Source organism: Tachysurus vachellii, chromosome 4 (genome assembly GCF_030014155.1).
Source record: "Tachysurus vachellii isolate PV-2020 chromosome 4, HZAU_Pvac_v1, whole genome shotgun sequence".
Classification (NCBI taxonomy): domain Eukaryota; kingdom Metazoa; phylum Chordata; class Actinopteri; order Siluriformes; family Bagridae; genus Tachysurus; species Tachysurus vachellii.
The window spans coordinates 2,928,892-2,990,181 of record NC_083463.1 but is presented as its reverse complement, the minus strand read 5'-3'; the positions used below and the strand labels follow the sequence as shown (position 1 = coordinate 2,990,181).

The 61,290-nt window shown below is 40.0% G+C and overlaps 1 protein-coding gene and 2 pseudogenes across 4 annotated transcripts; 1 reads left to right on the top strand and 2 right to left on the bottom strand.

Annotated features, from left to right (window-relative positions):
• Positions 1–4,846: 4,846 nt before the first annotated feature.
• On the bottom strand, positions 4,847–4,965 carry LOC132845098 (5S ribosomal RNA; annotated as a pseudogene).
• An 8,351-nt stretch (positions 4,966–13,316) lies between these two features.
• On the top strand, positions 13,317–36,166 carry LOC132844198 (NACHT, LRR and PYD domains-containing protein 12-like). Of its 4 annotated transcripts, XM_060867406.1 has the most exons (11): positions 13,318–13,386; positions 13,540–13,661; positions 15,101–15,217; positions 15,651–15,699; positions 15,902–16,106; positions 16,330–18,106; positions 20,538–20,711; positions 21,723–21,899; positions 23,213–23,386; positions 34,905–35,078; positions 35,235–36,166. In XM_060867406.1, exons 2-11 carry the CDS (start codon positions 13,609–13,611, stop codon positions 35,269–35,271), a joined length of 2,937 nt encoding a protein of 978 aa, XP_060723389.1. In that variant the 5' UTR covers positions 13,318–13,386; positions 13,540–13,608; the 3' UTR covers positions 35,272–36,166. The 4 variants fall into 4 exon arrangements, with proteins under 4 accessions (XP_060723390.1, XP_060723389.1, XP_060723393.1 ...); XM_060867407.1 differs by lacking the exon at positions 13,540–13,661 and having other exon boundaries at positions 13,317–13,386; XM_060867409.1 differs by lacking the exons at positions 13,318–13,386; positions 13,540–13,661 and adding an exon at positions 14,952–15,026.
• Positions 36,167–36,394: 228 nt separating this feature from the next.
• On the bottom strand, positions 36,395–36,513 carry LOC132845092 (5S ribosomal RNA; annotated as a pseudogene).
• Positions 36,514–61,290: the final 24,777 nt, after the last annotated feature.

Genomic DNA, 61,290 nt, shown 5'->3' with positions numbered 1-61,290 from the left:
GGTATAAAACACACTCAGACTCAGAGTTGGTAGTAAAAGCAAAAGGCTTCTTCCATACAGTGCAAAGTCTACACAGTGAAGAGGCAAAAACATGTGTGTGTGTACATGTATGTGTGTGCGTGTGTGTGTACGTGTGTGTGTGTGTACACGTGTGTGTGTGTTTGTTTGTGTGTGTGTACATGTGTGTGTGTGTGTGTGTGTGTGTGTGTGTGTGTGTTCGTGTATGTGTGCATGTGTGTGTGGGTTTGTTTGTGTGTGTGTCCATGTGTGTATGTGTGTGTGTGTCTTCATGCACCCTCCCTGGTTACTGAAGATGTCTCCCTTTAAGTTATCACCTCAGCAAGGCCACATTCCATTTTCAGTTCTTATTGAACACCTGCACACAAACTCCCCTAAAGTTCCCATAACAGTTGGAATAAAAGCCTCTTGTTCTTTCTCCCTAGTCTTTCACACAGAATACTGTAAAAGCACATAACATTATATATAAACACTGATGATATTTAAAATTTCCACTACAACAGTTAGATACATGGTGAGACTTAAACCATGCCTAAAGCCACACAGAGTTTATCTTCCACTTCACTCCATTGTGAATGAGATGAGCAGAGATGGACTCATCAAACACATCAAACAGAAACTGCCCCCATACTGTAGGTGAAGCGTGTCCTGGGTAAGCACTTGAGGGCAAGACAACATCAAATGTTTGCAAGGTGACTGCTGATGTGGCAAACTTATACCTGTAAACAGGGCTTGATACTGTGGCTAGTGGTTTTCAAAGGGATAAGACTAACTAATCCTACTTGGATCCTACCTTACATACTCTCTTGTGATGTGGCGAGAAATTGCAGGATCCTTTTCTCCATGATGAGCATTATTACTTGCCACATCTGTACACAGATGTTCATTTTATATTTTTATCCTGATATTAGAACAGTGTGTTCAGGTAGACACTTTATTTCTCACTGATGGAAACACCTCAATTCACTATCAGACAAATAAATCAAACACTTCATCATTTCTCTTCCAGGCTGCGTAACTGTAATCTGACAGAGGAAAGCTGGAGAGTTCTGTCCTCAGTTCTCAGCTCAAACTCCTCCAGTCTGAGAGAACTGGACCTGAGTCACAATAAACTTCAGGATTCAGGAGTGAAGCTGCTCTCTGATGGACTGAAGAATCCACACTGTACACTGGAGAAACTGAGGTACACACACACACACACACACACCCACACCACACACACACACCACACACACATACACATATACACACACACACACACACAGTGTATAAGCTGCTTTGTAAATGTATTTAGTGAAGGTGACTGATTGATATACACAGAGAGTGAGATCCACATCCTGGGAGCAGCGACACTAAAAGCTGTTTGACTGAAGCTTCTTCTTATTAAAATTCACCTTAAGGAAGTCAGCATTTGTTGATGATAAATAAATATTTGAGATTATATTAAAAAGATTGTGGATGTCACAGGTAACAGTACAGTTCCTGTACAATAGGAGTGATTTGGTTACCAACTGTAATGGATAAAGGGGTTTTTTTGCACAGCACAGAACATTTGTATTTAGTGACACTAAAACTCTATAAAAGATAAATGGGAGTTATTGTGACTTATTAATGTAACAGCAGCTGAAGACCAAAATCTGGAAACAGTTTACAGGAAAGGTGAATTAGGTGTGAATGTGGTGAAGGGAAAGAAAACTGTTGGAAGGAGAGAAAAAAGAGATCTACACTGTACCCAGGTGATCATGAACACTGTAATGACGAGTCGGCAAAATCCATGTGAAGAAGTTTTACTGAAGGAAAGATAAACAATCCAAAAACAGTAAGCAAAGGCAGGGTCAAAAAACAGGTAGAGTCTGAAATAACCGTAACAAACAGTCCATGAGGAGAACAAATCACATCCACAAATCTGAAGAAGCAATAAGAGCAAAAACAGGGTCAATAGTGATAAATATCAACATCAGAAACAAAGCTAATTCACACCATATAGTAAAACACTTATTTATTTTATCTGTGTATTGAGGGTATTATGTGATGTGTCTCTGTGTGTGAAGGTCATTAAAAGACACCAACAACAGTTTTATTGTCTCTGTGAAAATACTGAAAGATCTACATCACTTCTCACATCAGAACAAAGTACATTTATTTCCACAGTGTGTAGATCGGTGTACATTACACACACATTTAATAACATACTAATACTCTAGTCAAAGTGTTGAACAGCATTTAAATAAAGATGTCGTGACAAACAGAAGTAATTAATAAACCAGCTTTTATCCTCCAGAAACATCACACTGGTCTCTAAATAGCTCTAACAGTGTGCTCTAAATCTTCTGTCAGCTCAGGTTTTTCCCAAAAAAGAGAATTCCCTGTGTAAATACTCCCACACACACACACACACACACACACACACACACACACACACACACACAATACTACTCCTGTTTACAGTGAGGTCAATAAATTAATTTCTCTGGTGTTATCTGTCCCCAAGGAGCTGCTACCATTTTATAGACCTGTTTCTGTTGTTCAATGGGAGCAAAAATATTCCTGAAAATGTTTGTAACACAAAGTAAACGTTTGCACAGGTCTACACACTGAACACACTGTAATGAAGCAGTAAAAGACAGTGTGTAAATGTGTAAATGTTCTCCAGCAGAACTTTCCCCAGAGCTGTTGAACACACTGTATGAAAATCTCTCTGCTAGAAATAAAGAGACATGTTTGTTCAGAGTGACCTCTCTGTTATTATTTTCTTTCAGAAAGTTAAATACATCGTCTCATATGAGCTGAGACACATGGATCTGTCCAAGAGCAGTCTGAGTTTATACACTGATGTTCATTTTATATTTTTATCCTGATATTAGAACCGTGTGTTCAGGTAGACACTTTATTTCTCACTGATGGAAACACCTTAATTCACTATCAGACAAATAAATCATTTCTCTTCCAGTCTGTGGAAGTGTAATCTGACAGAGGAAAGCTGTAGAGTTCTGTCCTCAGTTCTCAGCTCAAACTCCTCCAGTCTGAGAGAACTGGACCTGAGTGTCAATAACCTGCAGGATTCAGGAGTGAAGCTGCTCTCTGATGGACTGAAGAATCCACACTGTACACTGGAGAAACTGAGGTACAGGTACACACACACACATTACACACACACACACACACACACATCACACACATCACACACACACACACACACACATCACACACACAAACAAACACACACACACGCACTCATACACACACACACACACACACATAGAGTTTTAATAAACACTACAACATCTAGTTCTCCTCTGTGGTAACTGTAATTGTAGTGATCTGATATATTGTCATTGTTGTGTGTGTGAGATGGAGAGTAAATGTACTGTATATAAAGATTTTGTGTAGTTTATGTTTTCAATACTAAAACTGAGTGTGTTAAGTGTGAGAAGGTTTTCTTTCTTGCAGGATGTTTGAGTGCAGTATTACAGATGAAGGTTGTGCTGCTCTGGCTTCAGCTCTGAGGTCAAACTCCTCATCACACCTGAGAGAACTGGATCTGTACAATAATAATCCAGGAGAATCAGGAGTGAAACTGCTCTCTAATCTACTGAAGGATCACACTGTAAACTGGAGACACTACGGTGAGTTACTGACTTACTGTCTCTTTACTGTATGATATCGAGTAATATTCACTGTGTGCTGTAAAATGTCACATCTAATGTGTGTATTTATGCTTCTGTTGTTCATAAGCAATGTGTTTAAATTTGTCTGTAATTCTGTCCTGTTGTGTTTTTCAGCATTTAGCATAATACACTCACCAGGTCTGGTGTATGACAGGAGTCTCTCCTCAGACCTTTTTTCCAGGATAAATCAGTTATGGTGGTGAAGCGTTAGAACACGTCCCACATTCCCAGCAGTTAGGGAGCGGAATCATTCAAATGCAGATGTAGAAGATCCATAACAATAACTGTGTGATCTTGATTTATTTATTTTCCTTTAAAAGTGTCTTCTTTTCAAACACTTTTCAACAAACACTTTTCAAATCTTTATTAAAATTCCTTTAAACATTAAAGCAATCTTCTTTTTTGTGTAGTTGATCTATTTTTCTATATTTCAATTTCTTTTTTCTTAATTTCCTCATGACATTTTTCATCTTGGTTGCATCTTATTTTTATATAATTTAACTTATTTTTTCCTCTTTCCACCATATATTTTGCTTTATTTCTTCATTTTGTCCCCTTCGAGTTCTTTCTCCTCCCTTTTTTATATTTTTGTTCTCTTTGGCCAATTCATTCTCTAATTTTTTTAAATGTACTTTTACTTGTTCTTTCTTTCTTTCTTTCATTCTACAATATTTAATTAAAAATGTAACATTATCTTCCTCATTCATTTCATTTCCTTTTTCTTTTTCTATAATTTCTCTAATCTTAAAATCATAGTCGTTTTTCTTTAAACTTTCTGTATTTAGAATCCATACACTTTGTCCCCTTTCTACATTATTCCAGTCTTAAAAAATAAAAACTCATGATACTCAAACTTGTTTCCTTATATCTGATTTTGTCTGTAAAGTTTTCTACATTTCTTGTACATAAAATAGTCAATCCTTGTCCTGCAAGTTTTTCACTATATCTCTTCTTTTCTTCCTACATTTCTCTCTCTCCACACGTCTATCAGGTTGTTTTCACTCATTACATCCTTTAGATCTTTTCTCTCTGTATCTGATTTAATAATCATCCATCTGCCATGTCGAGTTTAGCTTCACTCTCCTGACTGCTGCCACTGAATAATAAAATGATGTTGTTACAGAATTCAAACAGTAAAGTAAATGAATGTCTTTGTCAAAAGCTTACAGCACCTGGTATTCCCAGGCAGTCACACATCCAAGTACTAACCAGGCCCGACTCTGCTTAGCTTCCGAGATCAGACGAGATCAAGCGTTCACAGGTTGGTTTGGCTGCAACAAAACAGTTAATCAGCTTAATCAGTTAGACATGTAATTTTCTATTAAATAATAACAGTCTGTAATTGATTTCTTAGGACTTTTGTATAAAATACAGAAAGTAGTGTGTGTTGTCAAGATTGAGATCCAGTGTGTATCACAATGACATCCCAAAATAACCTGTTAAAATGTCCAGCAATGTTTACAGTGTTAAAAGTCTTATAAAATATTTACTATTCTTCTGCATGAAGAGTTTTCTGTAGTGTGGGTTGTATCATTTTTATAATATATCATTCTGATATGTGTTGGGTCCCCGCTATGACAGCAGTAACAATCAGAAATGTTTTCAGAACACGCGGGAGCCCAATGTCCCTTTAGCTTTCCCTATCTCTGTCCTGATATGTGATAGAAAGACGAAGGCCCTCTCCAGCCGCACAACAATTCTATCTAATCTACTGCCTATTAGACGTCATTCTGAGATGGATACAGGGACAAAACCAGTTACTGTTAAATTACTGTTAACTTCTGAACATCCGTTCATTAAAGAACAAATCATTTTTAGTTAATGATCTTATCACCACTAACAACCTGGACTTGTTTCTAAATGAAACCTGGTTAGATGGCAGCTGCAGCGCTACAGTCCTCAGTGAATCAGCCCCACCCAACTTTACTTTTATAAGTGTCTGTAGAGCTGTTAGAAGAGGTGGAGGAATAGCTGCTTTATTCAAAGATGCGTTTCAATGCAAGCAAGTGATACTTGGTGATGACCAGTCTTTTGAATATTTGTGTATTGCTCTAAAAGGTACACCACACATTCTGTTTACAATTATTTATAGGCCTCCCAAATACACCCCCAACATTTGTTGATGAATTCACAGAACTTTTATCAACAATCTCCTCTGAATTTGATTATATTGTTATTGCTGGAGATTTCAACATTCATATAGACAATGCAGAAAACAATACTGCAATTGAACTGTTAAATGTTTTAAACACTTTTGATCTGACCCAGCACGTGCAAGGTCCTACACACAATAGGGGACACACTCTTGATTCAATTCAATTCAATTCAAGTTTATTTGTATAGCGCTTTTTACAATGGACATTGTCACAAAGCAGCTTTACAGAACATAAACATAAAACAAAAGATAAACATAAGGAGAAGTATAAAGAATTAATATAATAAAAATTCAAGATATATACAGTTCACAGTGTGTATGTATGTATGTATGTGTGTATGTGTATTTGTCCCCAATGAGCAAGTCTGAGGGCTCAGGCAACAGTGGCAAGGAAAAACTCCCTTAGATTGGTAAAGGAAGAAACCTTGAGAGGAACCAGACTCAAGGGGAACCCATCCTCATGTGGGTGACACTAGATGGTGTGGTTACAAATATACAAGTATCACAGAGTCCAACTGGAGCCGGTAGATCTGTAGATGTCTCAGGGTTCTCACAGAGTCAGCCTTGTCTCAGTGGAGGTCCAAAAATTTCAACGCACGGAAGACGATCTTAGCATGGGTGTCTCAGCATGGGTAGAAAAAGAGAAGAGAAGAGCAGTGCATATGGATTAACATATCTGCTGTTCATAAGAATGTGCAAGTCTAGTGTGATAGTGCACAATATTTATGGGATGTATTATGTGTACGCCTGACTAAAGAGATGAGTTTTCAATCTACATTTAAACTGTGAAAGTGTGTCTGAGCCCCGAACACTATCAGGAAGACTATTCCAAAGTTTGGGAGCTAAATAAGAGAACGCTCTTCCGCCTTTAGTAGACTTAGATATTCTGGGGACTACCAGGAGTCCTGAGTTTTGTGATCTCAGAGAGCGTGAAGGATTGTAACGTGTTAGAAGACTAGTTAGATACATGGGAGCTAAACCATTAAGAGCCTTGTACGTAAGTAGCAGCAGTTTGTAATCAATTCTAAACTTAACAGGTAGCCAGTGTAGAGATGATAAAATTTGGGTTATATGGTCATACTTTCTTGTCCTAGTGAGAACTCTGGCCGCTGCATTTTGGACTAACTGTAGCCTATTTATTAAAGATGCAGGACAACCACCTAGTAATGCATTACAATAGTCCAGTCTAGAGGTCATGAAAGCATGAACTAGCTTCTCAGCATCAGATACAGACAGGATGTTTCTCAGCTTGGCAATATTTCTGAGGTGGAAGAAGGCTGTTTTTGTGGTTTGGGCGACGTGATTTTCAAAAGACAAGTTACTGTCTAATATAACACCCAGGTCTTTCACTGTTGAGCTACTAGTAACAGTACATCCCTCCAATTGGAAATTAAGTTGTGAGAGTTTCTGTGTACTAGTTTTTGGGCCTATAAGTAGTGTTTCTGTCTTATCAGAGTTTAACAACAGAAAGTTACAGCTCATCCAGTCTTTTATCTCTCTAAGGCATTGAGTTAATTTCGACAATTTAGTTATTTCATCTGGTTTTGATGAGATGTATAACTGTGTGTCGTCAGCATAGCAATGGAAGCTAATCCCATGTCTTCTAATAATGTTCCCTAATGGAAGCATGTATATCGAGAAGAGCAGAGGTCCTAGAACTGATCCTTGAGGGACCCCATAATTAACTGGTAATAAACTGGAGGATTCACCATTTAATTCTACAAAATGGTATCGATCAGACAGGTAGGATCTAAACCAACTTAAAGCCTGTCCATGAATACCTGTGTAATTTTGTAAGCGATCTAGGAGAATGTTGTGATCTATAGTGTCGATTGCAGCACTAAGGTCAAGTAGATCTAATAGTGACATACAGTCTTTGTCCGAAGCTAAGAACAAGTCATTTGTAACTTTAACAAGTGCAGTTTCTGTGATATGATGGGGCCTGAAACCTGACTGAAACTCTTCAAAGATATTGTTCTCCTGTAAGAAGGAGCTCAGTTGAACAGACACAACCTTTTCTAGTATTTTAGACATAAACGGAAGGTGTGAAATCAGTCTGTAATTTGAAAGTCCATTAGGATCTAAATTAGGTTTCTTAATGAGTGGCCTAATAACTGCCAACTTGAAGGATTTAGGGACGTGACCTAAAGATAACGAGGAGTTAATAATATTAAGAAGAGGCTCACCGCTTTATGTAACACTTCTTTCAGTAGTTTAGTTGGAATGGGGTCTAGTGAACAAGTTGTTGATTTAGCTGTAGTAATAAGTTTAACTAACTCTTCCTGACCTGTACTTGTAAAGCAATGTAGTTGTGTGTTTAGAACCTTAGGTGAGACCGGGATGCTAGTTGCTCTTATGTGTTGAGCGTCACCTATTTTATTCCTGATACTTTCGATTTTATCAGTGAAGAATCTCATAAAATCGTCACTACTGAACTGTGATGGAATTGTGTGTTCAGATTTTTGGTTTTTTGTTAGTCTAGCCACTGTGCTAAATAAAAACCTGGGATTGTTCTGGTTATTTTCTATGAGTTTGCTCAGGTGCTCAGCCCTGGCTGCTTTTAGAGCCTGTCTATAGCTGGACATACTTTCCTTATATGCAATTCTAAAAACCTCTAATTTAGTTTTTCTCCACTTTCGCTCGAGGTTACGGGTCTCTCTCTTGAGGGTGTGAGTATGACTATTATACCATGGTGCAAGCGTTTTATCTCTAACCTTCTGTAATCTGATTGGGGCAACAGTGTCTAGTGTGCAAGTGAATATAGTGCCTATGCTGTTAGTAATTTCATCTAGATCGTCTGTGTTTAAGGGTGCAGCAAGAAGTCCAGACAGATCAGGCAGGTTATTTGTGAATCTGTCTTTAGTGGTCGGAATAATAGTTCTACCGAGACGATAATGTGGTGAAACGCAGTTAGCCTGTTCTACAGGTAGTGTGTACATTATGAGATAATGGTCTGTGATATCATCACTTTGAGGAATGATATCTATATCAGTGACATCTATTCTGTGTGATATTATTAAATCTAGCGTATGATTACGACGGTGAGTTGCTCTAGTGACGTTTTGTTTAAGCCCAAGTGAGTTTAATAAGTCCATGAATGTGAGTCCTAGCGCATCATTTGTGTCGTCAACATGAATGTTAAAATCTCCTACAATTAATGCTTTATCAAAGCTAACCAGTAGGTCAGAAAGAAAATCTGTGAATTCTCTAAGAAAATCGGTGTAGGGCCCTGGTGGTCTATACATGGTCGCTAGCGCAAGAGACATCAGGGATTTTTTCGTGTGCGTGTGCGATAGTGTAACATTAAGGACAAGCACTTCAAAAGACTTAAATCTATACTGTGTTCTCTGGGTAACAGTAAGGCAATCATTAAAGATAGTGGCGACACCACCTCCACGACCAGTCTGTCGAGGCTCGTGCTTATAGATATAACCTGATGGTGTAGACTCATTTAGACCGATGTAGTCATTTGGTTTAATCCAGGTTTCGGTGAGGCAGAATGCAGTAAGGCTATTGTCTGAGATTATTTCATTTATGATAAGTGTTTTGGGTGCAAGTGATCTAATGTTCAGAAGCCCAAATTTTAGGAACTGTTTTTGTTTGTTTCTTTGGCATTTTTCTGGTCTAATTACAGTAAGATTATTTCGAGAACGTCTTACATAATTACTTTTTAATCTCACTGCTCGGGGAACAGACACAGTTTCTATGGGGAGAGGTATGTGTGCATTTGTATCGATGTGTTGAGGTGAAGGATGGCTATTGAAATTTAAATTTAAGGCGTAGTTTACCAGTCAGAAGGTTGATCTGCTCATTAGCAAGGGTCTAAACATTTCATCCACTGTTATCAAGGATGAAGCGCTATCTGACCATTTCTGTGTTTACTTTGATTTATTGATCTGTCCTGCCACTGATGCTAGATCTGTCTATGTCAAAAAAAGGTTCATAAATGAAAACACCAGTGAGGTATTTATGAATGCTATATCAATGTTGCCAAACATATCGGCAGACTCTGTTGATGTTCTCCTTGAAAATTTTAACTTAAAAGTTAAAGATGCTATTGATGGTATAGCTCCAGTAAAGGTCAGGATGATCACTGGCAGACGTAAAGCACCTTGGAGAAACACAACAGCTGTACAGAGCATGAAAAGAACATGCAGAAAAGCTGAACGTATGTGGCAGAAAACAAAACTTGAAGTACATTATAGCATCTATAAGGACAGTCTTCGTGCTTTCAATGTAGAACTACGCACAGCTAGACAGATCTTCTCAAACATTATAAACAACAACATAAACAACACTCGCACTCCTTTTGCTACTGTAGAGAGAATAACAAACTCCCCAAATCAAGTTCCTAGTGAAATGCTCTCTGACAACAAATGCAATGAGTTTGCAACCTTTTTCTCTGAGAAAATCAGTAATATCAGAATGGCAATCAATACGGCCTAATATTGTAATGTGGTCAGTCAGACCTCTTTACAACAGCCTCAAACATTTGTCATTATCTCAGAATTTGACATAATTCATATAAAAACCTTGGAAGAAACAGTACAACATCTTAAAGCATCAACGTGCAGCCTTGACACCCTCCCCACATCCTTTCTCAAAAAGGTACTTAACTGTTTAGAAACTGACCTCTTAAAAATAGTAAATACCTCTCTGCTCACAGGCACTTTTCCAGAGTCCCTAAAAACGGCAGTTGTTAAGCCTCTCCTAAAAAAGAGTAACCTAGACAAAACCATACTTAGCAACTACAGACCAATCTCAAATCTTCCTTTTATAGGCAAGATCATTGAAAAGGTTGTTTTCAATCAGCTGAACAAATTCTTAAACTCAAATGGCTATCTGGACAATTTTCAATCTGGTTTCCGCCAGCATCACAGCACAGAGACCGTGCTCATAAAGATAATAAATGATATTCACTTAAACTCTGATTCAGGTATAATATCAGTGCTGGTGCTACTAGGTCTTATTGCTGCCTTTGACACGGTAGATCACACCATACTCTTACATAGACTGGAAAACTGGGTAGGGCTTTCTGGGATGGTCCTCAAATGGTTTAAATCATACCTAAAAGGGAGAGGTTACTATGCGAACATAGGTAACCATAAATCTGAGTGGACATCCATGACATGTGGAGTCCCACAGGGCTTAATTCTTGCACCGCTTCTCTTTAATTTGTATATTCTCCCAATTGGTCAAATAATGAAAAACCAAATTGCTTACCACAGCTATGCAGATGACACCCAGATATACTTAGTCCTGTCCCCTAATGACTACAGCCCCATTGACTCTCTATGTAAGTGCATTGATGAAATTAACAGTTGGATGCGTCAAAACTTCCTCCAGTTAAACAAAGACAAAACCCGAAGTCATTGTATTCGGAAATAAAGATGAAACTCTCAAGGTTAACACACACCTTGACTCTAGGGGTCTAAAGACACAAAATAAAGTCAGAAATCTTGGTGTAATTTTAGAGTCTGACCTTAATTTCAGTAGTCATGTAAAAGCGATAGGCAAAATCAGCTTACTACCATCTCAGAAATATAGCCAGAATTAGATGTTTTGTCTCAAGACAGGACTTAGAGAAACTTGTTCATGCTTTCATCACCAGAAGGGTGGATTATTGCAATGGACTCCTTACTGGGATCCCCAAAAAGACCATTAGACAGCTGCAGCTCATACAGAACGCTGCTGCCAGAATTCTGACCAGAACCAAAAAATCTGAGCACATCACTCCAGTCCTCAGGTCCTTACACTGGCTTCCAGTTACATTTAGAATAGATTTTAAAGTATTGTTACTCATTTATAAATCACTTCATGGCTTAGGACTGAAATACATTACAGATATGCTAATTGAATATAAACCAAGCAGACTGAGGAGAGAACCGAAACCACCTGAACCGTGTGTGCTGAACCGACTTCTCCCTGCGCTGCTGTTTCTCCATCCAGCCTCTAGCTCTAAGAGGAACACTTGTTCCAAGAGCGTCCCTACACACTCAGCACCCACTGCGCATGCGCCCAGTGCTCCTGACAACACCATGCAACATGCCGCATAGCAACCGGCTCGTGCGCGCTCTCAGCCGTGGTCACGACACAGACAACACAATCCTAACCTGGGTTATTATAAACATACACAATCCTAACCTAACCTGGGTTATTATAAACATACACAATCCTAACCTGGGTTATTATAAACATACACAATCCTAACCTAACCTGGGTTATTATAAACATACACAATCCTAACCTGGGTTATTATAAACATACACAATCCTAACCTGGGTTATTATAAACACGCAATCCTAACCTAACCTGGGTTATTATAAACATACACAATCATAACCTAACCTGGGTTATTATTAACATACACAATCATAACCTGGGTTATTATAAACATACACAATCCTAACCTAACCTGGGTTATTATAAACATACACAATCCTAACCTGGGTTATTATAAACATACACAATCCTAACCTAACCTGGGTTATTATAAACATACACAATCCTAACCTGGGTTATTATACTGTAAACATACACAATCCTAACCTGGGTTATTATACTGTAAACATACACAATCCTAACCTGGGTTATTATAAACATACACAATCCTAACCTAACCTGGGTTATAATAAACATACACAATCATAACCTGGGTTATTATAAACATACACAATCCTAACCTGGGTTATTATAAACATACACAATCCTAACCTGGGTTATTATAAACATACACAATGGGACGGGACCCAACCACTTTTTATTTGCTTCTGACGCCCATGTGTGTGTGGTTTTTTTTTGCTGTTTTTGCACAATCTGTCCCAACACTTCAGCCGTTTTTGCACATATTGTACAATATCTCAGCCATTTCACACATACTAAACAATATTTCAGTCATTTGCTGTTTTTTGCACAATTCTATATATTATCCCAAGGACCTGTTGTTAAGAAACTGTGTTCATTCTAATGTTACTGCACGAAATATTGTTTGAACATTCTGTATTCACATACAGTATATACACTGGCTGGTCGGTGCTGTTTCTGTTACTGTTTACTGTTCATTGTCTTTTGTGTATTGCATTTTTTGTACTTTTTGTATTGTCTTGTAACTTTGTGTCTGCACTGTCTTTTGTCCTGCACTGTCTTTTGTCCTGCACTGTCTTTTGTCCTGCACTGTCTTGTCTGTCTTGTTTGTCTTGTCCTGCATTGTTTGCACCAGGTTGCACAGTTGCACTTTATGTGGCTAAGACTACTTACAAGTCTTTAGCCCTGTCTTTGTTTTATGTAGCACTATGATCCTGGAGAAACATTGTCTCATTTCACTGTGTACTGCAACAGCTATATATGGTTGAAATGACAATAAAAGCTTCTTGACTTGACTTGACTTGACTTGACTTGTGTGTGTGTGTGTGTGTGTGTGTGTGTGTGTGTGTGTGTGTGCACGCGTCTCTGCCCTTCCCCCCTCTGCAGTATAAACTGTAATGAAAGTCAGCAGCTCCATTTTGTGACGAGTGAAAACTAAAAGATTTCAGGAGTAAAAACACAGTGAGTATCTAAAGCTCTAATATATAAACACACTGAAGTGACACTAGATGCAGAAGAGTTTTGTGGGTTTGTACTGAAGTTTTAATGTACACAGGTTGTTTTATAACTTGATAGTGTGACTATTTCCTGTAAGTGAACTCTGTGCTGATTCAGGGTTTAATTTCACACACCGATGTTGGAGTGAAGTAAACGTGTGTCCTGCTGTAATCTGGAGAAGGAGACATGACCTCCAACATGAGTGTGTCTGGAAAACAGGACTTAAAGAAAGACGAGAGGTGACTTACTTTTACATTCACCAGCAATAAATACACACTGTCTCATGGGAACACATCTGTATCTCTAAACACTCACTAGTTAACACAGGAACTCAACTTTGCTTTAAGGTGTTTAATAGCAGTGAATATACCACTGATCTGATCTAAGAACAGTTTAGACAAATCATTCACTGAGAGAAGAGTAAAAAGGTCTGTGTAATGTGGAGCATAAGAGCAGCATAGCTTTGAGTCACTGAACTCTACAGGCTTTAAGACCCAGCTGAGTCAGTTAGCTGTGATTGGGACTCCTGATATCAGTGTAATTCCTGACTTATGAAGCCTGTCTCTTGTTTGAATAAGTGTACAGACTGGATCTGAATTAAAAAGATGGAATTATTGGTGTTTAACAGGGGCGGTTCTAGACCTTTTTTAGGGTGGCTCCAGCCCCCATGTCTGTGATCTCAGCCGCCCTAAAACTTTAAGTATAATTTTTACTTTCAAAAATAAAAATTACGTTAAAATGCAGGACATGTCGTCGATGGGAAAGAAATTTATTTATCAGTTTGATCCAAGAGAGAATGTTTTTACTTTGCTTTTATGTGCGTGCGTTGTAGTCTTTCAAAAGTGCGTCATCAGCTGTCTGCTTTATTTGAATGGAGAAGCACAGGCACGCACAGTCAGAGCTGGAGGCATTTATCTATAACGTTAATCGGCGGAAAACCACAAAATGTCTTGTGAATATTTTTGTATTAATGACTGCATTCATTGGACACACTGTTCGTAGAGAAAGCAAACATACATGAACTGATTTGATTCAAGACTGGCATCATTACATCATGCATAAAATTTTGGTGTCCACTTTTGCCATTTTAAATAATACCATAACTTTTGGCTTACTATGTAGTCATATAATATATAATATAAAACTCTTCTTGTTTTAAATTCTCACTGAGGGCTAAGCCCCCTAAAGATGAAATCCTAGAACCGCCCCGGTGTTTAATGATGAACACATTGTTTAACAGTGCTGAGACAGCAGAGTATTAATTAATTCATTAATTCATCTTCTACCGCTTATCCAAACTACCTCGGGTCACGGGGAGACTGTGCCTATCTCAGGCATCATCGGGCATCAAGGCAGGATACACCCTGGACGGAGTGGCAACCCATAGGAAGGGCGCACACACACACACACACACTCTCATTCACTCACGCAATCACACACTACGGACAATTTTCCAGAGATGCCAATCAACCTACCATGCATGTCTTTGGACCGGGGGAGGAAACCGGAGTACCCGGAGGAAACCCCGAGGCACGGGGAGAACATGCAAACTCCACACACACATGGTGGAGGCAGGAATCGAACCCCGACCCTGGAGGTGTGAGGTGAATGTGCTAACCACTAAGCCACCGTGCCCCCAGAGTATTAATTATTGCTGATATTTCTGTTGTAATTCTAGAATGATGGAGGGAAAGAGATCAGACTCACCAGATCCCAGCTGTGTGTCCATGAAGAGTGACGAGTCAATGGAACATCCAATACACTTCAGAGACAGAGACAGTTCTACTGATGTGAGGTCAGTATAGTGAAGTGTTTTACAGCAGTTTTCCACCTGATCAAACTCACTCGTCTCATTATGAAGCCCTTCATGAGCTTTATCAGGTGTTGAAGCAGTAAAACACTAAACTGTGCAGTGCTGCAGCTCTCGGACTGGCAGTGAGGAAAAGTGCTTTAAGAGTTCAGTTCAGTCTGCAGTCCCTGAGCTGGAGGGTCTGTGGTGCTACAGAAGAACATTTAAACCTGGGACATTAATGGCAATATAAAGATTTTATTCATTTATTCAAACATTTGCTTCTAAACATGTTGGTGTCAGTTAGGAAATCCTAAAATCAGTGTATTGTGTTAAGAGGATAGTGTTAAATATGTGTCTCTGTATTTATTAGTGCGTGATTTGTGCAGCTATGAATACATATAGTCCATATTACATGATGTGTTTTGTTTGTTCACAGACCAAAAAAATCAAACATCAGCAGAAATCAGCTGGACTCTATTTTCAAGGTGTGTGTTGTTTTTAAAGTGTGTAATGTGTGTGTTGTGATCCCTTGTAATGTCTTGATGTGCAGCAGCATTAAGGGTAATCAGTTGTATGAGTTTTAAATGTGATAATAAAAAGAGACTTTTCTTCTTTTGATAAAATAAAAGCCTCTCTCACTGTGTAACATGATAATATTTAGATCTGTTCCTGTGTGTTTCTAACCAGGAGCTGGAACACAAAGTCATCACTCTGATAAAGAATGAGCTGAAGAGGTTTAGGAAGCTCCTGAGTCCAGATTACCCAGCATGCACTGAAAGGGAGGTGGAGGATGAGGAGGATCTGCACAGTGTCACAGAGGGAGCGCTGAAGATCACACTGCATGTCCTGAAGAACATGAACCACACAGATCTCGCTAACACACTGGACAACAGTAAGAGCTCTGAGTCATGACTTTATTCCATCAGGTTCACTTTAGAGAGAGGGAATAGTTTTAGATATGAACACTTTTAGTTTTAAATTTAATATCATGTTGTATCTGTTCATGGTCCAGCTTCAATAATATTTAGTACATCAGTCAGGAATTAATAACAGTGTTTGAACGATTTTGCATTATAACTATTTATTACTAAACTAGATATTACTTTGTTTATTAGAACTCGCCTCTGTGTATCAGCCAAAGTTGAAGTCCAGGCTGAGAGAGAAGTTTAAAAGAATTAATGAAGGAATCTCACAGCATGGAAGCTCAGCACTTCTGAATGAGATCTACACTGAGCTCTACATCACAGAGGGTTGGAGTGGAGACATCAGTAATGAACATGAGGTGAGACAGATTGAGGCAGCGTCCAGGAGACCAGCAACACAGGAGAAACCCATCAAATGTAATGAGATCTTTAAAGACAAGTCCATCAGAACTGTGCTGACTAAAGGAGTTGCTGGAATTGGAAAAACAGTTTCTGTGCAGAAGTTCATTCTGGACTGGGCTGAAGGAAAAGTAAATCAGGACGTCTTCTTCATGTTTCCATTTCCATTTAGAGAGCTGAATCTGATGAAGCAGCAAAATCTCAGTCTGATGAATCTTCTTCATGACTTTTTCCCAGAAATAAGAAAACTAGAATCAATACACTGTGACTCCTACAAAGTGGTGTTGATCTTTGATGGTCTGGATGAGTGTCGGCTTCCTCTAAATTTCCAGAAGAATGAGAGATTGTGTGATGTGACAGAGTCAGCCTCAGTGGATGTGCTGCTGACGAACCTCATCAAGGGGAATCTGCTTCCCTCTGCTCTCCTCTGGATAACCACAAGACCAGGAGCAGCCAATCAGATCCCTCCTGAGTGTGTAGACCAGGTAACAGAGGTACGAGGCTTCAGTGATCCTCAGAAAGAGGAGTACTTCAGGAAGAGGATCAGTGATCAGAGCCTGGCCAATAAAATCATTACTCACCTGAAGTCTTCAAGAAGCCTCAACATCATGTGCCACATCCCAGTCTTCTGCTGGATCTCAGCCACTGTTCTAGAGAGAATGTTGGGTGTAGCAAAGAGTGGAGAGATCCCCAAGACTCTGACTCAAATGTACACACACTTCCTGGTCTTTCAGATCAAACACAAGGACCAAAAGTACCATCAGAAATGTGACTCTGATCCTCAGCAGACCAGAGAGAATATCATGGCACTGGGAAAACTGGCTTTCCACCAGCTGGAGAAAGGAAACCTGATCTTCTATGAGGAAGACCTGAGAGAGTGTGACATTGATGTAAGAGAAGTGTCAGTGTACTCAGGAGTGTGTACCCAGATCTTCAGAGAGGAGTTTGGGCTTCACCTGGGGAAGGTGTTCAGCTTTGTACATCTGAGTGTTCAGGAGTTTCTGGCTGCTTTATATGTATTGATCGGCTTCATTTTAAGAAATACAAATGTGCTTGTGGGGCAAAGCACTGGACTTTTTAATTTCTTCAGAAATCCAAGCATGTCTGATCTCCTCAGGAGTTCAGTGGACAAGGCCTTACAGAGTGAGAATGGACACCTGGACCTGTTCCTCCGCTTCCTTCTGGGTCTCTCACTGGAGTCCAATCAAACTCTCTTACAAGACTTAATGCCACAAACAGGAAGCAGATTTCACAGCAAACACGAAACAGTGGAGTACATCAAGGAGAAGATCAGGGAGAATCCATCTCCAGAGAAATCCATCAATCTGTTCCACTGTCTGAATGAACTGAATGATGATTCTCTAGTGCAGGAAGTACAAACTTACCTGAACAGAGGAGGTAACAGTCATCTCATTAGAACCAGACTCTCTCCTGCTCAGTGGTCAGCTCTGGTGTTTGTGTTACTGAACTCAGAACAGGAGCTGGATGTGTTTAAGTTGAGTAAATATGATCCATCAGATGAAGGTCTTCTGAGGCTGCTGCCAGTGGTCAAAGCCTCCAGAAAAGCTGAGTGAGTATTTTTATTTATAAATGTATTACTGCATGGTTTGTTATTTTAATGTAACACTGAACTGCACTGTTTGGATTAATGTTTGTTAATAGTTCCTCTAATCATCTTTAAACAAACCTCTGGTACTTTTACAGAAGATTGTTTCACTTTTTACACTAACATGTTATATCTGAACTGAGGGCTGGGCCACATGGACAAAATCTTATAACATCATATGAGACATTTTATAGCTTTTATATATGAATCATGAAACATTTAGTGTTCTCTAAAATTTCTGTAAAAATATCTATACAAAATAACTGCATGCATTTAAGAACTAAAGACATTTCTGAACTAAACACCAGTAAAAGACTTTTTCTTTTCTGTTTATTTTGTGACATTTAACAAAACTCTCACAGATGAGAAAAACATAAGACTGACAAAATGGGATCAATATGGATAGAAAATATAAAAAGTAAATATTAAAACACTTTAATGTCCTTCGAGTATCTCTTTATGTTCAAGTTCCTCATCTTTTGTTGTGTGTGACACAGTGTTGTGGGGAGATTCACTCTGTCATGGCTTTTTTCATCAATTGTTCTTTCTAATAAAAATAAAACATAAATGCTTTTTAAAAATTTAACCCAATACGAAGGAAAAACAAAAGTCTCCTTCAGTCTGCACTACTGCTAAACTTTACCAAGGACTGAGCTCGTGGTAAATAAAACATCAATCATCATTTTGGACCTCGACACATTGGACAGACGAAGTGGGAAAATGTTCAACTGTTTGTAGAGGATGGATTTTAAATGTGACTTTTTATATGAAGATGTTTATTTTGATGGGGTTCTTTTTTTCTTTGCTTATCAAGTGTACAAGCAGGTAAAAAGAAAGAGGATGAATAATCTGTCACAGGTGAGTGTAGCGTCGTGACCGCTGTTATTAAAAAGTCCTGTTTTGTTCTTCTTGGAGCTCGACAAAGACACCAAACTGTTAATGACCGATCACATTCTTGTACTTCGTTATTTTTGTTAATCTGTTGTGGTTGAATTATAGACACTTTTTGTCTGGTTCACTGCATCAGAAGATGGTGGATGTGTTAAAAACAGACGGTGAACACAAACTTCATCTTACTGTTGAAGAGACATCAGGTTTCATTCTTTCGAAACTCTCTGTGGATTTTGGAGATTTGAAGCTGTAAACTGTGTTTGTATTTATAAGCAGCTGTAGTGAATCTATATTTTTGTTGTACAACGTTGTAACAGGCTGGTTTTGTTCCCTGTTCATCATTATGTACTGTTAAAATATTACACATTGGTACACCTCATTCTACCATGTCACTTATAGCCACCTGAAGCGCACCTACACAAATCCTTTAGTGTAACACACAGTAGTGTTGTGTTAGATTTTTACCTACAAGGTGGGTTAGATTTCCCTGCTATGTGTGTAGTCAGTGTTTTAGATTGAACAAACGAATATGTCTGTATGTTGATCCATCTAAAGCTAATACTTGTGTATACAGTGTCACTCATTTAAAGGTAAGAAGTTTGGCTTCGTTTATTTCTGATGCTGTGTACAGTCGTGCTGATGTGACATCACTCTGTAAACAGGGAAGGAGCTCAGATTTAAGAAGAAAACCCCACATTCACTTCTCAGTTGTTGAGGCATGAAAGACATGATCCCATTTACTCTGTGGAGAAAGAAGGGTTCACTAAGTTGTGTTGAAATAGTAACAGTGACATCTGTAGTAAACAGTACAATGTTCTTTCTAATATCCTTTATTTACATTGTTTATGATAGATGATAGATTTTTACACATCTATATTTTATAGAAAATACAAATCATGATAAAGAATCGTTTATAATTTAAAAAAAAATAATCTTTCTCTTTCTTTGGATGTATGTGAACATTCCACCTGTACTCAGGTCCACACCAAACACCTGAACCAGTGTGTGTGTAAAATCAGAGGTCTGGAGGTGACAGATTTGTACCTGTACGAGCAGAGACCAAAACACACCAACTGTTTTACCATCTCTGTGAAATCCAACATATAACTGAGTGTAAAGTACGACTAGTATTGTCATGTTATTAACTGGTAGTGTACAGCTCTATAATTCTTTATTTTCTGCAATAAAATGCACTTTATCTGCAGTGTTGGTTGTAGAAACCTGAACACAGATCAGAGTGTAGTGTTTGTAGGCTGCTCGCTCTCACATGTGTGTGTTATGTACATGACCTAATGGTCTTATAATAAATTGTAGCTGAGAGATTGTGGAGTGCAGAAAGACGTCCCTGCTCCTGTAAATGTGCTGATGTGGTGTCCTGTCCTCTGATTTGTGTGTGTGACACAAACACAATGACATTTCTGTTACATCTTCAACTTTAGCTGGATTATGGCTGTGTTTGTGTGTTTGAGATCAGTGTTCTGATATTTCATCATTTCTCTTCCAGTCTGTGTCTCAGTAATCTGACAGAGGAAAGCTGTAGAGTTCTGTCCTCAGTTCTCAGCTCAAACTCCTCCAGTCTGAGAAAACTGGACCTGAGTTACAATAAACTGCAGGATTCAGGAGTGAAGCTGCTCTCTGATGGACTGAAGGATCCACACTGTACACTGGAGATACTGAGGTGTCACACACACACGAACACACACGAACACACACACGAACACACACGAACACACACCACACACACACACAATATATATATAGATATATATATATATATATATATATATATATGTGTGTTTATATATGTTATATATTATTATATATATATGATGTTTACTAACTTATAGCTGGATTATATATATATATATATATATATATATATATATATATATATATATATATATATATATATATATATATATATATATATATAAAATCATTGATTATATATATATATATATATATATATATATATATATATATATATATATATATATATATATATATATATATATATAATCAAGCTATAAGTTAGTAAACATCAGCAAGGCATTTCTAACAGGCTTTATTTAATTTTATTTTATTATTTTAATAGGCTTTATATGTGTGTGTGTCTTCATGCACCCTCCCTGGTTACTGAAGATGTCTCCCTTTAAGTTATCACCTCAGCAAGGCCACATTCCATTTTCAGTTCTTATTGAACACCTGCACACAAACTCCCCTAAAGTTCCCATAACAGTTGGAATAAAAGCCTCTTGTTCTTTCTCCCTAGTCTTTCACACAGAATACTGTAAAAGCACATAACATTATATATAAACACTGATGATATTTAAAATTTCCACTACAACAGTTAGATACATGGTGAGACTTAAACCATGCCTAAAGCCACACAGAGTTTATCTTCCACTTCACTCCATTGTGAATGAGATGAGCAGAGATGGACTCATCAAACACATCAAACAGAAACTGCCCCCATACTGTAGGTGAAGCGTGTAATGGGGAAAACACTTGAGGGCAAGACAACATCAAATGTTTGCAAGGTGACTGCTGATGTGGTGTCCTGTCCTCTGATTTGTGTGTGTGACACAAACACAATGACATTTCTGTTACATCTTCAACTTTAGCTGGATTATGGCTGTTTGTGTGTGTTTGAGATCAGTGTTCTGATATTTCATCATTTCTCTTCCAGTCTGTGTCTCTGTAATCTGACAGAGGAAAGTTGTAGAGTTCTGTCCTCAGTTCTCAGCTCAAACTCCTCCAGTCTGAGAGAACTGAACCTGAGTTACAATAAACTGCTGCAGGATTCAGGAGTGAAGCTGCTCTCTGATGGACTGAAGAATCCACACTGTACACTGGAGAAACTGAGGTACACACACACACACACATGCACACACACACACATAATAAGTATATATATATATATATATATATATATATATATATATATATATATATATTATTATAATATATATATATATATATATATTATCAAGCTATAAGTTAGTAAACATCAGCAAGGCATTTTTAACAGGCTTTATTTAAAAGGCTTATTGAGTTTAATAAAAGTAAGATTGTTGCATTCTAAAGTCTTATAACAGACTTAATAGGAGCTTAGAATGTGAGAGGTTACAACATGAAGCATTAATTATCCTCTAAATAAATTCACATAGCATCATTTTTAAATAATTTCATAACAATTAGGGAGATTTAGATAGGTCACTTTCGAGTTTGAGAGTGTGGTGTCAGTAGAGGTATAAAACACACTCAGACTCAGAGTTGGTAGTAAAAGCAAAAGGCTTCTTCCATACAGTGCAAAGTCTACACAGTGAAGAGGCAAAAACAAGTGTGTGTGTGTGTGTGTACGTGTATTTGTGCGTGTGCGTGTGTGTGTGTACACGTGTGTGTGGGTTTATTTGTACATGATATTTAAAATTTCCACTACAACAGTTAGATACATGGTGAGACTTAAACCATGCCTAAAGCCACACAGAGTTTATCTTCCACTTCACTCCATTGTGAATGAGATGAGCAGAGATGGACTCATCAAACACATCAAACAGAAACTGCCCCCATACTGTAGGTGAAGCGTGTCCTGGGTAAGCACTTGAGGGCAAGACAACATCAAATGTTTGCAAGTTCACTGCAGTTTTCAGCAGTCTCACCCTGTATCTAACTCCCAAACTCAAAAGTAATCTTTCTAAATCTCTCTGATTATTATGAAATTTAAAAACGATGCTATGTGAATTTATTTAGAGGATAATTATTGCTTTGTGTTGTAACCTCTCACATTCTAAGCTCCTATTCTGTAAACAGGGCTTGATACTGTGGCTAGTGGTTTTCAAAGGGATAAGACTATCTAATCCTACTTGACCAGCTCTGAGCCTCAAACCAACACAACCAACACAGGTCCAGTATGGGAGATGGTGCCTTAATGATGACGCTAAAAAACATCTTAATGTCAGGTTTACATACTCTCTTGTGATGTGGTGAGAAATTACAGGATCCTTTTCTCCATGATGCGCATTCTTACTTGCCACATCTGTGCACAGATGTTCATTTTATATTTTTATCCTGATATTAGAACCGTGTGTTCAGGTAGACACTTTATTTCTCACTGATGGAAACACCTCAATTCACTATCAGACAAATAAATCAAACACTTCATCATTTCTCTTCCAGTCTGTTACAGTGTAATCTGACAGAGGAAAGCTGTAGAGTTCTGTCCTCAGTTCTCAGTTCAAACTCCTCCAGTCTGAGAGAACTGGACCTGAGTAACAATAAACTGCAGGATTCAGGAGTGAAGCTGCTCTCTGATGGACTGAAGAATCCACACTGTACACTGGAGAAACTGAGGTACACACACACACACACACACACACCACACACACACACACACACACACACACCACACACACACACACACACACACACACACACACACACACACACACACACACACACACACACACACACACACACACACACTGTGTTTAAGCTGCTTTGTAAATGTATTTAGTGAAGGTGACTGATGGATAAACACAGAGAGTGAGATCCACATCCTGGGAGCAGTGACACTAAAAAGCAGTTTGACTGAAGCTTCTTCTTATTAAAATTCACCTTAATGAAGTCAGCATTTGTTGATGATAAATAAATATTTGAGATAATATTAAAAATATTGTGGATGTCACAGGTAACAGTACAGTTCCTGTACAATAGGAGTGATTTGGTTACTAACTGTAATGGATAAAGGTTTTTTTTTTGTGAAATACATAAAGAGAGTGTTACATTAATCTAATCTACTTGGAATTAATGTATGTAGAAAAAGTTTTTCTGCATCTTCTTTACATTAAAATGGACAAACTTTTTCAGTGTTCCTCAAATGATAAAATGTGACTTTAGAGATATTATTGATGTGAGGAACAAAGCTGAGGTCAGAGTCGACTATTACACCCAGATTTCTAACCTGTATCCGAGCTCATTTTTCAATAAGTATTCTTTTTTTCTTTATCTCCTACAATTAATATCTCCATTTTATCCTGGTTTAACTGTATAAAGTTCTGTGACATCCAGTCAGATATTTCATTCAAGCATGTAATCAGTTTGTTAATTAGCTCTTGATTACACAGTGACACTGATATATAAACTTGTGTGTCAGCTACATAACTATAAAAACCGATTTCATGTGTATGACTTTGAATGAGTCGAACAAGAGACATGTAGAGGGAGAAAAGCAAGGCTTCTAAAATAGATCTTTATGGATCTCCAAATGAAATATCATATTGTTTTGATGAATGACTTCACAAATGACCCTAAAACTGTCTAGCACACAAGTATGATGTTAACCAATTTAGTACTGATCCTGAGAGACCTACCCAGTGTTCAAGTCTGTGTAGAAGAATATCCTGGTCTACAGAATCAAAATCTGCACTCAGGTCAAGAAGAACAAGAATGGAAAGTGATCAGAACTGGAACTTAGTTACAGATCATTTAAAACCCTGAGCAAATGCTGCACAGCACAGAACATTTGTATTTAGTGACACTAAAACTCTATAAAAGATAAATGGGAGTTATTGTGACTTATTAATGTAACAGCAGCTGAAGACCAAAATCTGGAAACAGTTTACAGGAAAGGTGAATTAGGAGTGAATGTGGTGAAGGGAAAGAAAACGGTTGGAAGGAGAGAAAAAAGAGATCTACACTGTGCCCAGGTTATCATGAACACTGTAATGACAAGTCTGCAAAATCCATGTGAAGAAGTTTTAATGAAGAAAAGATAAACAATCCAAAAACAGTAAGCAAAAGCAGGGTCAAAAAACAGGCAGAGTCTGAAATAACCGTAACAAACAGTCCATGAGGAGAACAAATCACATCCACAAATCTGAAGAAGCAATAATCCAGAGAGCAAAAACAGGGTCAATAGTGATAAATATCAACATCAGAAACAAAGCTAATTCACACCATATAGAAAAACGCATTTATTTGATCTGTGTATTGAGGGTATTATGTGATGTGTCTCTGTGTGTGAAGGTTATTAAAAAACACCACCAACAGTTTTATTGTCTCTGTGAAAATACTGAAAGATCTACATCACTTCTCACATCAAAACAGAGTACATTTATTTCCACAGTGTGTAGATCGGTGTACATTTCACACACATTTAATAACATACTAATACTCTAGTCCAGTGGTCTTCACTATTTTTTCACGTGAGCCACACTGATAGGACAAAGTCAATAGGAGAGCCACTTTCACCGCAAAGTATGCCAAGTTATTCAGTCTTAAATAGATTATCTGCTTAAATACAATGTACAATATTGCAATACAATAAGTACTCGAGTTGCGGATGATGCATGTGTAAGGGAATAAGCCCCCACCCCCCACCCCCCCACCCCCCCACCCAAGATTCAATTAATGTTTTGTTTATTTTTTTTATGCTTATGATTGTTAACTGATTGTATTGTTCCTGCTGATGACATTTGTTTCTTCTGGGTTTTGTAATGTTTTGGTTTTTTTTTCATGTTCCCATATTTGTGTCTGTGTCTTTAAAAAAACCGGAGCTCGACAGACAGGTGTTATTAGAGGAAGAGCGCGAGAATGCGAGATGCGGAAGTGCAGTAATATACTGATCCACGTTGTGCTCACAAAGTTTTGAAATAAACGAACCATTTGTCTAAATATCAACACACTTGTGGACCTTGTGTGTAACAAAATTGGCGAGCCAGCCAGGAGATTTCCTACATGAAAATAGCGAGAGTGCGGCTTCAATAGTGTGCGCGTGAGTGAAAAAGATCAACGCGGAAAACGGAGATGGATCTTCGGCAGCTGCACGAGGAGCTTGGCGCGGAGTTACCGCACCTGACGTGGGATCAGCTTAAAGAATTGGCTGAATTTGCAAAAGTTCCTGTGGATAAGGTTGCCTTATCTCTAATCTCTAATCAATGAAGAGCTTGATGTAGTTATTGAGAAGGAAGATAAGGAGGCAGTACGTCAGTTTATTGGAGATGTTTTGGGATTAATAAAACGGATGAAAAATGAAAATGCTCGGGAGGCAGAAAAAGTTTAAGCGAGGACGAAGATGAGCTGGCAAAATTAAAAAAACAATATGCAGACCTCCAGTTGATGTTTCAGAGTTCCACAAAATCATTGGAGAGTGAAATTACGACGCTTAGTGATCAAGTAAAGAAAAAAGAGAGCCGGTCTGCCTGAGCGATAAATTTATTGATGCCGAGCCTCAGCCATCAAGAGTGCCAGAAGTGACCATCAGTGCCAGAAGTGACCATGTCATACACAAATTTGATGCATCAGATAGACAGTGGAGTTCAAAAAGGACATGCTGAGACAGAAATTGTGGATTCTGTTTTAAGATCTATCACTCCTGGCCTAAGCCTTCGAGATATGCTTGAAATTAAAAGCAATTTGACACTTCCCCAATTAAAGATTATCCTAAAAGGCCATTTCAAAGAGGATAGGCCCACTGATTTGTACCACAAACTGATAAACATCACACAAGATAACTGGGAATCTCCTCAAACTTCTTGTTCAGGGCCATAGAACTGAAAGAGAGACTTCTGATTGAATCCAAAGATGGTGAGGCCGAGGAGCAGTATAGTGTTGAGCTGATTCAAAAGAAGTTCTTACGGTCTGTCAGTACGGGTCTCATAAGTGACCACATAAAATTTCAGTTGAAAGTTGACTTGGAAAAGCAAAGTATTACAGATGAAGAGCTCATCGAGAGGATGAATGATGCTGCAGGTATTGAAACAGAAAGACAACAGAAACAAAAGAAAAATGCATGTGCAAAAGTGACAAAAGTAAATGAGCTCCAGGCTGATGTACAAGCACTACAAAGATTGGATAGACAAGTAGAAGCAACAGATAATGGACATAAACTCTGGGACGGGGCAGCGGCTAGAGGCAAAGAACAGAAGAGTCAGAGCCCCTCCTCCAAACGAGAAGCTGAGTTGTTCGAACTTGTCAAACAGTTAAAAGAGGAGATAGCAGAAATCAAAAAGAGCATCCATGAATCACAACCATCCTTTCGTTATGGTTGTCCATCCTCTAGAAAGATATGTACTGTAAACTATATGTCAAGACAGTGGGAACAGTGAGCAGTGTAATCATTGTTTTAAATTTGGTCAGCAGGGACACTTGTCAAAGGGTTGTAGGGCACAAAGACATACAGTTAATGTGGACCAAGTAATTGCAGTTGATCAAATGGAGCTTCACACTCAAACACAGAGAAGGGATGAACCATGCAACATTGTTGCTGAGCTGCTCAACAAAAGCATAAAACATCTAGAACAGCAAGTAGATGCAAAGCAGCAATTTGCAAGTGCAAGCAGGCTAGAAGGATCCATCTACACAGCCCACCTCTCTCCTAAGTGTAAAGCTCAGCTGCTGAACTTGGTGGGAAAGAAATGTACTGTCAAGTGTTTGTTGGATGGGGTTCCTACTCAAGCATTGTGGGATACTGGTTCACAGGTCTGTCTGATAAATGAACAGTGGCATAAAGAGCATCTACCTCATGTAAAAGTAAGAGGCACAGAGGAAATCCTCGGACCTGGAACATTGATGGGCAGGGCTGTGAATAAGACAGACATCCCCTTTAGCGGATGGATTGAGGTAAAGTTCCAGCTGGACACCTCTAATACATCTAAGGCTTTAAGACACCTCTAATACAGCTACTTGTGCCACTGTTGGTATCAAAGACACCTGGTGTGGCAGAAGAGCCAATCATTGGGTATAATGTTATTGAACATCTTTTCAGCAAGAGAAAGAACAACCATCTCAAGCTACCATAAATACATTGACTGCAGCCTTGTCAGTGGATTGTAAAAGGGCCGAGGGGCTCATACGAGTGGTCAAACAGGGAGACTCCAGCACTTGTGAGGGAACAGTTAGAGGAAGCAAACAAAGAACAAAAATAACACCTGATGAGACAAAAATGGTAAAGTGTTCTGTGTGGACTTTTCCTCTGACATGTAACCAGGAGATGTTGTTTGTTCCAGTTGAGAGTCCTGAGTGGGCTCACTGAGAATGTAGTCAGGCTCCAGAGAGGCACCTGGTCAAAGGCCCTCATCCCAGTACTGTATGTAATGATACATGCCATGACATTACACTTCAACCACGCACCGTGTTAGGCCATGTACAGAGTGTAAAAGCGATCTACCCTGCTGCTGCAAAACCTGTGGAGATAGAAGACTCAGTGGAACACAGCATGAAATCACCAGCAGTAGAAAACACCATAACAACCAAAGAGTTGAACTCAGGATCGATGACCCAGTGTAAGGGAGATCTATGGGACCCACTTGTTCCAGTTAACCACTTGTCACCTCAACGGCAGGAAGAGGTGAGGAAACTGCTGAGGGAGGAATGTGCTGCTTTCTCCAAAGATCATCAAGATGTAGGTTGTATTCCATCGCTGGAGTTGAAAATCAGACTTAAAGACACAACACCATTCAAGCGAACATACATGTCTGTGCCAAAACCACTAAATAAGGAAGTCAAAGAGTATTTGGAAGTCCTCTTAAACTGCGGCTGGATCACAAAATCAAGATCTGAATATTCTTCGCCCATTGTCTGTGTGAGGAAGAAAGATGGAAGTCTACGACTGTGTTGTGACTATCGCGAATTGAATCAGAAAAGCATACCAGACCATCATCCAATTCCTTGCATCCAGGACATGCTTGATAGTCTCAGTGGAAGCGCATGGTTCTCCATCTTAGACCAAGGAAAAGCCTACCAGCAAGGGTTTATGGAGGAGAGCAGCCGTCCAGTGACTGCATTCATTACACCCTGGGGCCTATATGAATGGATCCAAATTCCATTTGGTCTGTCTTCGGCACCCACAGAATTCCAACGTTGCATAGAGGAGTGTTTAGTAGGGCTGAGAGATGAAATATGTCAACCATACTTGGATGACAACCTTGTGCACAGCAAAACCTTTGACGACCATCTCAATGACCTACGGAAAATCTTGCGTCGCTATCAACAGCATGGGATCAAGCTGACAGCAAGGAAATGTGAGGTCTTTAAGAGTCAAATGAGGTTCCTGGGAAGACTGTTGTCCAAAGATGGATATACCATGGACCCTGCTGACATAGCACCGGTACAGGCCTTAAGAGAGAGGACACCAAAAACAGTAGGAAATGTTAAGAAATTGTTAGGATTTGTATCATATTTCCGCTCATATATCCCAAACTTCTCTAGGATAGCTACTCCACTCTATGACCTTCTGAGCCAGGAAAAGGGTCCATGCCAGACAAAACCTAAAAGTAAAGTGAGAGCCGTTCGGAAAGGGAACAGCCAGGGACAGCTCCCCTCAAACCATCCTATTATTTGGACGCCAGAGCATCAGAAGGTTCTGTCCCAGTTGATCGGTCTTCTTTCACAACCACCTATTCTGGGTTATCCCAATTTTGAAGAACCATTCAGTCTTCACGGGGCACGGTGGCTTAGTGGTTAGCACGTTCGCCTCACACCTCCAGGGTCGGGGTTCGATTCCCGCCTCCACCTTGTGTGTGTGGAGTTTGCATGTTCTCCCCGTGCCTCGGGGTTTCCTCCGGGTACTCCGGTTTCCTCCCCCGGTCCAAAGACATGCATGGTAGGTTGATTGGCATCTCTGGAAAATTGTCCCTAGTGTGTGATTGCGTGAGTGAATGAGTGTGTGTGTGCCCTGTGATGGGTTGGCACTCTGTCCAGGGTGTATCCTGCCTTGATGCCCGATGACGCCTGAGATAGGCACAGGCTCCCCGTGACCCGAGGTAGTTCGGATAAGCGGTAGAAAATGAATGAATTCAGTCTTCACTGTGATGCATCCCACGAAGGCCTGGGGGCGGTTTTGTATGAAAGACACGAGGGCAAGTTATGGGTCATTGCTTATGGATCAAGGACATTAACAGCCCCAGAGAAAAATTACCATCTTCATTCTGGGAAGCTCGAATTCTTGGCCATGAAGTGGGCAATATGTGAACGCTTCAGGGACTACCTATACTATACCCCTTCATTTGTTGTATACACCGACAACAATCCATTAACCTACGTGCTCACGACAGCCAAACTAAATGCTACCACACATCGCTGGGTCGCCGAGCTGGCCGATTTTAATTTTGTTATTAAGTATCGTCCAGGAAAAGCCAACTTAGATGCAGATGGTTTGTATCGTATGCCGCTGGAAATGGAGGAATATATGCAGAGGTGTTCAGAAGAAGTGAGTCCAGATGTCATAAGCTGTGTAACCAAGGCCCTCAGTATCCAGTCAAAAGAACACACTCGTGGATGTGTCCAGTAACTATTGAGACAGCGCTGTGTGAGGAAAGGAATGGCCCATTAGCGTTCAGCTGGACGACACTGAGAGAAGCCCAAGAAGAGGATCCAGTGATCAGAAAAGTGCTGGGTTGCATAGAGAAAGGCAAATGGCCGAAAGATGGAGAATGGAGTGGTCATGATGGTCGGTCAGTACTGATGAGAGAAAGGAAAAAGTTGGTCCTGGATGAGCATAGAGTTTTGTACAGGAAAACTGCAACCCGTTCACAGCTTGTACTGCCCAAGAAATTTCACGGTTTGGTTTTTAAAGAGTTGCATGAGAACATGGGTTATCTCGGTGTAGAGAGGACGCTTAACCTGATAAGAGACAGATTTTACTGGCCACACCTGCAAAAGGATTTTGAACATCATGTCTTAAGAGTGTGTCGTTGTTTGAAGACGAAACGCCCCAACAAGCCAAACTGAGCACCACTCACCTCCATTGAAACAACACACACTTTTGAGCTGGTTTCAGTTGACTTCCTCCACCTGGAGAGATGCAGAGGTGGATACGAGTATATTTTGGTTGTCATGGACCATTTTACACGCTTTGCCCAAGCCTATGCATGCCGCAATAAATCAGCCAAGACAGCAGCCCAAAAGATCTTTGGGGATTTTGTGTTAAAATTTGGGTTCCCTACAAGGCTGCATCATGATCAGGGGAAGGAGTTTGAAAACCAATTGTTTGCACAACTTCAGCAGCACAGTGGTATTAAAGGTGCCCGAACGACACCCTACCATCCACAGGGGAATGGGCAGGTCGAGCGATTCAATCAAACACTCCTATCGATGTTACGGAATTTGACTGACAGGGAAAAAGCTGATTGGAAGAACTCCCTTTCCCAAGTTGTTCATGCATACAACTGCACACGCAATGAAGCCACAGGATTTGCACCTTACTACCTGATGTTTGGACATCACCCAAGGCTTCCAATTGATATAATGTTCAACCTGACTCCCGGGGAACAATCAACATCGCATCATGAATATGTGAAAAATTGGAGGAAACGAATGGATCAGGCCTATCAGCTGGCTTCGGAAGCATCAAAGGTGGAGGCTGTAAAGGCCAAGAGCAGATATGACAATAAGATCTATGGAGCAGAGTTACAGCCTGGTTGCAGAGTTCTCATTAGGAATATGACAGAAAGAGGGGGCCCAGGAAAACTTAGATCGTATTGGGAGGAACATGTCCATGTGGTCCAGAAAAAGAGATCAGAGTACCCTGTCTAAGAGGTGCACCCTGAAACAGGACAAGGGCGAGTCAGGGTCCTTCACCGTAACATGCTTCTTCCTTGTGAATTCCTGCCAGTAGAAGATGCCAAAGTCATTCAGAAAAGGGCAGTTAAATTAAAAAACAGCAAAAATAACACCAAGCAGCAGGCGAGAGACAGTAGCTCAGAGGATGAGAGTGACTGGATTGGATTTCAGGGTACTTTTAGTACTGGTCAGTTCCACAAACAGCTTCGTCCTGATGCTAAAGAGTTCTACCCAGGAACTACAGTACAAATGAACCTGCAGAAATGGACAGCTCATCAACAGAACCAGCCGAGCATCATGAGAAAGGAATGGAAGAGGGAGAAGAGGAAGGAATAAGTGTGTCTGAAGAAGAACAGTCCTCAGAGACAGAGGAAGTGGTGAGATCTGAGAGGGAACCAGAGCTGCTAAGGACTGAGTCAAATGAAGACACCCGCGAGCTAGATGAAGATGGGGTCCAGAGGCTAGAACCTGCATTGCCACAGAGGTTATATCCTTTGAGAAAAAGAAAGCAAAAGCAGACATTTACGTACCACACACTAGGACAACCTACACTAGAATAGTCTAAATCACAAGCATTACACGCATACACTTACAGACAGGCACACACATTCATCCATACTGACGAACACATACATACGTACCTATACATGCATACACATTTTCAGGAAGGGATACATGTGGAGGGAAAGAAAACATTCACTCTACTTATTTTTTTTTATGTTATTTGATGTATAGCATTTTAAGATACAAGTTACAGATACAATTGATGTGTTAGGAGTGAAAATTGTTGAATTTTCCGTTGACCCTGTTTAATCAGACATGATGATGACATACCGGTGAGAGTATGGCAATAGAAAGTCGTGTACAAGAGTAAGATCTGGAAGAAGTGCCATAAGAGACTGAATTGCGTTAAAACGTGCCACATACCGGTTATTAATCTAGTAGGGTTGTTTGAGTTGATGGTATAAAAGACCTGCAGAAGGATATTGCTGTAGCTGATTTCATGGTGCACAATGATGTGAGCTACAGACACATTACAAGAACATAGGAGATATTTGTATATGTGATTTTGGCTAAGCCAACATTGTATCCTTGCATAACTATTGCATAACTTGCGGCTCAACCTACACGTCTCAGATGTTGGGATTAAACGGGATGACGGGGACGACATCATTTTTGGAGGGGAGAGTGTAAGGGAATAAGCCCCCCCCCAAGATTCAATTAATGTTTTGTTTATTTTTTTATGCTTATGATTGTTAACTGATTGTATTGTTCCTGCTGATGACATTTGTTTCTTCTGGGTTTTGTAATGTTTTGGGTTTTTTTTCATGTTCCCTTAGTTGAACATATTTGTGTCTGTGTCTTTAAAAAACCGGAGCTCGACAGACAGGTGTTATTAGAGGAAGAGCGCGAGAATGCGAGATGCGGAAGTGCAGTAATATACTGATCCACGTTGTGCTCACGAAGTTTTGAAATAAACGAACCATTTGTCTAAATATCAACACACTTGTGGACCTTGTGTGTAACACATGCTCCCCATCAGTTACCTCTTTTGTCACTGTCACATTGCTTTGTTGCTGTTTATTTTGTGCGCGGGATTGTTTTATAAGAAATCGATCCATTTTTTAGTCCGTGTGTACAGTAAACAGTGAGTCAGTGACGAGTCAAATAATGTATATAAATATGTAGCGATTTTGGCTCGCAAAGCAAGGTAAATATTTATAAGTAATTATAACGTGTTATAGGGGGCACGGTGGCTTAGTGGTTAGCGTGAGAAACCGCTAGAAAAACTGCGAGAAAAAATAAGGAGAAAGAAACAAAAATGAAACACAAAACAAAATGCATTTACATTAGGGAAGTGAAAAACATAATTTTGTATACATCCTGACATCAGACCTTAAAAGGACATACAGCCTTAGAACAGGTATACATTAACATGCCAGGATCGGTAATCAAAGTGTAACTGATGTTAATCCAGTGTTGTGTTCTGATACCTAAATAAAATACACCCTTTTCAGGAAAGTAAGGAGCAAATAATTTTAAGTCAGGCAAGCCTTAACAGAAGAAACACATTACAACAGGGTTATAAGAATAAGAATCTTAGAGTATCTTATCTACTTGTTTTATTAGTAAAAGGAATGTCCCATTGTGTTGTGTGTGTGTGCGTGTGTGTGTGTGTGTGTGCGCGTGTGTGTGTGTGTGTCTGGTTGAGGTCCCTATGAGTTCAATCAGAGAAACAGCGTGGTCTTATCTGGTCTTTGTGTAGGATCCCAGACCTCCTGGAGCCAGGTGTGTGTGACACTGTGGAATGTGGCCCTCAATAAAATCGTAAAACTGGGTTGCTCATTGGTTGATTGAAGAGTAGATGCCGAAGTTTAGGGTGCCTAGGATATGAAATCTAAATGACTTGTACCAGACGCTACAAATATATATTATTATTTGTAATAGAGCACATTCGTTTTTCTATGCTTCCCTGATTGTTTTTAATGTTACTTAAATAAAAATAAGTTTTAACCACATGATCATATCATCGTATTATTTACTGCCATGCGAGCCGCATATTAAAGCTTGGCGAGCCGCAGGAGGCTCACGAGCCGCGCAATGAGTAACACTGCTCTAGTCAAAGTGTTGAACAGCATTTAAATAAAGATGTCGTGACAAAAAGAAGTAATTAATAAACCAGCTTTTATCCTCCAGAAACATTACACTGGTCTCTAAATAGCTCTAACAGTGTGCTCTAAATCTTCTGTCAGCTCAGGTGTTTCCCAAAAAAGAGTAAATACTCCTACACACACACACACACACACACACACACAATACTACTCCTGTTTACAGCGAGGTCAATAAATTAATTTCTCTGGTGTTATCTGTCCATGAGGACAGATAACACCAGAGAAATTAATTTTTGTGTTACAAAGTAAAAGTTTGCACAGATCAACACACTGAACACACTGTAATGAAGCAGTAAAAGACAGTGTGTAAATGTGTAAATGTTCTCCAGCAGAACTTTCCCCAGAGCTGCTGAACACACTGTATGAAAATCTCTCTGCTAGAAATAAAGAGACGTGTTTGTTCAGAGTGACCTCTCTGTTATTATCTTCTTTCAGAAAGTTAAATACATCGTCTCATATGAGCTGAGACACATGGATCTGTCCAAGAGCAGTCTGAGTTTATACACAGATGTTCATTTTATATTTTTATCCTGATATTAGAACCGTGTGTTCAGGTAGACACTTTATTTCTGACTGATGGAAACACCTCAATTCACTATCAGACAAATAAATCAAACACTTCATTATTTCTCTTCCAGTCTGTGTCTCTGTAATCTGACAGAGGAAAGCTGTAGAGTTTTGTCCTCAGTTCTCAGCTCAAACTCCTCCAGTCTGAGAGAACTGGACCTGAGTGTCAATAAAATGCAGGATTCAGGAGTGAAGCTGCTCTCTGATCTACTGAAGGATCCACACTGTAAACTGGAGACACTACAGTGAGTTACTGACTTACTGTCTCTTTACTGTATGATATCGAGTAATATTCACTGTGTGCTGTAAAATGTCACATCTAATGTGTGTATTTATGCTTCTGTTGTTCATAAGCAATGTGTTTAAATTTGTCTGTAATTCTGTCCTGTTGTGTTTTTCAGCATTAAGGATAAGAAACTCACCAGGTCTGGTGTATGACAGGAGTCTCTCCTCAGACATTTTTTCCAGGATAAATCAGTTATGGTGGTAAAGCGTTAGAACACGTCCCAAATTTCCAGCAGTTTGGGAGCTGAATCATTCATATTCAGATGTAGAAGATCCATAACAATAACTGTGACTGATCCTTCAGCATCTACACACAACACGGAGATATCATCACATCATCACACTGATTACACAAATACACATCCATGTGTTACAGATGTTTATAGATTATTTTCACCTCTTTAATTGTATCTCAAATGTGTTTCTCCACAGATGATTGACTCACAGTTGTGATCTTGATTTATTTATTTTCCTTTAAAAGTGTCTTCTTTTCAAACCCTTTTAAAATCGTTATTAAAATTCCTTTAAACATTAAAGGAATCTTCTTTTTTGTGTAGTTGAACTTTTTTCTTAATTTCCTAATGACATTTTTTATCTTGGTTGTATCTTGTTTTTATATAATTTAACTTCTTTTTTTTCCTCTTTCCACCATATATTTTGCTTTATTTCTTCATTTTGCCCCCTTCGAGTTCTTTCTCTTCCCTTTTTTATATTTTTGTTCTCTTTGGCTAATTCATTCTCTAATTTTTTAAAATGTACTTTTACTTGTTATTTCTCTTTTCTTTCTTTCTAAAAATGTAACATTATCTTCCTCATTCATTTCATTTCCTTTTTTCTTTTTCTATAATTTCTCTAATCTTAAAATCATAGTCGTTTTTCTTTAAACTTTCTGTATTTAGAATCCATACACTTTGTCCCCTTTCTACATTATTCCAGTCTTAAAAAATAAAAACTCATGATACTCAAACTTGTTTCCTTATATCTGATTTTGTCTGTAAAGTTTTCTACATTTCTTGTACATAAAATAAAGTCAATCCTTGTCCTGCAAGTTTTTCACTATATCTCTTCTTTTCTTCCTACATTTCTCTCTCTCCACACGTCTATCAGGTTGTTTTCACTCATTAGATCCTTTAGATCTTTTCTCTCTGTATCTGATTTAATAATCATCCATCTGCCATATCGAGTTTAGCTTCACTCTCCTGACTGCTGCCACTGAATAATAAAATGATGTTGTTACAGAATTCAAACAGTAAAGTAAATGAATGTCTTTGTCAAAATCTTACAGCACCTGGTATTCCCAGGCAGTCGCACATCCAAGTACTAACCAGGCCCGACTCTGCTTAGCTTCCGAGATCAGACGAGATCAAGCGTTCACAGGTTGGTTTGGCTGCAACAAAACAGTTAATCAGTTAGACATGTAATTTTCTATTAAATAATAACAGTCCGTAATTGTCATGGTCGGCGCACCTGCCTCGCCTCCCAACCGTCAACACAGAGAAGCGTCTCCGGATCACCAGCCTACAGTAATTGATCTCATAGGACTTTTGTATAAAATACAGTAAATAGTGTGTGTTGTCAAGATTGAGATCCAGTGTGTATCACAATGACAAAAAGTCTAAAACAAATAAACATCCCAAAATAACCTGTTAAAATGTCCAGCAATGCTTACAGTGTTAAAAGTCTTATAAAATAGTTACTATTCTTCTGCATGAAGTGTTTTCTGTAGTGTGGGTTGTATCATTTTTATAATAAAGAAATCTTTATACACTGATGATACCATTCCATATTCCTGATAACCAGTACAATAAAGATTAAAGGCTTGGCTCAATCCTCATAGCAGTGTTTAACAATATACCAAAACTCTTTTGTTGGAACCTTTCTGTGTGTCTGTCATTCCTGGTCCTGTTAAATATACCAAGTCCTTGAATCCTGAACTGATTACTCTGTGAAATCTCATTTACACACGTGGACAAAATTGTTGGTACCCTTCGGTCAATGAAAGAAAAACTCACAATGGTCACAGAAAAAACTTTAATCTGACAAAAGTAATAATAAATAAAAATTCTATGAATGTTAACCAATGAAAGTCAGACATTGCTTTTCAACCATGCTTCAACGGAATTATTTAAAAAAATAAACTCATGGAACGGGGGCACGGTGGCTTAGTGGTTAGCACGTTCGCCTCACACCTACAGGGGTTCGATTCCCGCCTCCGCCTTGTGTGTGTGGAGTTTGCATGTTCTCCCCGTGCCTCGGGGGTTTCCTCCGGGTACTCCGGTTTCCTCCCCCGGTCCAAAGACATGCATGGTAGGTTGATTGGCATCTCTGGAAAATTGTCCCTAGTGTGTGATTGTGTGAGTGAATGAGTGTGTGTGTGTGCGCGCGCACGCCCTGCGATGATTTGGCACTCCGTCCAGGGTGTATCCTGCCTTGATGCCCGATGACACCTGAGATAGGCACAGGCACCCCGTGACCCGAGATAGTTCGGATAAGCGGTAGAAGATGAATGAATGAATGAACTCATGGAACAGGCCTAGACAAAAATGATGGTACCCTAGAAAAGACTGAAAATAATGTGACCAAAGGGACATGTTAATTCAAGGTGTGTCCACTAATTAGCACCACAGGTGTCTACAATCTGTAATCAGTCAGTGGGCCTATATATAGGGTTCCAGGTAGTCACTGTGTTGTCTGGTGACATGGTGTGTACCACACTCAACATGGACCAGCGGAAGCGAAGGAAAGAGTTGTCTCAGGAGATTAGAAAGAAAATTATAGACAATAGGGATGAGCGAGTACAGCATTATCTGTATCTGTATCTGTTAACCATATGAATTATCCGTATCTGTATCGGTACTCGGAGTGGGTGGGGCCTAACCAGGAAGTGTAATGATAGGCATTCTATCATGTAACCACAAGAGGGCAGTATAGCCTTTCCTTATGTGTGGTGCTTATGTTGTGGATAGACGAACAAGCAGACGGAAGTTGTTGAATATAACATGCTGTGGAAGTCTATAAAAATAAAACATAGCTTCCTGCACAAATGTTCATGTGTGACTTCTAGTATAACAGAAGGCTGAACATTACATGGTACCAGGACTGGGGTCAAGAAAAGAACTGATGCAAGATGGACGCAGTAAAACCACCAACGCCGCTGAAAATGACGGGGAATGTGGACGCGAACTGGCGAACCTTCAAGCAACAATTTCAGCTCTACATTGCCGCGGTTGGGGTTGATCGTCGGGCGGATGAAAGAAAAATAGCCCTTTTGCTAACCATTGCAGGAGCGGAGGCTATTGAAGTATTCAACACCTTTGTATATAATGAACCCGACGATAAAGACAAGTTTGACGAGGTCCTAAAGAAGTTTGATGAACACTGTCTTTCGAAGAAAAATTAAACTTACGAGAGATATGTATTTCGTTCTCGTCTCCAACAGCCTGGTGAGTCGTTTGATAATTATCTCACCGATCTCAAAATAAAAGCTCAGTCCTGCAACTTTGGTGATCTCAAAAACTCAATGATAAGGGATCAGATTGTATATGGGATGAATGAAAAGAAGCTAAGAGAAAAGCTGTTGAGGGAAGCGGATCTCACACTGGCATGTGCAATAAAAATATGTCAAGCTAATGAACTGGCAAAGCAACATGCTGTTACTTTTAAAGCGGCGCCATATGACCAAGAAAGCGAGTCCGTGAATGTAGTGAAAATGAAAGGAAAATCACAGTTCAAGTTCAAACAAAAAGACAAAAAGAGTATGCTGTACGTGCAGTAAAAGATGATAAATGGACTGCACTGTCAGTCAATGGGACACTAGTAACCTTCAAAATTGACACCGGAGCCAAAGCCAACTTGATCAATGAGAATGATCTGAAAGCTCTTGAAGAGAAACCAAAAAGAGTTGCAGACAAGGCAATGTCATTAAAAGCATACAACAATCAGCCAATAAAAACTATGGATAGTTGTAGGCTCAAATTGACTGCAAAAGGCAGACAACACCACTTGATGTTTACAATAGTGCCAAGTGGACATGAGTCGATCCTTGGAGACAAAGCACCCGAAGATCTTGGACTAGTCAAGAGGATCTACCAGATCAACAGTGACAACATAAAAATTGACAATCAAATCAAAAGGCTGTCACAAAGCGAAGGTAGTACAAGTATTGTGAACAAATATGCGACTGTCTTTAAAGGACATGGTACACTACCTTACACTTACAAAATACAGCTCAAGGAAGATGCTAAACCTGTAGTGCATGCCCCTAGGAGAGTGCCAGCACCCCTTAAAGCAGGCCTTAAAAAGGAACTGGACAGAATGACACAGATGGGAGTCATCGAGCGAGTGGAGGAGCCCACAGACTGGGTAAATTCCATCACATGTGTTAAAAAAAGAAACTCCCCTGAGTTATGTGTCTGCCTAGATCCTAAAGATTTGAATGAAAATATTAAAAGAGAACATTATCAAATACCAAAGAGAGAAGAAATTCTGAGTGACATGGCGGGTGCAAAGTACTTCAGCAAATTAGACGCCTCGCATGGATTATGGCAGCTGAAACTGGACCCAGAAAGCAGCAGGTACACCACCTTTAACACACCATTTGGGCGTTACTGTTTTCTGAGGCTGCCATTTGGCATCAAGTCAGCGCCAGAGATCTTTCATAGAGCTATGGAGTCAATCATAGAGGGTTTGGAAGGAACACGAGTGTACATTGATGACATAGTTGTCTGTCGAAACACAAAACAACAACATGATGAGAGACTTGAGAAGCTGTTACAGAGAGTGAAAAAGTACGGACTAAAACTAAAGAGGGAGAAATGTTTTGTTGGAGTGACAGAAATGACATTCTTAGGAGACAAGCTCACAGCAAACGGCGTGCTTCCAGACAAAACAAAAGTGCAAGCCATACTGAATATGCTGGCTCCAACTGATAAAAAAGGAGTTTTGCGAGCAATGGGGATGGTTAACTTTCTGGGTAAGTTCATTCCCAACCTCTCCTCAAAAACTAAATGCCTCAGAGAACTGCTGCATCACAACGTTGCATTTGAGTGGACCACAAAACATGAAAAAGAATGGAAAGAACTGAAGAGAACTGTGACTGCTGAACCAGTTTTAACCTACTTTGATCCAACAAAACCAACCAAAGTCTCCACTGATGCATCAAAAGATGGACTAGGAGCCGTATTGCTACAAATGAATGAACAAAAATGGCAACCTGTAGCATATGCATCGAGATCAATGACAGAGACTGAAAAACGCTATGCTCAGATTGAGAAGGAGACGCTGGGCCTAGTGTTTGGGTGTGGTAAATTTCACACTTATGTTTATGGACTGCCCACATTCACAGCAGAAACTGATCATAAACCACTTATATCAATCCGTAAAAAGAATCTCAATGACATGTCGCCCAGAATCCAACGTATGATGATGACATTGCAGCGCTATGACTTTGACCTAATATACATGCCAGGTAAATACATAGTGCTTGCTGACACACTTTCTAGAGCACCAGAACTCAACAGTGGCATAGCTGAGAACACCGCAGCAGAAGATATTGAAACACACATCAACATGGTCACTGCCTCACTGCCTGCATCAGACACCATACTGCAGCTTACTGCACCATACTTTTTCCCGGTGCGGGCAGAGCTGTGTATGTCAAAAGGACACCTGCTGAGAAAGAACAGGATTGTTATCCCACAGACCATGCGCAAGGACTTACTTCACCGTCTTCATGAAGGACACCTGGGAGTGGAAAAATGTAAGAGAAGAGCACGTGAAGCCATCTACTGGCCAGGTATCAACAAAGACATAGAGGAAATGATTGAGAAATGTGACATCTGCTTCAGACACCACTACAAACAAGTCAGGGAGCCAATGCTGGTACAGATTTATCAAGGCTCCCAAGTCAGGGAGCCAATGCTGGCACAGATTTATTTCATCTGAATGGCAAGGACTATCTTCTTGTTATAGACTATTACTCGAACTACCCTGAGATTGCGCAACTCTCCAGCACCACCGCACAGTCTGTTATAGTGCACATGAAAGGGTTCTTTGCCAGACACGGAATTTCCCTCAATGTGTTGTGAGTGACAATGGTCCGCAGTATGACTGTGGAGAGTTTAAAGAGTTTGCGAAGCACTACAGATTTCAGCATGTTACCTCAAGCCCATTGTACCCACAAGCCAATGGTCAGGCTGAAAAGGGAGTACAAATTGTTAAGAGACTACTGAAGAAAGCCGAGGACGGTAAGACTGATCCTCACCTTGCTTTACTAAGCTACAGAGCTGCACCTCTGGAGTGTGGAGCGTCCCCTGCTGAGCTGCTTATGTGTCGCAAGCTCCACACCACACTACCGCAATTGCAACCAGGATGAGACAATAACAACTGGATTAACAACAAAAAGAGACTCAAAATCAGACAAAAAATGGCCTATGACAGAGCTACTAAAAGTCTGGAACCTCTTTGTGTAAATGACACTGTGAGAATTGAGGGACCTAATTGCTGGGACCGAAAAGCGACCGTGCTCGGTGAAGTCGGACCTAGATCTTACGTTGTGGAAACAGAGGATGGACATAAAGTGAGGAGAAACAGAAGGAGTCTGTTAAAGACTCATGGAGACACTGACAAACACGGTGAAACTGAATCTGAAAAACAAGATGATACACCAAATGCACACCAAGCTGAGCCTAATACCACAGCCTCTCAAATGACTGAACCAATCAGATGGTCTACTAGACCTAGAAAACCACCTGAGAGACTTATTGAAAAAGTATAATGCTTTACATTGTTGTTTAGAGTAGAGTGCCTTGTTATTGTTATTTCTTTATGAGGTACTTGTATTGTGCAACATGTTGACCTTTTGTATGGTCGTAAGGCTTTATTACACGAAAAGTTTAAAGTTAAGTTAAAAAAAAAGAACTGTTTAATTAACCTTTGTTTTATAACTTTGGAAAGTAATGATAGGCATTCTATCATGTAACCACAAGAGGGCAGTATAGCCTTTCCTTATGTGTGGTGCTTATGTTGTGGATAGACGAACAAGCAGACGGAAGTTGTTGAATATAACATGCTGTGGAAGTCTATAAAAATAAAACATAGCTTCCTGCACAAATGTTCATGTGTGACTTCTAGTATAACAGAAGGCTGAACATTACAGGAAGTAGGCAGGATTTGCCTTGAAATGGGCGGGACTTTAACTGGTAATAATTAATTTGTAACATTTATAACACTAGCTTACTACCTTTATGTTTTTATGAAATACAGCAAAAACGTGTCAGACACTCAGTGTCTGGTTACTGGTTAGAGACAGCTGAAGGTTTAAAAAAGAAAAAAAATCTCCGACAGGTAGAGACGCAATGCGAGTCGCATTCTACCAAGCAAGCACCAGGTCTGAATGAACCCATGTTTACCAGAACTCTACTGGTTAGTAAGTACGTATTATTAACGTTACAACCCGAAGTAAAAAGCTGAAGAAACCCTAAACGTTAACGGAAAAAACCCGCGAACCCGAGTGACTGAGGGAGAGACAGAGACCTGTTGTAACGCCGGAAAACAGAGCGGACCCAAACGCAGGATAGCATAAATCAAAATAGGGTTTAATAACTGAAAACATGAAACAGGACGCAGACTAGACAGGACAAATCACAGTAGATGCCGCCGATGCACGAAGCAACGCGGCACAGTTAAATACAAGAAGACAATGACACAATAAGGATCAGGTGTGATGACAGGGAGGAGCAGACGAAGGCGTGACACGTGACGAGAAACATAAACAGATGCACGTGGCCAGAGTCCGGGCAGAGTCCTTACAGAGCCCCCCCCAAGGCGCGGCTCCCGACGCGCCAATCCGTCCAGGCAGTCCCGACGGGCCCGGGAGGGGGGAGCAAGGTACACGGCGAGGCAGGTGGGGGGAGCAAGGCACACGGCGAGGCAGGTGGGGGGAGCAAGGCACACGGCGAGGCAGGTGGGGGGAGCAAGGCACACGGCGAGGCAGGTGGGAGGAGCAAGGCACACGGCGAGGCAGGTGGGGGGAGCAAGGCACACGGCGAGGCAGGTGGGGGGAGCAAGGCACACGGCGAGGCAGGTGGGGGGAGCAAGGCACACGGCGGCGCAGCCAGAGAGGGCCGAGCGACGTCCACAGCCGAGCTGAAGGGCCGAGCGACGTCCACAGCCGAGCTGAAGGGCCGAGCGACGTCCACAGCCGAGCTGAAGGGCCGAGCGACATCCACAGCCGAGCTGAAGGGCCGAGCGACGTCCACAGCCGAGCTGAAGGGCCGAGCACAACCCCAGACGCACCCCGGCCAGATCCACCCCCAAAGTCCAGGAAAGGGAGGGCGGGAGGGAAAAAAAAAAAAATCCTCCACAAAACAGGGAAGTCCAAAAACAGGAAAAAACACAGGCCTGCGACACCCCCCGCGAACAGGAAGTGGGGCGACGTCCTCCACGGAAACCAAAAGTGAAGCGACGCCCCCCACCGGAAAGTGCGGGGCGATGTCACAGGACACTGAAAAAACAAAACAAACCTTGGGCTGGCGACATGGCCCGCAACCAGGAAGTGAGGCGGCGCCCCCCGCGAAAAAACCAAAAGCGAGGCGGCGCCCCTCACCGAAAAAATGCGGACCCACGTCGCCAAACGCGCCAAGTCCAGAGGGGGAAAAAAAAAAAACACAAACACGAAAAAAGTACTCCCAGTCAGCCGGTCCAAGTAACTGCTATCCCGCTGGGTCCTCATGTGGCGGCATCTTCTGTAACGACGGGAAACAGAGCGGACCCAAACGCAGGATAGCATAAATCAAAATAGGGTTTAATAACTGAAAACATGAAACAGGACGCAGACTAGACAGGACAAATCACAGTAGATGCCGCCGATGCACGAAGCAACGCGGCACAGTTAAATACAAGAAGACAATGACACAATAAGGATCAGGTGTGATGACAGGGAGGAGCAGACGAAGGCGTGACACGTGACGAGAAACATAAACAGATGCACGTGGCCAGAGTCCGGGCAGAGTCCTTACACCTGTCCTGTGTGTGACTGTGAGTGAGCAGAGCGAGACACAGCAACACAATACATCTGTATGTGTGTAGGGGAGGGGCACTGTGACTAGCCTATCACAGAACGCTGACTCAATCAGCTACCCAATGATGATTTTCATTCAATCCGAACACAGATATTGACTCGTATTACTCTTATAATACTCGTACTCTGCAGAAGTGCTTTATCCGTACCGGATACTCCTTTCAGCCGATTATCCGGATCGTCTCTAATAGACAAGCATGATAAAGGTAAAGGCTATAAGACCATCTCCAAGCAGCTAGATGTTCCTGTGACTACAGTTGCACATATTATTCAGGAATTTAAGATCCATGGGACTGTAGCCAACCTCCCTGGACGTGGACACAGGAGGAAAATTGATGACAAATCAAAGAGACGGATGATCCGAATGGTAACAAAAGAGCCTTCTAAAGAGATCCAAGGTGAACTTCATGCTCAAGGAACATCAGTGTCAGATCGCACCATCCGTCGTTGTTTGAGCCAAAATGGACTACATGGGATACGACCAAGGAGGACACCATTGTTGAAAACAAATCATAAAAAAGCTGGACTGGAATATGCCAAACTACATGTTGACAAGTCACAAAGCTTCTGGGAGAATGTCCTATGGACAGATGAGACAAAAATTGAACTTTTTGCCAAGGCAAATCAGCTCTATGTTCACAGACGGAAAAATTAAGCTTATCAAGAAAAGAACACTGTCCCTACTGTGAAACATGGAGGAGGCTCTGTTATGTTCTGGGGCTGCTTTGCTGCATCTGGCACAGGGTGTCTTGAATCTGTGCAGGTACAATGAAATCTGAAGAATATCAAGGGATTCTAGAGGGAAATGTCGCAGGTCATGGGTCTTGCAAAAGGACAATGACCCAAAACACACAGCTAAAAACACCCAAGAATGGCTAAGAGGAAAACATTGGACTATTCTAAAGTGGCCTTCTATGAGCCCTGACCTTAATCCTATTGAGCATCTTTGGAAGGAGCTGAAACATGCCGTCTGGAAAAGACACCCTTCAAACCGGAAACAACTGGAGCAGTTTGCTCATGAGGAATGGGCCAAAATACCTGCTGAGAGGTGCAGAAGTCTCATTGACAGTTACAGGAATCGTCTGATTGCAGTGATTGCCTCAAAAGGTTGTGCAACAAAATATTAAGTTGGGGTACCATCATTTTTGTCTATGAATGTACACCAATCACTACAATTACTACAAATGTACACCAATCTAACCTGGGTTATCATGAATGTACAACAATCAAACTCGGGTTATTATAAACGTACAGAAGCCTAATCTGGGTTATTATAAATGTACTCCAATCTAATCTGGGTTATTGTGAATGTACACCAATCTATTTTGGTTATTGTAATCAAATCAAATCAAATTTTATTTGTCACATACACATACATACAAAGTACGACATGCAGTGAAACCAGAGACATCTGGTGTTCAAGTATAAAAGGAAAAAGGAATGCAATTTTGGATAAAAAAAACAAAAGGAGGTAGATAAATAAAGTATAAACTATATAAAAACTATATAAAAATATGAAAATATATGTGAAAAATAGTTATATACATAAAGGCATTTTTATGATTGTCCTTAAAGTGTCCATGTGCAGTATGGTGTGTATAAAGTGTATAAAGTGGCACTGTGCTACGCAAGTCCAAAGTTAAAGTGACAGTCTAGTGTTAAAGTGTCAGTGCAAAAAAGTGTGCAGAAAAACAGTGAAGATAGATGGAGCAGTGCAGTACTAGATCCTGGGTGTTTCCTGGTTTAAACTCTGAATGGCCTGTGAGAAGAAGCTTCTTCTCATTCTCTCTGTGTTTGCTTTTAGCTTTCAAGGAGGGGAAGCGTTTCCCTAATGCAACAGAGAAAAGAATCCATTGTTGGGATGTCTAGGGTCTTTAACAATCTTCCTAGCTCAGTGTGGATGGTGCGTTCAGCTGATCGCACTACCCTCTGGAGGGCTCCCCTGTCCTGGATGGTGCTGTTCCCGAACCAGGAAGTGATGCTACCCATCAAGACAGGTCCTGTGTGATGTGAACACCCAGGGAACCAGAAACTGTCCACTCTCTCCACTGGGGTCCCGTTGATGTTTAACGGTTGGTATAACCGCTCCTGCTTTTTGCTGAAGTCCACTATCAACTCTTTAGTCTTGCTGACGTTCAGGAGAAGATTGTTCTCCTGGCACCATCTCTCCAGGTTTTTAGTCCCCTGTAGGTAAGGCAGTATTGTCATTGTTGGAGATCAGGCCCACCACAACATTGTCGTCAGCAAACTTGATGATGATGGTGGAGTTGAAAGTGGCCACACAGTCATATGTGTACAGTGAGTACAGCAGGGGGCTCAGAACACAACCCTGGGGGGCTCCAGTGTTGAGGATGAGGGTGAATGAGGTGTGTTTGCCTACCCGTACGGCTTGTGGTCTGTCTGTCAGGAAGTTGGAGATCCATTGACAGTCCCAGAAGGTGAGGGACTTATGGTGTTGAACGCTGCACTGTAGTCCACAAACAGCATTTTTGCTTAATTCCTTTTTCTGCAGTCCAGGTGGCTCATCGTAGTGTGGAGAAGATGAGCAACGGCTTCATCGGTACATCGGTTCTGGCAGTATGTGAACTGTAGTGGATCCAGTGTGTCTGGAAGTCTCTGACCAGTCTTTCAAAGCACTTCCTCACTACTGAGGTGTTAAGATCCCAGTCATGTGTTTTATTTAACTAGCATTGTTATAAAAAAGTATTTTGTCTTTTATTCCCCCTTCTGTTCACAGTTCACTGTGGACTTCAGACTTTTAATAACTGGAACTCCAATAGAGAATAGACTTGAACTCTACTCGCTCCTCACCTTTATCCAGCCCAATGATTTCCCACCTGATTCTGTGAAAGAGTTTTGCCCCATATGACAATGTAGACACTGATCAAACAAAAGGTATTACATCATGAATTTGTTCAAGAAGGTTATTGTTTGTTGTTTTTATTATAGAAAAGATTTAATTTGTTCATGAAGGTTTTTGTTTGTTTTTATTACGGAAACGAATAAATTTTTGTTCACGAAGGTTTTTTTGTTGTTTTTATTACAGAAAAGAATGAATTTGTTCACGAAGGTTTTTGTTTGTTGTTTTTATTATAGAAAAGAATGAATTTGTTCACAAAGGTTTTTGTTTTTATTACAGAAAAGAATGAATTTGTTCACAAAGGTTTTTGTTTGTTGTTTTTATTATAGAAAAGAATGAATTTTTAGTTATGAAGTTGACAAGTTAAAAACCTCTGTCTTGTTCTGCTGTGTTTTGGGCTGGGAAAATAAAATAAGTTAATTTATTTCACTTTTTTGTTTTTATTTGTATGTAATACCTTTTTTATGAATATATCACCTCTAGTATTGTCAGTGACACTTCACATTTTATTACAAGATTTCAAATTAAAACAATACAAATAAATGTTAAAATAGCAATATAATAAAATAATAAATACATTAACAATAAACTGATATCTAAATAAAATGTTACACACACATACACACACTGTAAAAACACATTATGCACATTTTGTTATGGACATGTCCAGTTTATCAACTAACAGAGCCTGGATCTGCACGAGGACTTCCAGACGAACTCCGGGTGAAATGAAGGGCCGAACAATCACTTGCCGGTCGTGGGAAGCAGCGGGTAGTTGGCTTGTGCCGGCTGTCCCCGAAAAAGTGGCCACAAATGGCCGCACCGCGGTTGTTCGGATCTTCGCGAGAGGGGTAAACCAGCAAAATCTTCGGCCCCTATGCCGTGAGCAGCGGGCGACCAGCGGCGAAGCTCGAATAAACATGTCGCTACTTAACGTACAGGCGGTTGGTAACAAAACCTACATCCTGAACGACTTTATGGCAAAAAACAAGCTAGACTTATTGTTTTTGGTTGAGATATAGATGAAGGTAGGAGATCTCACCGATTTAGGAACTCTTGCCGTACGGCTGTTTGTACTTTAACTCACCGCGAAAAACCGGGTGTGGAGGTGGCATTATGACTATTTTTAAGGATGAGTTTAAATGTCGACAAATAACTTTTGCCCCTTATAACAGCTTCAAGCTCCAAGTGTTTCATATTATGTCAGCAAATCCTGTTACCATTGCACTTGTGAATCACCCCCATTGTGAATGGTGTGTTTTGCACCACATATGACAATGTAGACACTGATCAAACAAAAGGTATTACACATCAACATCATCCAAGCATTTATTTAAAAAACAAAAAACACAATATATTTCTGATAATTGCACAATATAGACACAATTTGAATTAAATGTATAGATTATCATATCTGAATAAAACCAGTTAATTGAGTGTTAATATTTTAAACCAATAGTACATTTGTTTAAATTAGGTAATGCAATATCAGTATTATATATAATAGCTGCTATAACACAAGTGAGAACAGAAATAAATTAATGCATCAAATGTCATAAAAGGACAATTATGGTTGCATTTATTAATAAAAGAACGTTTCCAATTGTTGATAAATTGATTTGGAATAAGAAGAAAGAACACTTCAAGAAATGCTGTTCTAGTAACTAACACCTTTAACACAGTTCTTTACCGTAGGGATACATGGTCTCTGATATCTGTCCACTTGTAATCCTCAAAAATTTCTCAAACAACTGATAAGAAAATATAATCTTTTATTTGTCCCAGTGGGGAAATTTGCATATATACGAGTTGAGTGGCGAAGGTGTTGGGTGGCGAGGATAAAGAGAGGTTGGTGTGATTGGTGAGTAGTGCGATGGTAGCTGGCCTTAAAAGGTTGGGTTCAGGCGCCAGGGGTAAAAACAACCACAATTATTAAATTAAATTCATCGTCAGAGACACTACACATAGGAACGACATCAATTCTATTATATTTATCAAATAGAACAAGGAACTACAAGAAAGTTGATTTCAAATTTTTCAATTCAAGTTTAATTCCAATCATATTACAATTCAGTACATCATATTCAACTCAAAAATAAAAAAAAAAGCAGAAAAATAAATAAATCACAACTATTAATTTCAAGCCCAGAAACATTTACCTTTTAGTTACCTCAACAATAAATGAGTGACAAATAAATAAATCAATAAATAATTCAGATAATTAAATGCAATGCAATAAATCTTATGCAGGAACAAAAATGAATGTAAATGCATTAGAGCAGCCGCATAAGAGCAAAAACAGGCACAAGAAAAAAAAATTAAAATCATCTGTATCCAAAGTTCAACAAAAGAAAAAAAAAACAAATTTGCTTACCATGTCACTCATTGAACTACTGGGCCTGAAACGTAACTCATAACATCACACACAATATTTACAACATAATCCAGAAACTCGAGCACCAAAATAAACACCAAAAGAAAAACCTCCCTAGACAAAAAACTCCTCAAAACATACTAACGTTACATATAATGCCCTGAATTAGCGTCTAAACCACAACATAACCGGATTGGAAAAAGCTCTCTCTCACGCTCCATTTGCAAAACGGCAAATCGCTCTCATCACAACTTCCCAATACTTTACAAAATTCAATAAGGGAAACATATTCCTCAAAAATAAGGATCGTAAGCATTAAAATCAGAAAAGACCGCCGCATTAAATGTAGCATTAGCACATTAATGCAGGGGTGGCCAACCAGTCAGAGACCAAGATTCAAATTTTTTACTGTGTTACCGCAAAGAGCTATATCATACACATGGGCACACTTGAACATCCCAGCCATTCGAACTTGCCACAAATTGTTTACTCAAATGATCTTGCTCCTACTGGGAAACTTTGATGTATTTTCATCCCACTCACATCCCACGTTTGAGAAAAATAGTGTATTGAACTCAAGTGAAGTGAACACGCCGCACGAAACCGGGCAGAGAGCCGCATGCAGCTCGGGAGTCACGGGTTGGCCACCCCTGCATTAATGCAACGCAGCTAGAAAGGCAATACTCACAAGCCCTCCGCTAGAGGGTATAACCGAGAATAACCTGCACCTGACAACAAAGGTTAGCGAGAGATGCAATCACACTTCTTTAAATAACTTCCTACCTGGTTCCCCGTATATACGCTCAACAGCGCCAACCTCAGTACGGAATAGGAAAAGCACAAATCATTGACGACACAGTAGTGTGAGAGTCGGGGGTTATGTGAATATCAGGGTTAATGTGGTGTGAAGAACATGCTGGTGACAGGACACCAGAACTACAAATACAAAAGCACAACTTTTATGTGTGTGTGACTTTAGGGGTCACAAGGTTCTGATCTTTTCGCAAATCATCAGGATGTTGGATATTCTGCAGGATTACCTGGAGTACAGAGGTAACACACACACACATACTTAACCACAGCATACTTTAGTACACAGGTGCCAGTGTCCTGGAGTCTTCACTGCCAGTTTGGGTTTCATTTAAACGTGATCTGGTTTATGGAGTTCCAATGTGTGAAAATATTCTAAACTTAATCCAGAGTCTGGAATTTAAAAGCAAGATCACATAAAAAACCTGGAAAAGTGTGGAAACTGCTGCAGGATTTAAAACTCTTAGTATTTTTAGGTGGATTCTTCCTGAATGACTATGAAATCATTTTTATGCTGGAATTTCCAGCTATATGTGAATGGATCTTTCATCACTTATTGTACCACCTTTTTTCCTGTCTTTTTTCTGATATCTTTCTCATTGATTTTCCTCAGAAAATGCCTGATATAAGGAAGTATTTTCTTTTTTACATTTATTGGTTTTTAAGTAACAAGCTACATGTTCATGCTTTTATCACCTTCTGTGAGATAGTGAAGTAGCTGTGGTTTTAAATGGTTTTAACTTTATTTCGTATAGCGCCTTTAAAAGAAGCATCTCCAAGCGCTTGACAAAAAGAAGAAATTAAAAGATACACAACATCACAGGCACTAAAACTAACCATACAAAAAATAAAAAGCCAATAAATAAACAAAATAATCACATAAAAGCTACCCTAAAAAGTAAGTTTTAAGGTGGGATTTAAAAACACCCAGAGATTCTGCATTCTAATTTCTGAGGGCAGGAAATTCCACAGTTTGAGAGCCAAAGAAGAAAAAGCCAGATCAACCATAGTTTTTAGCCGTGTTGTTTGGACAGTTAGAAGACCAGCTTCAGAAGAGCGTAGAGCACGTGTAGGAATGTAGGGGGTTAACAGCTCACACAAATATTAAGGTGCCAAATTATTCAAGGCCTTATACTGTAAAGTGAGCATGAGAATTTTAAAATCAGTAAGAAAACTAAAAGGAAGCCGGTGCAATTTTTCCACGATAGGTGTGATGTGCTCCCTTGCACTTGTCCTAGTCAGAATTCTAACAGCTGAATTTTGTACCAACTGTAATTTAGTTAGAGTAGCTTTAGGAACTCCAGCCAGCAAAGCATTATAGTAATTAATGCGCGAAAAAATAAAGGTGTTGATTAACTTTTCAGCCACAGAGAAAGTCAACATGGGACGTAATTTGGCAATGTTTCTGAGATGAAAAAATGATGCTTTGACAGTGTTACGAACATGGTGGTCAAATGTTAAATTGGCATCAAATATCACCCCCAAATTTTTTAGTTTAGTTTGGAATTGTAAAGCAGAGCCATCAACACTTAAGGTTATGGACTCTGCTTTACACAACTGATGAATAAGCATCACTTCAGTCTTGTCACTGTTCAGACACAGATAATTTTCAGACATCCATTTCATAATCTCAGCAAAACATTGAAAAAAGAAAAAGACACAGGCATATTGACATTTTTTTGAATGTATATAGATCTGAGTGTCATTGGCATAAAAGTGATAGTTAAGACCAAGTGATCTTAAAAGCTAGCCAAATGGAAAGAATGTAAATACTAAAAAGTAATGGGCCCAAAACTGATCCCTGAGGAACACCAGATTGCACCACACCGACCTCACACTTGCAGTCACCCATCACAACAAACTGCTTACGATCAGAGAGGTAGGACTTAAACCACTTTAATGCAGAATCAGAAACTCCAAAGATAGTCTCTAAGCCAGGGGTGTCAAACGTACGACCCGTGGGCCAGATCAGGTTTAATCCGGCCCGCAAGATGATTTGACGTTTAAATTAACTGCAATTTTTCAATGAAAGAAACTGTGGCGTTGTGTTCTTGAAATTGCACCAATTTTTTTTCTCATAATTTTCAACTAATTTGAAGTGTTTTGTAAAGAGCATTATTTGTGATGTGTTCAGAATGTGCTTGTACTATTTTGGACCAAAGTAAAACAAAGGAAGCAAATCTGAAGTTGTCGTTATTTTTAAGTTATTATGCCATGATTTTACTGGTCCGGCCCACTTGGGAATAGATTTTCCTCCATATGGCCCCTGACCTAAAATGAGTTTGACACCCCTGCTCTAAGCTGGTGACTAAAATTGAGTGATCTATAGTGTCAAAAGTGGCACTAAGATGAAGAAGAATCAGTATAGATAAACGGGCAGAATCAGAAGCCATTAACAAGTCATTAGTGACATTAACTAATGCTGTTTCAGTGCTGCAGAGTTTACGGAATCCAGACTGAAGTGGCTCAAAAAGATCATTAGAGGAAAGATGAGAAAGCAGTTGAGAAGCAGTTTGGGAAGGAATGGAAGATTAGAGATGGGACAAAAATTATTCGGATTATCAAAGTTCATGTTAGTTTTTGGTACAGGGGTGACAGCAGCAATTTTAAGTGCTGATGACACAACACCTGTGTACAGTGAGTTATTGATCATTCTCAAAACAATAGGAGAGAGGGAATCAAAACAAGATTTAAAAAGACAAGATGGTATCGGATCAACTCTGGAAGTTGAGGCTTTCGGTTTTAAAACCATATTACATAGTGACTGAGAGTCATGAACAGCAAAGAGAGAAAGACAGATACCAGAAAATACAGACATATTTAAGGATGAGGTAGCAGAAGAATAAGCGGTAACAATGTGATTATTAGGTAAGTTGAAGCCGGAACATCAGAGAGGCTGCGATTTTTAAGCAGCTTATTGATTGAGTGAAACAGTTGTTTAGGGTTTCTCTGATTACTGACAATTATCTGAGAAAACTAAACAGATCTAGCTGACACCATTTCAGCCTTATATTCGAGTAAGCTGTCATTGCAGGCCTAGTGATGAACAGTTAAACCTGATATACGCCATCTATGCTCCATTTTGCGACACAAAGCCTTCATTGTATGCAAATCATCATTGTACCAAGGAGCAGAGCGGGCAAAAGAAACAGATCGTGATTTCAAGGGAGCCAATGTGTCCAGGCCAGACAGAACAGAGTTCAGCACAGAAACGTTATCATCCAGATCACCAGATAGTCACAACTTAAAGAAGAGTCAATAAAATCTGAAAAATGAGTGGGCTCAATAGATCTCCAAAGCACTCTAATGTGGACCAAAAGTTTTTAGTCATTGTGGAGTCTTATGTCCATATGGATGTTGAAATAACCCAGGAGATGAATTCTTTCAAATCTGAGACAGAGAAAAGACAACATATCTGATAATTCAGATAAAAATTCTCTATTTGTTTTAGGAGGCCTGTAGACTGTAGCTACTGCAGTAGAGAGGGTGGCAGAAACACTTAAAACAAGACATTCAAATGAATCAAATTTGGGGGCAGCCACCAGACGCATGTTGAACTGTTGACTGTGTAACACAATGATACCCCACCTCTACCAGAAAAATGCGGAAGGTCAAATAATCCAGTCAGCAGGAGTTAGTTCATTAAAAAGAAGGCTGTCAGATTCTTTGTGCCATGTTTCAGTTAAACAGACAAGGTCCAGCTTTTGTTCTAAAATAATGGCAGATAAAATGATAGCTTTATTGACAGAGCACGCGTTAAACAATGCTGATTTCAGCAGACACAGGGAGGAGAGGAATCCGATGCAACCTCCCCATACGTGAGTGTTATTAAAATTAACTCCTGTAGGTCTAAACAGCAGTCTATGGGGTTTGCGCAGAAATCTCGGATAAGCGACAGGTTTAGATGTTGAGCATAAAAAGCTCCGCCTTGAAGAGTGATGTATGTAACGCTTAGGTCACAATATTCCAACATGACTGCAGAGAGCACATACATCTTTCACCATATCTAAATGTCTGTTCAGGTTCAACAACTGGTGAAGAGTGTACCTGAGAGCCATTCGGGGAGGGTCCACACCAACAACAGCCTCACAGCGGTGTAAGCAGTGTACGTCCTGGGCCAGGCAACAAAACAGTAAAGTCCAGTAAACAGCACTCAGAGATAAAAGCAGTAGTCCAACATGCCAAGCATGAATCCACATCACGATAAAATAAAAAGACACAAATTGTCTTCACTGGCTCATAGCTAAAGAAACTACTAAAAATAAACGGGAGAGAGGACCGGCAGCAAAACGCACCAGCGTGCCCTTTCAACCGGAAATCAAGCAATCAAGAATAACCCCACAGCCCACCAGTGATTTCAATGTTCTGCCCATTAACAGGAGCACAAGTCCTTCTGACCAATCAGAATCTAGAATTTAACAACACTGTGGTCTAATTCCAGTTAAGCCTACGATATTAAATGGAATACAAGCTTAATAATAAATACAATAAGAACTATAATCTATTCCTTTGTGGTAACAGTAAATCTGCTTCATTACACCACCTCAGTTTGTTACATTCCTTATAAAAGTGCTTATTTTAGTTGGAATGATACACATTTTATTTTTATTACAAATATGACATTTTATTATTTTTATTATATTTTATATTTTGTTACACATTAAAGCTTCTCACGTGAAATATTTCTTGAATCATGGGTTGTGTAGTTAGAGGTTTCACACTGCTCCTACTTTGTCCAGGGTTAACACCTAATCGTGGTGATCTTCATTATCTGATGTTTTACACTGTACATTCCTACAACACTGCTGCAACCTTCTTCTAATTTGTATATTTGAGTATCAACATTCCTGATTGGATAAATTCAGCACCCGGACGCTTTAAATAACGACCTGTCTGATCCTCAGTTTTTGGTGGCTGTGTTGTCAGGCCTGTGAAAGTGTTCCGGTTGCTGGGGATGGACACGGTGGAGGAGGACATTTACTCCCACGCTAACAGCAAGCTCAAAATCTGCAAAGCCGTGATCAAGAACGGAGAAAGTCAGGAGGCTGCTGAGGTACATCTTTCACTTCTATCTTTACTACTACTTCCTCCATCACCTTCACCGTTTCTCTTCCCATGTTTCCCTCGTTTCCCCTGTTTCACTGTGCAGTCAAGTGAAATAAAGAACTTAGCCGACAAGAGCGCGGTCCCGCGTGGGAATGTACAGCAGATCCTGGGACAGTCCAGAGACAAAAAGTGGCTTGCTGAGGATCTGGACATAAATAGTAGGACACTGTAGCTCTCTTTACTTTAGTCATGTTTACAGCTCAGTGATGAGCTACCTAATGATGATTTCCTTTCCTGTCCAGCTCATATGTACATCTTTGAGGGGACGGACTACTCCATAAGCCCCACCGAGGACGAAGATGGCAACTCTGGGGACGAGGGACCCAGTCAACACAGTCAAAGTGAGTTGTTTAAATTTCTTAAACTATACACTAGAGATGAGCCGGATACTCAGCTGAAACGAGTATCCGGTACGGATAAAGCACTTCTGCCAAGTAGGAGTATTATACGAGTAATACGAGTCAATATCTGTGCTCGGATTGAATGAAAATCATCATTGGGTAGCTGATTGTGTCAGCGTTCTGTGATAGGCTAGTCACAGCGCCCCTCCCCTACACACATACAGATGTATTGTGTTGCTGTGTCTCGCTCTGCTCATTCATAGTCACACACAGAACAGCTCTCTGTCTCTCCCTCAGTCACTCGGGTTTGCGGGTCTTTTCCGTTAACGTTTAGGGTTTCTTCAGCTTTTTACTTCGGGTTGTAACGTTAATAATACGTACTTACTAACCAGTAGAGTTCTGGTAAACGTGGGTTCGTTCAGACGTGGTGCTTGCATGGTAGAATGCGACTCGCATTGCGTCTCTGCCTGTCAGAGATTTTTTTCTTTTTTAAACCTTCAGCTGTCTCTAACCAGTAACCCGACACTGAGTGTCTGACACGTTTTTGCTGTATTTCATAAAAACAAAAGGTAGTAAGCTAGTGTTATAAATATTACAAATTAATTACGGGTTAAAGCCCGCCCAATTCAAGACAGGCCCCACCTACTTCCGGGTTAGGCCCCGCCCACTCCGAGTACAGATACAGATAATTCATATGGTTAACAGATACAGATACAGATAATGTTGTACTCGCTCATCCCTACTATACACTCACTAAAAGAGTAGATGTTTATCCAAATGTCATCTATAAAGTCGGAGTAAATCAGTCTTTTTATTATACGGTTATTTATTATAAATTACTTTGACAAAAGTTTCAGACTGAAGTGCACTAAATAGGGTACATGTTCTGCCCTATGTAGTGAGCATATATAGTGAACAGGAGAAGTTTGTAATTCTGAGTCAATGTAATTAAAGTTTAAGAGAGATTAAATTAGTATAAACTTCATATAATACTTACAGCAAAAGTTTACAATTACACGTTTAACCCCCTACAATTGTTATATTGCAGAGAAATTAAACTTCAGAATTTAGAAAAATCCATTTTTAACATTCAAAAGCCATTAGGAGGGGGTACATATTTTAGCAATATGCCATATCGTGTACAGAAACATTTTACAAATGGATTGTAAAACATTTCAGCCACAATGGAGTGAGTTATATTATTAAACTAGCTCTGTGCTTTTAGATTATGTTCTGATTTGTGTACAGGAATGTAGCTATGCTAACGTTTATAGACACGAGACCTTTATTGACCAATGAAATGAATACAGTATTAGCTGATTTGCTGTTTTATTAACTGTAGGGTTCAGTCTCTGAAGAATTACTATTGAAGTCAAGAATTAGTAGAAAGAGGAAAATGCTGCCAAAAAAAGCCAGGGCTCAGAAAGAAAAGCAGCAGCAGCGTGAGGAGAGGGTTGAGTCTGGTGGCTTAAACAATGACCCTGAAGAGCCAACACCAGGACCAAGCTTTCAAGGGCAACCCAAGCAAGGACGAGGAGTGCGCTGGAGGGCTGCTCAACTGACCCCAAACCTAGCCCAGTTTGAGCCTGAGGAGGAAACTGAGCAGGACAGAGAAGGCTGGACCACACTAGATTATGTAAACTGCCCTAATGCAACAACACTAGCTAGTAGTGGGTACCCACTCAGCACATCAGTTGATGAGATGTTTCATTTCTTTGGTGCCTCAATTTAGATGTCCTGAGTCCCGTATCCACAAATCAGGATGTACTGGTCCAGCGCACTAAGATTCCCAGCAATCACAGAAAGATTCACATGCGACAGATTTTACAAACTGAGGCAATCAATAAAGCTGGTCATTGATGACATTCCAGAAGACCTGAGGGAATGCGACAAATTCTGGAAGGTGAGGCCTTTTGACCGCATTCTTAAAGGCTGCAGGTCTCAGACAAGACCCGAGAGCGTTTCTATTGATGAGCAAATGATACCATTTACAGGAGCCTGTCCTTTTTGACAATATCTGCCAATGAAGCCCAATCTAGTTGGCATGAAAAACTTTGTGCTTCACCAGAAGGCATCATGCTCGACTTTGAATTATACCAGGGTGCAGACGCACTGATTGCACAGGTCCAGGAACCAGATGAACTGGGTTTGGGAGGTTTGGTCATTGATCGTCTGTCTGAAACTCTCCATCCTGGTACAAAAGTGTACTGCGATCGGTTCTTTACATCCATCAAAACTGTAAATCGAATGATGGAGAAGCAGGTGTACCAGATTGGTACAGTTATGAAGAATCTGGTTTCTGAAGCAGTACAGAAGCTACCAAGTGACAAAACAATGAAAAAGAATGGAAGAGGTACCTCAGCACAAGTTACCACTGAAGATGGGAAAATTTGCATTGTAAAGTGGTATAACAAGCCGGTGTTGATGTCTGTTGTTTATAATGCATAGCCTGAAGACACCTGCAAGCGATGGGACAAGAAACAGAAACAATGTGTGTCTATCAGACGACCAAGTATGTTCGTGAATACAACAATACAGGTGGGGTTGACCTCACAGACAGGATGATCAGCTACTATAGAACGAGTGTCCGTACCAAGAAGTGGACACTTTGGATGCTCATGCACTTCACAGATGTTGCTTTAGCCAACAGCTGGCTATTGTACCGCCAAGGCCACACAGTACGCGGCACACCAAGAAAGGGCATCATGCAATTTCTTGAATTCCGAATGGAAGTGGCTAAGACATTCTTGGCCCAACATAATGCACAGGAAGACAGTACAGACCTCTCAGAACAGGAAGACAACAAAGACCATTCAGAGCCATTCAGTGTCACTCAGCATGACTTTCGATCTAATGTATTTCAATAGGAAGCATCTTTTGTGTCTGCTCCACGTTTTTCTTTCTGCCACTCGGAAGCATTGTTTTTGCTCATTTGTTATTCATTTTCAAACTTTAAGCACTACATTACTCAACATTTAACCAGGAGATTTTATCCTTGTTTTTTTTGCTTTATATTCTGTAGGGTACTAAACATTGTGCTATGGTTTCTTTTCTGAGAAAAGCCGTTTTTTCATCTATTTGGTATGTCAAATCGGACAGTAAACTAAATACTACAGTACCTATGAGCCTTGTCTACTTTTACTATGTTGAAGATGTCAGCTAAAACTACCTGATGACCCACTGCCTTTCTTTCAACACAAACACGAAAGTGTGCTTGATCATTCAACAATACAATGTCATGATCATCCGTTTTATTTGATTATCCTTCTATTGTGAGAACGGGGGATTAGTTGTGGTTATTAAATAAATTAAAATAAAAATAAAAAATAAATTAAATTAATTAGTGGACGCCCGCATTACCCGTGAGCCTCAGCAGAGACGGTTGCTATGGAGACTGAGCCAGCCCGCTTTGCGATTGGGTGATTTCTGCAGACCGCAAATTCTCCTTCATTGCACTCAAACCACTTCCCAGGTCAGCCACAAGACTTGAATTTAATGATCAAATTTGTTAGAACTGATGCTTTTCTTTGCCATTAGACTCACATGGTTTACAGGATAGAGCAACGAATTAAAGGCCTACCAACGGGTTCCATATTAACAGTAAATAAAGAAGTAAAAAAAAGACGCCTTTTGTGCAGTCATACAGAAAATGGGAAAAACATGAATTTTATTGATTTATTAAGTATTGTAAAGAAAATTGGTATCGCTCACTATCGGGGTTCACATTTTAAACCTTTTTTCAACAACCCTAGCCTTCACCACATAATGAAAAGTTTCTGTTCTCCCTGCAGATCCTGTCAAACTTCACCTTCACCCTATAGATACACCTGATTTCCAAAAACCCAAGGCACTTTTAAGAGCCAATCTCTATCCATCTCTTCATCATTTTCTATCTCTCTCACAACCTCTCTGTCCATCTATATTTCTATCCATCTCTTCAATCTCTATCTGTTATCTATCTCTATTTCTCAATCTTTCCTCTCTTTCTGTCTTTGTCTACTTGTCTGTCTTATCTGTCTCTGTCTGTCAGTCTGTCTGTCCTTTGTATGTCAGTTTGATATAATGCCAGGGGGGTCTACAAAAAAGATTTGTCCATTTTGTCAGGGCATTTTATTTTGTGCACAGAAGATCTGTTGCCATTGTAAAAAGGAGCAGCCTTTGAAGCAGCACCTCAAGAAGACGCTTCGGAGGTTTGATGACAAGCGAGAGGAATGAGTGTTTGGTCATAAGAAGAACCACAACAGTGCATCCATTAAGGATGAAGCCATTATCATGGTAGGTGCAATTCCTTACATGATGTTAAACTGTACAGATCATCTAGGACAGTGGTTTGGCCAGGGACCCTGTGACCCATTGGAGAACACAAGAAACCACGAGGTGGTGAGGACTATCGAGGGGGAGATGGAGCAGACAAGCACTACCAATGGGGAGATGGAGTAGACGAGCACTACCAAGGGGGAGATGGAGCAGACGAGCACTACCAAGGGGGAGATGGAGCAGACGAGCACTACCAAGGGGAAGATGGAGCAGACGAGCACTACCAAGGGGGAGATGGAGCAGACGAGCACTACCAAGGGGGAGATGGAGCAGACGAGCACTACCAAGGGGGAGATGGCGCTTTTAATACACAAATTTTCTAAGCTTCACCAAAAACTTACAGAGGTGAGAGTATTAAATAATGTAGGACCGTAATGACTGTGTTTCCGGTGTTTGTGTGCGCAGCTGAGGAGCTCCACAGGGTTCAACAGCCCTTCCTGTTGTGCAGGTTCAAGGACAAAGTGGAAAAGGACCTGCCAAAGAAATTGGAGGTGGTGGTTTATCACAGGATGTCTTCTCTCCAGAAGTACTACAAAGCCATTCGGAATAAGGACCGGTGTAAGACACACCCACGTACACACAAACCAACAGAAAAGTGCACAAAGTAGCACTGCAACAAAATCTTTTTTTATGTATCTGTATTAATCTATTTTTACATCTAATATTAATACAAATATTCATGACCACATTCCTATTATGGAAAATTATTGATTTTGTTGATAAATACTTGCAGCCCTGTTTAAAAGCTTGAGCTTGAAGTTTGAGTTTATTTGAAATTTGAGTTTAAATGAATGTAGGAGATGAATTTCCTTCCTGTTTAAACTACTGTCTGATTTTCATCTGTCTTTACCTTGTTGCACTACTGAATCATCTGATTCATGACTAGTGGACAGGCCTCATACACTAATGGATCTGAATTGGAAGCATGACTGTCTATAAGCACATGTGCTTCACTCTGAATACCGGGCTCATTGAACTGTAATGACTTTGATACTTTCAATAAACTCCATCCTCTACCTTCACTTCCACAGATCGGAGTATTATAGTCATCAAAACCACTCATTGTGAATATCAGTACACAAACAATGAATAAAATAGAGAGAACAAAAAAAAAAGAATTCTAGAAAGTGCTGTTGGAAAACTGTCCTATGTAAATGTCTCTAAATCTCAAATTCTTAAAGTCCCTCAGTGAATAAAAATAATAATGAACAAAGTTTCTCTCATCCTCTCTTTTTTCAAAAAAAAAAAGAAAATACCACAGTTTCTGTACAAGATTGTGTCCACC

Coding starts and splice junctions, on each gene's coding strand:
- LOC132844198 (XM_060867406.1), top strand. CDS start 13,609: ATGACCTCCAACATGAGTGTGTCTGGAAAACAGGACTTAAAGAAAGAC. Junction 13,662..15,100: donor GACTTAAAGAAAGACGAGAG/GTGACTTACTTT, acceptor TTGTAATTCTAG/AATGATGGAGGGAAAGAGAT. Junction 23,387..34,904: donor TGTACACTGGAGAAACTGAG/GTACACACACAC, acceptor TTTCTCTTCCAG/TCTGTGTCTCTGTAATCTGA.